The following is a 71,667-nucleotide window of genomic DNA, read 5'->3' on the forward strand; positions in this document are numbered from 1 at the left end:
TTTATAAATAAATTTGACTATTAATTTAATTTGAGACCACGAGTTATATGAGCGATTTTTAAAATATCTGATAAAACTATAATACCAGTTTTTTTAAGTTTTTAATATAAATATAAGTAATATATTTAATATTATTTGATTAATTTATCTAAAATATATTCATAAAATATATTAGTTATCCTATATATTATATGCCTTATTCTAATATTTTAATTTTTGATTATTTATTATCTTTTCAATCGTGAACTAATTATTTATTTAACTCGTAGTCCAGATAATATGAATTCCAGTTAAGCACCAAAATCTGTATGAAATTTATTATGCGCTAAACTAGCTCATGAAAAATCTGAACTTTGTTATGAACTAAACTAAGTTGAATGAAATAACTTCTCTTTTTCTGAAAAAGAAATAGCTTATCCTTATATATCATTTCTACTAATTACATTTGAACGGCCAAATCGGCATTTATGTTGTCGCACCTATATAAGAATTTATATTAAAAGGTTCAGTCTTTACAACCTATCAATATTCTGCTATCTAAAATCTAAATATTAATTCTTAAATCCTGAAAAAGCTCTAGTATATAGCATACCACCAACTCAACCATTATAAACTAGAAAAACAAATTTCATAAGTGAATAATTGTCGATAGTCAACAGTTCGTCGAATTTCATATATTAAGTTTGAAACCGACAAGAACAACACTTCATGAATTAAAAAAAGAAAAGATATGTATGGCGACGACATTCTAAGTTTTTTTTTTTTTTTTTTGCTAAAACGACATTCTAAGTTGGCAATAGAAAACAATTGATGTACTATACATTTACACAATATTAGTTGAAATTCCTCATTTAAAAAGCTAAAGTTACTCAAGTCAGGCTGCTTCAATCGCACAACTAATCATTTTAAAATTCCTTGGTAATATTCACCTCTTGAAATCGGATCAGAATGATGCATGGACGTGTAATATAGCAAAACAAAATCGAATAATGAACATATCTTAGCAAAGTGCGGGTGACATGGCCCCAACCTATTTCCATAACAATTTTATTTTTTTTATAACTCATAACAATTCGGTGAACCAAGACCTAACCGATTAAACTTTGAAGATTGTTTACTACCATTAGACAAATCCAATTATTCATAAAAAAGAAATTAAATATTTATGTCATCTGACTACACAAACTAATATATCTAAAACAATAGATTATGAATGCAGAATGTTTAATAAATTTCCAAACCTACTTTACCACTCAACTATACCTATATGGTTACTTCTAAGGATTTAAATGCTAACATATAAAACAACTACCAAACAATTAGAGTTCGGTCTTATTAATAACAAAAACATATATATATATATATTATATATATATATATATATACATCAGTATTAACTGCAGTGTCATATGTCAAAAAAAATACTATTTTCACGAAACATTTGAAGCCTACCTTTTTTTCTAAAACAAGTATTCTAAACCTTCAATAGATTAGCAAGTGAATGCAACATAGTCTAATGGCCTAATAGTTAAAGTTTAAAAATTTCTACATTCAGATCTGGATTTCGAATCTCAAATTATACAATTTATTGCAGATTATAAGATGCAAAACTTATCGGATGTTCTAGAGTACTGCTGGCAGAGCTGTTCACTGTGGTCTTCTATTATGAAGAGAGTCTATCCATCAAAGATATTGTACATGCAGAATCCTCCGTCGATCCAAGTGTTTTAAGAGAGAACTTCATCGTGGAATTATTATCCCAAGAGTTGTTTATCAATATTGAATATGTTGCAGATTTTTTATTTTTACGACAAAAGACCATTATATTATTCAAACTTGAGATAGTGTTGGTCATTCTATTACTCAAAATTGAGGTGATCCTATTACTCAAACTTTAGGTAGTCTAGATAACGAGACCGAAACAGAGTAACCAACAAAGCAAATGTCCCTAAGAAAGAATATTGTTGTTCTAGCTAAATGATATGCAGATTCATTATATCTCTTAGGGATATAAATGATTTTGAAATCTTGAAATATGCTTTTGGAGTCTTGAATATCCTATGTCGAGAAGCTCGGTCATGACTCCGGGTCCCCTACCATCGCTATTACATCTTTTCAATCAGTACCAAAGTATTGACACGTTGAATGATGCAACATGTTATCCATAGTCCATTGAAGCGCTTCTAACTCCATTTGCAATGGGGATTCCCTTTTTCTTATAATTTTTGTACCCGAGAGTTGTTCTGTCCATCACCTTCAACCCATGTCCATCCACATCCTCTATATAAAGAAGTAGAAGTCCAAGAGCCATCTACCAAGAAAATACACTCCAAGCGTGAGGCTTAAGGCGGCATTACAGGCTCAAGGTGCACATCTGTTGTGGCGGCATTGGTCGTGAACCATGCTTGACATTCTTCTTCAGTATATATTATCAACTCCAAGGAATCTCTGTCGGTTCCTATAGATAGCTTATAATTCCTCGCTTTCCAATATAATAAATTACTAGTGAGTATGGATCTCTGTCCATTTTCAGATCCTCAATATTACATTTTCGCCAATAATAATTCATATTGGTATATATGTTGGAAACGGAGAAGATATCCGGATGCGAAGGAGTTCCTGCTAAGACCTATGCTTGAAGTACCGGTGGGCATTCAAAGATCGCGTGAGTTACAGACTCATTTGGTTCTCCAGATTGCGGATATAACGACATGTCAAATTCTTTATGAGAGCAATGTGATCCGTGATTAATTGCCATATAAGATGACATATTTTTTGGGGAGCATTTACCTTCCAGGCAAAGACCTGCAATTTTGTAATGCTTGGTTCCGAAAAAATAATATCATCTTGCTCCTTAAATATGTGTTTGGCAATCCATTATCCTGACTTAACAATGTACGTACACTATTTTTAGTGTAGATCCAACATAAAGAATCATGTTGTAAAAAACGGCTTATGGCCAGGCTTTAAATCAAGGGAATATCCTCGGGTGCGACAAAGTTCTTAAGCATTGCCACATCTCATTCCTTTGATTCTCCATTTATGAAGTCGCTAACCGTCATTCGAGGATGTGCCACAAGAACGTTTGGTCTAGCCAGCCTTGCAGGTGTAGTCGAAAGCCATAGTTCCTCTCAAGCTTTAACATCATATCCTGAATGGATATTTTGTTTTATGCCCAAAATCAATAAAGGCCTTGCTGCTAATATACTAATCAACATGTAAGATGGAGAATCTACTGCACCATTTCGTAATAGCGAATTTAATCTATAGTATTACCCCGTAAAACTTATGTTACGAGGGAGTTGGAAATTGTACTAATCTCTATAACTGCTTTGTGAACAGTGCGAAGTTAAATTCATGAATCATTCTCAAACCAATTATTTTTTCTTCTTTTGACAAACATAGTTTTTCTCATTTCTGTAATGAATTCTTATTTTAGGAGGATTTAATAGCACTTGTTATATTTTTGCAGATCTCCAAAGGCACTAAACTAGATAAGACATGTCTCGGTAGAGTTAGAAAAACCGATTTGGTCCGCTTATATCCTCGAAAATCACTAAATAGAAATCTATTCCACCTTTATTTTGGATTCCAAAAAGTATTTTTAAATGTTGGTCTTACATTTGCAGATAGTCTTTTAACAAAAAAAATAAGAAAGATTATCATTATATGTAATATAATTAAAAATTATATGATAATGTAATTGGAAATTTACCAAGTGTTAAAAAATAGCAAGTAGTGTAAAACAATTATTCTGTCAACATTCAAAATAAGTAATTAGTCAATTTATATAACTTATAGATGCTGAATAGCTTATCGACATAAACAATTTGGATTTGATTATATTTTATTCGTCTGTTGATGGAATCAAGCTTTTTCCGAGAAGATTGTCTAATCATAGATATAGTGTGTGTGTGTGTAGGATGAGGATTCCACCTTTTAAATATGTAAGATACCAATTTACGTATATCCTAATATCCTTACATCTTGTTTACTGTATGATATGGATGTTTCTTTTTGAAAAAGTATAATATCGATTTTTTTTTAAACTAATATGATATGGATGTTAACGTGTGGTTAACTTTTTTTCTACTGAGCTTTTATCGTGTGGTTATTCTTTTCATTGACTGAGATATTATCGTGTGGTTACTACCATATCCAATTTTCTTTGCTAAAAGTTTATTCCCATTTCGTATTTAATTTTTCAGAAGAATCTGAATATCAATGTTTTGAAATATATATATATATATATTTTATTTTTAATACGCAAATATATTACTTAAGACAAAAATGATGAGGTTAAAATTTTAAAAAATTGTTGGTTCAAAAAACAAATAAAATAATTAAATAGATAGGAAAATGTATAGCTCATTTTTGGAAACTAGAAATAATAATGTACATGTCAAGAAATCTATATTATCATTTTAACGAAAAATTAATTTATCTGTTAATAAAAAAATTCTACTGAAATTTAGAAATTGTTATTGGTTTATGTATTTTGATTGATTTACAAATTCATACAGTATTTATACAATTCCAAGTGAAAGATTTTCAAAATTAACTTATAATTTTAATTACTAATTAGTATTTACAAATTCTGAGGGTTTTTCTCCGATTTGAATCTTAGTATTTTAAGAAAGAAATTCATAGAAATTCATTCAAATTCATTCTAAAATTAAATCTATCATTAAATCTGTATGATAGAATAACACATGATTTGAGTTAAAATATAGAAATTATAAAATCAATAACACATGATTTCAATACAGATTTTAAAATCATAGAGCTAACAACATTAGATTTAGTTTGGATTTTTAAATCCACTAAAATACACTGACCGGTAACTCTCACTTAAAGTAATTTTGAAAGCTATATTAAGAGTAATATAAGCTAATATATATTTTTAGTCAAAAAGAGAAGCTAATATATATTTAATATAAATAAAATAGTGTTATAGACTTAGTTCTATATGACCATTCAAATATAAATTAAAAAAATATATATTATATTAATCATTATATTCTTCTTCTAATTTCTATGTCGTTTAATATTGAGAATTTTATGGAATGACAGAGAAACAAAACATCACATTCTCTAAACAGAAGACTATATATAATCACGTTAATACAGTCTAAGCAAGAAAAGTTTCTTTTTGAATACGAATTCAACCGTTTAGAATATACAAAACTTTAAAAGGATTTTTTTTTTAAATCAGCTTGTTATTGCTTTCCAGTATGTCTATCTATCTAATAAGTTTTTTTAATAAACAAATCGCATTGTTTATTTTGTATACGATAAATGTGTGCTATATAATTTTTCCGATTAAGTGTTGATATTATTTTGTAAATTTCAACCATCTTGATTACCAAAAAAAAAAGAATATGACCATCCTGATTTTAATAATGGTGCCATCTTAAGTCAAAAAAAAAAATATGGTGCCATCTTATAGTAAATGATGTAAATGTCAAAAGCACTTGCGTCATCGGTTCACAATAAACAAAAGAGAGACAAAACCCCATAAACAAGTATATAATGGTGTTTAGTTTTCAGGCATTTCTTCCCATTTCAACCTTTTTTCTCCACCGTTACTTACGATGGGTATGTCAATGTTTAAGTTTTATGTTCAAATTTTTTTTTTCTGTTGAAAAAACTTTTACTTTAGAAATATTTGAGGAAAGTGAAACCAGCGATCCTTCTAAATTCATATTGGTTTGTTTATTTAAAAATGTATTTTCTAGTTAAGTTTATAAATATATAAAATCAAACTAAAATTTAGTTACCCCTATTTTTATTTTCTGTTAAGATTAGAGTGAGTCGGTTTAGTGGCACTATACACTTTACATACAGTAGAATTGTAAATTAATAACATTAACATTATAATATTGTATTTATTTTCATAATTATTAATTTTAAAATAATTTATATTTTAAGATATTTTTTTTCTAAATAAAAATTTCATTCCACTATATTACATGACGAATAAAATTTATATATTAGAACTCATCTATTTTCTAGAATTTTTTAATATATTATCTATTTTGGCTATATATCATAGAAGAAAAATATGTGTATATATAATTTTAAAATAACATTAAAATCTTGAAAATAAAAATAAAACTAAAAATAAAATTTAATATAAAGATAAAAACAAATTATTTTATTTCTGTTTATATAAAATTTATATATAATAAATATTGTTATATAGTCTTATTAGAAATATTTATTTTTAAAAGTATTTTTTTATTATTTTATCAGATATGTCTTATTTTATATTAATTTAATTTGTGATTAAGTTTTTATTAATTTATAGAGCCTAAACTATATTGATATATAAGATTGAACTGAGTCGGTTTAACGGCATAGTACACAATCATATATTTGTGTAATTATATTTAATGAGATTATTATATACTAAAAAATCAAGATTTTGATATACGATGAGGAGCTCTTTAAAAACATGACATAAACCATGGACCACATCGGAGGGCGCAAAATGTCGAGTAATTAGCAGACAGAGTAGTGTTTTCTGGTCAAATTTGTAGAATTCAAACACGGATCATGAAATTGTATGATTCTTATTATATGTTCCTACGGTTAACTGTAACGACTAAAAAACCTACAAATTCCACGACAAATTCCTCAAGAACATCACTGAGACGATCTTGATTTATACCCAATCTCTTTGCAATAATAATTTTAGGTTCATTATCCGTACGTTGGGCCGGTGCAATAGAATAAAATATTTTCATGTCGTTGAGTTTTTATTTATTTTTTGGAGGTAGAAATTTTTCGAGCTAGGTCATAATCATAGTGAACAATTCGAATACGATCCAGCGATTTATATTGAATTATAATTCGAATTTCAAGTTTAACCATGATTTTATAAAGTATAATTTTCTTTAAATTTTTAATCAAATTAAAATATGATCGTTTGACGAAAATAATACACAGCAACGAACACCTGATAATATCTCGACACTGTGACCTTCAAAATTGACTACGAAAAGTAGAACCTATATAATATGATCCCACCATCTTAATTATAGTTTTTATACGAGTATGATACGGTACCAGTGCCGGTCCGGACTAATACGGCGCCTAAAGCGAACTAAAAAAAATACTGCCCTTAACTAGAATTTGTTACTATATAATCATTTTTAAAATTTGAAAACATTCTATACCTTTGATCATAACTCATAAAACATAAAAACACTAACAATCCTACAACAAAAAGAAGAAATATATAAAATATAGAAAAATAAAATACAACATATATGATATAACATATTAATTTTAGTTTTCTGTATTTTTACAGTTTTAATGTATATCACCTTAAGCTAATTTCATATTTTGAGTTTTTTTTTAAATATAGAAAACTTGCAAAAGATATAAAAATAGTTACGAATGAAAAACTAAATTTACATAGAAAATTAGAAGAGAAGAATGACTAATATACAGTTTTGTAATAGAGAATTTAAAGATTAACAAAAATAAATAAAAAAACTGTCAATTGCTAAGATAAAAAAAATAATTAGTTTTGTTTGATCCTCTTGTTTATTTTATATCTGTAATATAACGAAATAAGTTGTTAAAAGTAATCAGTTTTTTTTGGCTATAATCATTATCAAAAACGAAAATTTAGTTATTGTTTACTTTTGTAACTTTATAATTTGCATCATATAATTTAATACATATATAAATGAAACGTACATTTGTTAGAAGGAAACAAAACTAATTAGGCAGGTAGATAAAAGGAAATTAAAGTGGTTAGAAAAGGTATTAAAATCTTTGATTATTAAATATTTTTATTTGTTGCCATTATTAAAAAGAAAAAGAAAATAAAACAGAATAGAGGAGATTCGAACACGTCCCTTGCACATAAAAGAACACTAGACACAAACCACTACACTAAAGAGATATTTTGTAATTTGGCGTCCCTTATAACATAAATAATTTTGGCGCCTAAAGCCCTGGCTTTATGGGCTTTAGCCCAGGGCCGGCCCTGTACGGTACATCTATGTATACGCTATCATATTGTTATATATCCAATCCCAAACTCAGAGACAAACAAATTATATGTGAATGTAATTTTAAGTAAATTCAATGTTGCCTACGAATACGACATAATAATCTTAATGAAATCAACACATTTATTTTTTGTCAAACAGATCACTTATATTTTAAATAATAAAGAGTATCGAGGATCCATTAGCCATGTGATATTATAAATTACTGTCGTATTTAACTACTGTCGTGTTATTCTATTAATAAACTAGCTACAAAACCATAATCTTTCACCTTAATTTATTTAGCACTTCACAACGAGGAGGAAGCCACGACCAGTCAAAGCCACGAGCAAAAGTTTTTATTTACGGACTTGGAGAAAACTAAACTGGAAAATGCCTAAAATGCCTAAAATGCCCTTGATATGTCTCTTAGTTATGAAAATGAGGACCAGCTGTGAATGCTGGAGGGGGACAAAGGGGCGAGGAGGAGAGACAAAATGGTGTTGTTGACATATTGTGTAGAAAAAAGCTAATGAGATCGAAAGAAGAAGAAATGCTTAGGTTATGTGTAATCAAGTTGGTTTAGGTAACCATCGAGTAATTTTGGGATATCGATTCGTTTATGCCCACATGACCAGAACCAATAGAAATTTGACATTCTTTTCAGACCATAATTTAGTTAACAGTTTGCATGCCATGTAGGAAATGATTGGTTAAGTTGTAACCAGTGGTTTTAGCTTTAATTTCTATCTATAACTATTAAAGTTATTAGTCATAATTTAACTAGTTTTTAATGCTAAAATTAATAAAATAAAAAAATGGCTATAGAAACTTTATTTTCTAAAAAGTATATATATTGCTGTAGGAATATATTTCAATTTTTAAATATTGTTGTACGAATATATTTTCTTTTCAAAAAAATTTCATTTAATTTCTATAATTACATTAGATACAGCTACATCAACAAATTCTAAATCAAAATTTTACAGCAAAATTTTTACAACTACAAATCAAACAATCGTCCCTGTAGATTCTCTAATTTGTTCAGAGAAATGTAATGGTTGATTGGTTATGACTATCATACTCTCTTCTTTAAGAGATTTACTAAAAAAGAACTGATTTCCCAATAATTATTGTAACTTAGAACACAACCATACATTATTTAACGTAGTCACTTAAAAAATAAGAGAAGAATGAGTAGTTTGGATGTGAAAAGTTTACAAAGGTGCTTAGGGCTTATAAGAAAAGTTTTTATTTTGTTGATCCGGAATATTCAGCCAACTAAGATCCAACTGATTAATCTTCGGAGACCTGTCCACTGGTGCTAAATAGATTTGAGGGGAGTTTGATATCACTGTTGCCTGACCATATGAGTGAGGTTTCGAACTCTGGTTTTTTAGAAAATTTCCGACCACACTCAGTTTTGCCATCCGACCACACACACTTTCCGAGCTGGCTTGTAGGAAACGTGTAGTATACATGTTTACTATTCGGTAATATTTTTCAACTGCATGCACAATAAATGAAAAACATATACTTTTGTAGAGTTTCATTATCAGTATGCATTTTGTAAGATTTTTTTAACTCTTGCTCAAAAAAAAGATTTTTTAACAATTTACAAATATTTTATTTTATTGGATCATCAAAATTCAAAAAGTAACACGATGTATAGTGTTACTAATTCAGCCTACTACGTTTTAAAAAAAAATAAACAAAAAAAAAATTGGGTTGTTGAGTGTTCGTCTCCGTGAGAGTTATAACTTATAACTAATCGTAATAGTTATGGTGAGTGAAAATTCCAACGTATAGGTCTTAGCTCGTCCGGATCCCCCAAATTATGCACGCTGTCCCTATTGTCCTACGCCTCTGATTGAACTATAAAGAATACTCAACTATAAATCTTGTATGCCTCGTCGTGCCTTTATTTATACAAAATTTATACGTATACATTAGTGTCCTTGTACATCCAATATAATTATACTTTTGTTGGTCATGGAAAGAGCGGCTTGAAGTTACCTCTCCGCAATTCGTCAAAAAAAAAAAAGTTACCTCTCCGCAAAACACACGGTGTTTACTGAATGTCCTTTACTAAACACGGTGACTCGAGTAATACATATGGAAACTGCATTCTGTGGCCACCAAAAATATTATAATTGATTGTATAAAAATTTAACCTAATTTGCCAGCATACATTATATATTTTATGTAATAATACACTTTTGCTCTTCTGCATACCGATAAAACTTACTACCTAAAATAATTAAATAAATAGTAAAACCTACAGGTATCAAACGTTATCATTAGTTCAGCAACTCATGTATTTCCTAATCAAGTCTAATTTCCTTTCCATTTTATATTATAGTTAATAGTACATAATACTATATACTATTTTTATATTTTAATTTAATCTAAAATATTTTACAGTTGGATTTGGATTTATGTATTAGCGTTTAAGATTTAATATTTAAATTCGGAGGTGTGATGGGTTTAGGGTTGGAGGTGAGTTGGAGTTGAAGTTGAGGACACAAATATATTACTTTACAAGAGTAATATCTCCATTCCATTTTATATAGTATAGAATTATAGTTCAAAAATTTTTATTATTATTTTATTTGTTTTTTTAATATTGTAATTTTAAATTATATTAAACATTTGGATTTATTTTAGAGTTTAAATTTAGGTGTAGGAGTTGAATTTATGATTTATAGTTCTGTTTCATATGAATGTTTTCTGTTTATTTTTATCAGATATAGTAATTTTATAAATGGAATAGACACTTACTTAAGAGTAAGTTACGAACAACTCACTTAACTTGTGGATTACAGGGGGTATGTATTTTCTGTCAGCATATATGTGTTTAACTCGCAGAAAATTATGAATATTGGGAAATACTTTTTCCCGAAAAAAAGAAGAAGATAAATTGGGAAATAATTGTTATTCTGTGAGAAATTATCAGTTAACTGAGTTGTGTTGTGTTATTGATCCCACTGAATTCACCAATTTATTTTTAAGAAAAAACAACTGATGCCCAGCTTTTCTTCCCTGCAAATTAATGAGTGGTCTTACGTGAATGTATTTAATTAGCTAAAAGGATTTTATATACCTTTTCGAACAAAAATGATTTATATACTTAAAACTTGTTTTATAATTTCAAATTTCAGGATCAGTGACTCGAACCTAGACAACTAATAATACCATGATACAGAATAGTCATCTTTCTTATGAAGAACTGAATCTTAACCGCAATGGAATCAGCTCTTTCGTTATACTTACAACCTTTGACAAAAAATTACATTCAAAACTAATTTCTATCTTGATTTTAATTTATAATATCATTATAAACTGTTAAAATATCATTCCTCCATATACCAATTGGATCACTGGAATCCTTTCCAAAAGTAACCGATTGAACTACTTTTAGAGCATCTTCAATCTATTGCTATTTTTATCTCTATTATAGTATTTAGAAAGTGAAATTATTTATAATAGGAATTTCTAATTTTTCCTCTACAAAATAGAAATTGTTATTTTAGAAAAATACATTAGAATAAATTTTACTTCTATTATAGAATTCTTCTATTTTAGAGATGAAAATAGCAAAATACATTAGATAAATTCTTAGTTAGAGTTACAAACCTAACCTATTTTGTTTATCCAGACGTGCAATTATAATGTAGTTTGACTAGTTTCATTTCTTTTTGTTCAGGGTTATGTTTGATCAAAAAACAAAATTACTAGACTTGGAAATATATATTATTAAATAGTATTGAACTCTATTTCTTACTAGAATAATTTTTTTTGGACAACCTATTACTAGGATAATAAGTCGACGAAAACCATATATGTACCTATATACACACATATATATATATATATACACGTATATGTGTATATACACACGCGAATAATTAATTTTTATATTGTACTTGAGTATTTGATCTGTGTTGGCCAAGGATAATAAGACGAGAGAAACATGGAAGTGAGACATGGAGCGTTGTCGACTGCTAATGAGAGTTATGTCATCATAGCTTCTGCCATTTCACTCTCATCTTGTCAAATCAGCGCCACTCATCATCATCATCATCATCATCATATCATCAAACATCATCCATGCATGGCAAACATAAATACGCAACTCCTCATTTTGATGATTAATCTAGTTAATTCTTTGTTTTAACATGTCCTAACCATGTGTTATGATGAAAAATATTCCTTATGCAGGTCAACATTGACATTAATTTACGTGTAAAGAAGAAAATAAAACAAAATTTTAGACAACTAATAATGTAGGGTAAGAATGGTAGCACGGTCAATTATATATCACCTACGTATTATGCATGTTTACATACCCCGATCAAGCTCGACAAAAAGCATTCTGATTAAGTTTCTTAATCGACCGACGTCGACAAACAAATATTATGTGTTCGAATGCAATCTTATAACCACACAACTTCATGTGTATACGTACCCCATGTTTACCGGAAAGTTTGTGTTACAAATAAATACAAAACTTGGAAATTTTTAGTAAACATTGGTCTGAACAGTCTCTGAACTGCTAGTGTCTCATCTCAATTTTTTGCTGTTCTATCAGTTAAATGTGTCATTTTATATTATTGGACATATCTAGGTTGGAGTCCGATTTTACCGTAGTAACTAGAAGAGACTGATTACCAGTGTTTTAAATCCCGACCCGGATTCACGGTTGAACCGGTAAATCCGGTGACCCGAGATAAGTCCGGTTTGGATTTTGTGAAAAATCTAAAATTTGAAAACCCCCCAAAACCCACTAAACCCCGAATCCAGTATCGGCTGAACCAATAGATAACTTTTATATATTTTAAAAAGTTTTTAGTTATGTTTTTAGATTCTGTTTTATATTTTAAATTTCCAATTAAAAAGTTATGTTTTTCAGTTTTTTTTTGTTGTCTTCTTCTTTCTCTGCTAATCTTACTGATTTTGTATTTCTTTTTTCTTCTTTTTTTCTTTTTGATTATTTTATATATTATAATTCTGTAGTATAGGTTTTACGTGTTCTAAGTCCTCTGTATACTGTTCTGGTGATAAGTTTTACAATGTAGATCAAACTTTCTGATTTTTAATCATACATAATACCAATCACACTATTTTAGTACAATTATGTTTTATTTTTGGTTTATTTTAGATTTAAAGTTTAATTTTTATTCACATTAGACGTAAATATATATTAAATTTTATTTTTAATCTTTATATGTCACAACTCTTAATTAGTTACAAATTTTTTAAATAGTCTAAATTATTTTTTGAATTATACCAAATGAAAATAAAATATAAAAAGTAAAATTAAAAATTTTCTAAATGTTTTTAAACAGAAAATATATGCATATCAAAACAATTATTTTATGTTTTAAAAACATTTAGAAAATATTAACTTTAGTTTTTATATTTTTATTTTCATAGCAAATATATTCTTATATAATATAATTAATTTATTTATTAACATGTGGTTTATCCGCGGTTCACCCGCGGTCGATCCGATGACCCAGTGATCCGGTAACTCGTTCGGTTCAGTGTCCGGGTCGGTTTTCAGACTTATCAAATTGTAGTTGTTATGGTTTCCAATTAGATGTAGCTAGGGAACTGGGAATCTATTGCTTCTAATTAAACTCCACCCTTTTTAAGAAAATAGATTTATCTTATTCACTTAGCGAGGTGTATTCAACTAAAAGTTATGGGTGTTTTATATTAAAATGACAAATCTATTGTTATTCAAACATGATTTTTTTTTCAAAAAAAACTTATTTAAAGTCTACTGTTATTGAACTTATCATTTCATAAGATACTTTTGAAATCTAATATTATTGAAAATATTTTAAGTTGTAGAATTTTAAAAATTTTAAGCGATTTTAGAGGGTTTGAAAGGAGTTTCTTGATTTAAAGAATACAATTTAAATTTTATGGTTTTAGTTAATATTCTAGAGTGGTTTAACAAAAATCACCTAAAACTCTTAAATTCGTTAGATCATCAAAAACCTTATTAAAAAAACAAATTACCTCGAAATATAGATTGAATACATGCCCCTTAGAGAGAATTAAAAACTAAAAAAATGGCATGCACATTTGTTTCAAATTCTTAAAGTCATTTCTAACCCAACAGCAAAATACTATTTTAGTATGTTTTATACGGAAACCTCTTAAATCTAACTTACAAAATTATACCATTTTAGTGCAAAGCGATAATACCACACTGAATTTTGTGCACCAATTTTTACTATGCTAAAAATATTTTCCTGCTTCTATTAAAATAGTAATAATATATAAAATCATATATCACATATAATGGAAAATTTTATTTTAAATCTATTATTTTACTATTATTAAATGTTAAACAGTTTATACTTTATTTTTAAAAATTAGTGTAATATTTTTATATAATATAATTACATAATAAATTTTATATGTTGTATATATCAAGTAATGAAAGATATAATTTAATAATATAAAAATAAAATTTGTGTGTGACATCTTGTGTTGTAGTTTTGGAAAATGAAAAATTTATAGTGTCAAAATTACAGTAAAATAATGTGGGTTTCTCACCAAAATAGTATTATGTGTTGGAGATAGGGAAAATGGTCATTTAAATCGTCAACTATTTGAAATTAGCAAGTTTAATACCGAAGTATTACTTGCACGAGTTTATTCCTCAACTAATAGTTGACTTGGTAAATTAGTGACTAAAAAGTTATCTGTCAAGGCTTAAACAACTTTCGTCAATTTTATATCAATTATCCTCATCACTAAACATGAAAATTTCGAAATCTTAAAATTCAAACTCGAAGTTTGAGGGAAGACGATTTCTGCCAACGAAAAAGATTTTTGGTAATATTTGTTTCCGTGATTGGACTGGATTTGCTCCCTTATCACTGGGAAATCGCTTTTGTCGTTGCCGAAGATCACCTCACTCAAATTAGGGTTTGAATTTGGAGATTTCATGTTTTTCGGGTTTAATGGTAAAGATAATTGATATAAAACTAACGAGAATCATTTATAACTTAATGATTGATTTTTTAACTAACGAGAATCATTTATAACTTAATGGTTGATTTTTTTAGTCATCAATTAGAAAAAAATCACATCTTGACTTAACATCGTCAATACATAAATATTCCAATGTTTCAATATAATGTTTTCGAGCGTCAGACTAAATGGACCCATAGACACACAAAGGGGCCTACATGAACGTTATAAATGGTATTAGAGTTAGTTAACAGTTTTGGTTCTCACCGAGAGGCAGTTAGAGACCTAATTTTCATTCTGTGAGTTGTATTGATTGTAACTCTATGGCTAAAAGTGCTTGAGATGGAATAGAGGAAGGATAAGTACTTCATCGAAAATTTGCAATTTCATGAGCATGAACTAAAGTACAGAAAAATATGTGTATTGCAAAATCCATAAACAAGTATTTCGATCCTAAAAATAACATTTCCAACCATCGAATAACATGGATTCACAGATCTAGAGAAAACACCTGTATATACACAATAGTATTAAATTCGTTTTTATATTGGACATATACCAAATATCCAGGTTTTTGAAAATATTCATGATCTGTTTTTTTTCATCAAGATAGATAATTTATGATTCAATTTACTCTCGGACCATCCATATATTAGAAATTCGGATATCCGGTAAAATATATACATTAAACCAGATACTTTTATTTATAAAATAAATAAAATCAATATAAAAAGATTTAGTAAAAATAACAAAATATCATTATAAAATAAAAATTAAAAATTGCCATATTTGAAATTATAATTACTAAATAGTAAACCTATTGAATAAAATATTGTAAAATGTATATAAGTAAAAATAATTATATAATATATGTTACCAATAATTGTAAAGAATAATAATACAATATTTTTAACTTTGAGATTAAAAAATCGTAAAACTAATAAATAATAATTATATAATGTAGCATCAACTTGTATATGTAACAAACTATAATTAATATTAGTACCAAGAGCCGACATTAGTTTATTCTAACATATATATATATATATATATATATATATATATTATATAATTAGTTTTACTTATACATATGTGTATATATATATTATCAGATATTCATTTTTTTAATTGTCATTTTTGTGATTTAGTTTGTTTTTTTCCAAAAAATATTGCATATTCTTTATTTGTTTTAATTCATTGAATTATGGATATTTAGTTTTTTTTGGATTTAACTGGAAATGAAACAACGAATTATATTAAATTTTATAGATATTTTGCCAACATCTAACACAAAGGAGAGGACAATAACATCATATATTAATCAAGAAATACTGGGTCGAAAGGTATGTAGTACTTCAAACCGTTTCGAGCATATTTGTTTCGAAAAAAAAAACAAACATATGAACAGGTTGTACAAAAAACAATTTATCTAACACGAAGTTGATTACCTATATAAAGCATTCCAACACAATAAATCATTCGATACTTGTTGATCCGCTTCGATCGAGTATCTCTGAAACCACCTCACGGTCACGGGTATCCCAAATGATTTTTAACTTTGCAAGTATTTTACTTTCTAGTAGATTATTCCCCTCAGCGATTTAAAACTGATAATTGATGGATGCATATAACCAAAAATCCAGCACGAAAAACGTATTTCTACGTACTTATTCAATAAATTGTATGCTTCATTATTCGATTTCATATGTTTCAGATACAACATCACACAGAATGTACATATGTGACCTTTTGTGTGCGTAAGTCATCAATATTTTATTTGAAACTAACTCATCAAAGTTTGAGAGATCATTTACTCCAAGGTATTTTTTTGGAGCATTTTAGACACGGGAGAAGAAAAAGAAACAAACCGCATAGCTATATAATAATGACATGAAATAGTATGATTAGATAATCATTTGGACAAAGAAAACCAGAGAGATTAAACTAAACTAAAAATACAAGACAGGGAGAGATTGTTCCACAGACACAGTACTCAAGATCGGATTATGTGCTTAATGTCCCCTAATCACTATTTAGATTAGGTTAGAGATTCTTTTGCTTTCTTGTACTTGATCCAATTAATTGGTCCCCACTCTATACTCACAGCGCGTGCTTCCACGCTCCACTAGACCTCACCCAAATAAGCCAGCATTTTATCCAAAGGCGATCCTATATATAAAAATATTTAAATTGATTTCTATATTTAAATATCCAAAATTTTAAAATATCTGATCCGAACTTGAACGAATATCTAAACATCTATGTCTACTCAAAAATTTAGGGAACAAATATGACTTTAAGTTTTATAAATAACATTCTGAATTTTGACTTTCACCCTGAATTTTTTTAAGATACTGATGAAGGTAAGTAATTTAAGAGATAGTTATAGAGAATATTATAACAAAATAGTTACTAAACTACAAATATATGATTGTTATAAAAATAGTTGTTGTTAAAACATTAAAGACATTTGTCTCTCACTATATAGCATCAGTATTTCTCTTTTTGTATAGTAGCTTTTGAAAAGATTGGAGTTAGAGAAATGTTTACATATATATCTTTTTAACAAACATTTTTTTCTTTTTTTTGTCAAAGATTACAAACATTTTTTTTCTTATTTAGATTTTTTTTTGTAAGAGATGATCTTCTGTGAGATAAAATACAACTTTTTTTGCTTTATGCCTCTAGAGACGTTTTCGCGATATCTAATTATAAAATTCTACAAATAATAGATAGTGAAAAGTACACGATATATGCAAGTGTTTTGGGGGCGTAGGAGAAGGGGGGGGGTGTTATTATTTTCAAAGCTAATTCAGATGCAGTCGGGTTCTCTTGATCTTATAGATCTAGAGATGGGGGGGGGGAGGGGTGATTATTTTCAAAGCTAATTCAGACGCAGTCGGGTCCTCTTGCGGTCTGGAGGAACAGAACAAAATGAACTACTTAACTAAGCATGAAAGACTAACAATAAATTTGTAGAAAAAGAGTAACAAATAAACCAGATTAAACTAGAGTAAACATTTACAAAAAAAACTAGAGTAAACAAGAAAGCAATAAATACGCAAACAACAAAGCTAGATAATCAATGATGGAAATTAAAGACCACTGACAACTAGGGATGTACAGAGTAACCATAAACTTTAATTTGATTCGTTGTTCATTTAAACTGGAAAATTCAGATATTCGTAATTTTTCTAAGCAAAACAAATAAAATAATTTAATATTTATTATAGTGAATCAAATCACAAATATTAATATTTTTAGAAAGTATATCCGATCCGATATATTATATGCATATATATACATATATTTAATACATTTTATAATTATTATATATTTCTTTAGGTTTTATATTATTTTATCTATAAAACTGATTATTTTGTTACTGGCGCTTTAAAAGTTAAATATATTTAATAAAATATTATTATTTTATATTAGTTTAGGATTTTGTATTATTTTCTATTTTTAAAATTATATTTATTTGAATAAATCTAAACAAAAATAAGGTTAAAAACAACAAATTTTTAGAGATTCTATATGTGCTCTCATCCTACTGGCACTCCGTTAAATTAGTTTATGGTGAAAGGATAAAAAAGTTGTTAAAACTTGACTGATAAACATATAAGGCCATGTTTATTGCGGGGTTCTTAACATAATATAAGAACTGTCTCTTAACTTTTAACTAAGAAAAACTAAGAATCATATTTTAAATATCTTATTTAAAAAATGATTTTTAATTTTTTTAGTTAAAAGTTAAGAAACAATTTTTATATTACACTAAGAACTCCACCTAAGAACTCTACAATAAATATGCTGTTAGGGATGGATCTATGATTTATTTGCCATAAATTTTTCGGTTAATTTAAAATTTTTATTTGATAATTTTGTAAGTACGCGAGCATGATTATTGCAGGAATCTTAGGATGTGATTCTTAGTGTAATATAAGAATCCCACTCTAAAAACCCCGCAATAATCATGGCTTTATGTATAATAATGTTAATAAATGTGGGAGTAAGGCTAGTGTTTCTCTCTCTTGTGCCACAATTAGTGATAACCATTTGTTACAAAAAAGCTCTATGGATTTGATTGGTAAGAGATGTGATTTTATTTTTTTGCTGTAGAAATATAGCTGTGATACTTTTTGCTTTGGCTCTAGATTTTTAATTTTTTAGAAGGTTTTTAAATTTGGGCTGTAGGTATTTGTCTCTACGTAACAATTATAAATACGTAAATTTAAAGAAGAACCGTGGATCTTAAAAAATAGCTATGAACATTAAAAAGACAAATCAAAATTGCTGAGATTAAGGTTGTATGTATAATTGTGATTGTAGAGAGAATCTACAGCATAGTAAATCACACCCTATGCTCCAATTTGTATTTATTTTACCGGATAAAACTATAAATTACCTGTAGATTTTGTAGAAGGCAGTCAATAAAGAAAAACGAAGAGGTGTTTTGTTTCAATCAATAAGCCACCTCATATCAGTTACAAAAAAAAAGATAAGCTATATCACAGCTATTTCAAGAACACCGGTGCTAAGAGTATCTCTAATGTATACAGGGCTATGCCTGATACAAAGCAAATCAAGCATTGGTTTCGGGGCCAATTAATAGATATGTTTTAACATGGTCAATATTAACGTAAAGTGTGTATAGCTCACTTGGTGAGACTGGTGGTTTCTTTTGTGAGGGTGCGGTTTCGAGGTGTCATCGTGGCATTTGCAGTCTTTTCTTTTTAATTTTCTAAAGATGATGGGCCAAAATATTTTTTTTTGCTCTGGGCCAAAATATTTCAAGCCCGGCTCTGAATGTATGCTTTTATATTTTTCTTTAAAATAGAGATTTCTATTATAAATGTTGGTTTACTTTAATGTATGACTTTATAATAAATTTCATCTATTTTCGAGAGAAAATTATAGAAAAATGTTTCTTTTCTCTTTTATAATTAGAGGTGAAAGTAGCATATTTTTATATTTTCTTTTATAAATAAAAGAATTATATTATAGAAATATACATTAATTAAGTCCACTTCTATAATAGAAATTCTCTGTTTTAGATGAAAATATAGAGATGAAATAATAGATAGGTTAGAGATGGTCTAAGTGAGATGAGAGGGACGTTACAATCAGTAAGCATTATTTTGATGAGTATTTCGGGTATTGGGTAATTCGCATAAAGGGCTAAAGGATCTATTTAATATTTGACTTATTTTTGGTTCGAGTACTTTTGGTTACGGTTCGGATACTAAAAACTTGGAAACGGAAAATACCTGGAAAAGAATTGGTTCTCATTTGGTTCCGGTTTCAGTTCAGTTATTTCGGGTATTTAGGGAAATTCGGGTTAAATATCGATTATTTTGGGTAAAATATCAAATAATTAGAATGATTTGGCAAAAAATCATGGCTCTTTTGAATTACTTTGGATATTTCGGATAAAAATATCTGACACTTTTAGATATTTGTGGGTAATTCGGATACTTTGTAATAACTTAATCTTTTCAAATACTTTGGGATACCTTTTACAGATTTTTAATTTGAAAATATATATTTAATTATGTTATATGTATACATAACTAATATTTTTATATATTTGAGTATCCTTTCGGTTCCGGTTCGGTTTGGTTACTTTGGATATAGAAATATAAGAACCATTCAATATTTGAGAGTTTTGATCCGGTTCCACTTTGGGTATTTTGGTTCGGTTCCGGTTCAGTTCTTCGATTTTTCTTTTTTTTTGCGCACAAGCCTAGTGACAACAATGAAATACTGTGGTGGTTTTGTAGGATAATCAGCTTTATTTTCTAATTACAACGGTTTTAAATTAGAAAATATAATTTTAGTGAACATTTTTTGGAATATAACTTTTTGTTTATCAATCTATCTATAATAATAAAGTAAATGAGTGTTTCTAGGTCTGGACATTTTATCTGGCTTGAGGACCCGATCCGAAACCGACCCGAAAAATCTCAGTTCGGGTAGGAACCAAACCGATCATTTTATCCTAATGGGTCTTGTTGTGGAGGATCCGCGGGTCTTGGACCAGATCCGACCAGAACCCTAGACCCGATGGGATACCTGAAATACCCCGAAACTTCTAGTATATAGTAAGTATATATGAGTGTTTTAGTATATTGCTATGGGTATTTTTAAGTTTCGGATTTGCATTTTAAAGTATGTTTTCAAGTTAAGCATAAAATTTTAGATTTTCAAAAATATAATTCGAATAATCGGATAAAAGTTTGGGTATTTTTCATGTCTTCGGATTAGATTTTAGGTAAAATTTTGGATATTTTTTGGATATTTATATATATTTTATGTATTTTGTATGCTTTATGTATTTTTGGGTTAGACCAGACAAGACCCGAACCAAAATTGACCTGAAATCGAACCAAATCCGAACCGAAAATTCTGATTACCCTATTGGGTCTAACTATCTAAAATCTCGAACCAATCCAGATCCGACAAGACCCGAATTGAACCCGAACCGTCAAATTCTAATTATCCTATTGGGTCTTAATAATATATATATCTAAGACTCCAAGGACCCGGATACGACAAGACCTAATCCGAACCCGACCCGAAAATTCGAATGCCCAGACGTAAGAGTATATCCTCATGCTATCATCTCAGTACTCCTATCTCAGTTTTGTGACACATGGCAGACTCTTCTTAATCGTCAATGTTTTTTAATCGAAACGAGTTATGTTCCAGATCTAATAGTAGGACTTTTGTCTTCTTTTTTTCTCCTGGCCCATTACTATTTCACTTCCTCGCAAGTAATTGGGCTTCTGTCATTAGCTTTCTCCAATTCATCTCAACCGATTTTACACAGTCACAGCCGTCACACATAACGTAAATTACATCGACTGTAAATCCGGCTTTGTAACGCTTCAGATAATCAGATCAGCATTCAAACATGGTAATTATGTTTCCATTAACGTGACTTAAACCACTCCTCCCACTACGTTGCTTCAGTTCACCTCCTCCTCTTCCATGATTACTGAGAAATCTACTTCTCTACAAATAAAGTTTTTCTTCTTCTGTGAAACTCATCAGTCTCTCCACCCATTCCTTATTTTTGATATCAAACCCAGACTCCAACAATGGCAAACTCCCACCCTTCTCCTCTCTCACCTGAAATCCAGTCGCTCTGCTCAGACAAGAATTGAGCCATTAATGAGAGAAAAGAATTGAGCTCATGGGAAGTGTATTCTCCTGGATAAACATCCTCAGCCTATGTTTTCCATTTCAGCGAACCTTCAAACCATAAGCCTAATACTCTTTTCAATTTTTCTTTGTGGTTTGAAGATTCTGAGTTTAACAAATGAAAGGGATATGATCAACTCATTCTATTTTCATTCTACTATATCTGGTTGATGGTTCAAGTTTTTATTGGTTCACAAATGGAATATAAGAATATGAATTTGTTTTCAGAGATTAGGAGAACAATTGACAATGACATATCAAGACATGGTTTCTCTACAATCGGGGGCGAGCCAACACTATCTGTAGAAAGAAGGAGTTCAAGTCCTAAGCTGAAGAATCTTTCATTATGTTTCATAATACGCATATATATATATATATATATATTTTTTCTCTTTGATCATATGTCAATCAAGTAAAAAAGAAGGGCTCCCTGATTTCTAGAACCAAATCTTCCAAAATTGATACTAGTCTAAGAATAGTTAACAGCATCCGAGCTTCTTTGACGGAGCTTCCTGAAACGAAGCACATGAGATATGATGTGATAGGTTTAGGCATTCAAGATGTGGTTTTCCTACCAGAAGACACAAGTGTAAGTCATATATGCGAAAACAGTTTTGTAAGACCATCTCCGACGTAGGATTTAAACAAATCCTTAGCATCAATCTTAATATTATTTGATTATAATAACATTATAATTCATGAACCTGCTAAGAAAGAATCCTTGAGTAAGGATTTTAAGGATCAAGTCCTTGAAGAGGGGGCAACATTCCTCTTCCTTGATTCCACTCTCTTGCCTTGTCTTTCTTCTTCTTTCTTCTGATCTCGAACTTTCGGAACGGTGAGCTGAGGATGTACAGATTCAACCCGATCTTATCCGGATCCGACCAGATTCAACCCGACAAGAAATCTCTATCTGTCTCTGTTTCGTTCAACGAAATTGGACCTGGGCTTTTCCTTACTCTGTATCGATTTTCCTTACCGGTAGCGAGTTCGAGGAAGTGTCTGAAGGAAGCGATTTTCCTATCGCCGCATCTCAGGGAGAGCAATGGAGGATCCGATTCTATCTCCATACGATCTATCTCTCGGATTAGCGAGTGGCGACTCCGTGGTTAGCGAGTCCTCATCTTCAGACTTGTTTTCTTAATTTCAACGGATTGCCTCCTGTTTTCACCTACACAAGGTACTTACTGATTCCCATCTTTTTAGCTAATCCTTGAGCGTTTTGGATTGCCTCCTGTTTTCACCTACTCTTTGTGCTCCCTGTATCAGGCAGCTCTTTCGCGCTTCTGATGGTGGAACAATTGCATTGGACTGGCTCACCAACTCTCATGGTACAATTTTTAGAGACTGAAACCGTTAAAATTTTGTTATACCATCTTTGTTTTGATTCATGCAGTTCTTGATGGGGACCTTCACAATCAGAAAGAGATCACAAAACAAGACACAACTCCTATAGCTGTCGTGGTTCCCGGGTTAACTAGTGATTCTTCTTCTGCCGTAAGTCTTTTTTTTTTTCTTTTTACTATTATCTGCTCTAGGACTGTGCTTTATACAAATATCCCATTAAGTTATAATGATTTTTGCATTGATGATTTCTGCACCTTGCCTACAACACTGCAAAATCAGGTTGGAATGTTGTTATTAGCAATCATAGAGGACTCGGTGGTGTTTCTGTTACTGCGAGTTCTCTAGTTTGTGTATTTTTGCTTCAAATGTTCTAGAAAATGTATACATGTTCCTTTTTTTTATGTTGCGAATGCTTGCAGTCAGATCGCTTCTACAATGCTGGATGGACAGATAAACTTTGCTCTGTCCGCATCTGAGCTTGGGAATACTGGGTGAGACTAGGTTCGGCCGTGCACTGCACATGATCAATGCAGAGGCCCTACGGCTAAGACATTTGTGCTTGACACTGATACAAACACCTGGACTGACTTCGTTCCCTTACCAGTTCCTAGGTGATTGCTATTCTCTGTTCATCATCTTCATGTTAGTAGAGACTTATATTGCACTATCATCACTTAATTGCATTGAAAATTAAGATATGCTGGAATGAAGTTTGAATGCAGGGAATTTAGAGAATCAATTCTTGGTGTTATGCAGGCTCGCTACTGACATGTGGATGCACCCGATACTTCCGAGATGAGTTTCAAAGTTCAATTGTTTTCATGTTTAACACAGTTTCATATTATTTTTAACTCAATGCAATTGACAATATTGTTTCACTTCTAAACATATGCATTTCACATTATAATTTTTTTCCTCTAAGGATTCCTAAATGGAGTACACCATTGGACTGACTTTTTGGATTGAAATCCTTAACTCTTCTAAAAAAAAAAAATTATTAAAATAAAGTCTAAGGACTCCAATGGTAGTTTCACCATTGGAGATGCTCTAAGGAAACTACAAGTGAGATAAAAAAAAGTGTTAACTTTTATGTCAGTGTTGAGAAAATATCATTAATTTTGTATCACACCAAGTAGTGGAAATTGTTGTTGGAATCAATGCTTAGGTTGCAGAATATTTTGATGCCCTCATTGGTAAGGGTACTGAAATAAAGTTGGCATCAAATTGACTAATGAGTAATATCACGGCTTACTTGAGAGAAAAAACTCCCTATCAATGATGTTAAACAACTCCTCAGGAATTGGTTGAACTGATAGCTGCGATAAAAGATGGAACAATTAGTGGAAAGATTGGCAAACAAGTAAATTTAACTAAAGTTCAATCTAAAAATATATCATATTTATCCTTTTTTTCATTTTGGAGCTTTTATTCTATTTATGAAGATACTTTTTGGGCTATTGTTCAAAAGTGGAACTGTCCAAGGAGGCAAGGAACGAGAAATGGTTCTTTATCAGTATTTTAAGTTTTCAAAAAAAAATATATCAACAGATTCGCTGAAAAAAACATGATGGAGATATAACAAGCATCATTTCAACAAAATATCACCATTAGCCAAAATAGATAATACATAGAAATGTATTGTTGTAATTTTAAGAATTTTACATACATGTATAATTGTGATCTTTGTATCATAACTGTAAGTGGTATTACCTTTAATAAGACTAACAAATCTTACATATTGAAAACATAGATTACTTTCAATTTAGAGTAAACTAATCATTTTGAAATATTCAATAAAATTGAAAATATATTATGTAATTATTTCAATTACTAATCCACCCGTATGACGGACCAAACCCTAGTATCATAGTATTTTTGACTTTAATTATACAAATTTTAATTCATTGCATCCAAACTATATTCTTTTGGTCATAAGCTCAATTATAATAATTAGTTTAAGATCACCTTGCGTGGAATGAATATCATATATATATATATATATATTATTTATTTACTACCTATTTTACGTTTTTACATATTATAAAATAATAATATAATAAATATATATTGAATAATTGAAAAACCCATAAATTATTACGTATTACATATGATCATGTGCGTTGGCGACAGATTTTGTTTGATGTTATAATTTAATAAAGAACATAAAATATTAAATCATTTATTATAGTTTTATGATTATTTTTTTCTTTATTGTGTAAGATTAATTTTATAATTTTTTTTCACACATAAGTTCAAGTTAATATTTGTATTTTATAATCATGATGCATAGATGAATTGTTATCAAATTTGTAGTTAGAATTAGAGAAATTACTATACTTAAAAGTTTAAACTGAATCCAACCTGAAATAAGAAATTGAATGAATAATAAAAAACATTGAAAGTCAAAATGATAGAATCAATGAAAAAATTATAAACTTTCTTATGAACTAATTTAATATTTTTATTATTTTTAAAATTTTATTTTACGAGAATTTCTTAATAAAAAGAAAACATTATATTTTACAAATCTCCTTTTTATTTACAATAGAAAAATAGAAAATACGATTAAATACTCTTTTACATTTTTGTTTAGGATTTTAGAAAAGAAAAATTACTGTCATATAACATTTTACAATTATTTTTTCTTTAGAATTCTAGAAGAAAATAAACTGTTATTAAATGATTATTTCTTGTTATTAATAAATAATTTTAAAATTACTATTTAAAATTTGTATCAATATTAATTTTACACTTCTTTGTTAATAAAATAAATTTTAGTATTATGTTCATCATCAAATTCTCTCTTAACAATATTATCAAATATTTTTTTACAATTCTCTTTTGGTTAGGACTTTAAAATATGATACAAATCTCTTTTGTGTAAGATTTGTTTGAAAGGAAAACAACTATCGTATATTCTTTTATAGTTTATAGGGTTTTAGAAAAGGTATCTAATATTACATAATATTTTACAATTATATTTTGTCTAAGATTTAATATTTTACAATTATATTTTGTCTAGGACTTATAAACATAAAATTATTATTAAATAATTGTTTCCAGTTAATATTAACTATTTTCAAAAGTTTCCATTTTCAAATTTCACTTTTTTCAATATCACTAATATTTTTACAAATTTCTTGTTAATTAAATAATTTTTAGTATCATCTTTATCATTAAATATTTAAAGTAAAAATTACTATTAAATAAAATTTTACAACTATCTCTGGTCAGGAATTTTTCTAAAAGAAAAAAAATTCTTATTTGGTTAATATTAAAAAGGAAATATATTTTATAAATCGCTTTATTTAAAATTTTAGAGAAAAAGTTATTTTCACATAATGGAAGGTTTCCATTGACATACTCACAGTCTAATTTTTTTTAATTGACACATGTAAGAATATTTAATATCACTAATATCTTTATAATTTTTTTGTTAATTAAATAACTTTTAGTATCATCTTTATAATTAAATATTTAAAGTAAAAATACTATTAAATAAAATTTTACAATTCTTAATGGTCAGGATTTAAAAAAAAAATAAAAAAGTTCTTATTCGGTTAATATCAAAAAAAGAAATATATTTTATAATTCTTTTTTCTTTAGGATTTTAGGGAAAAAGAAGATATTTTCACATAATGGCAGGTATTTGTTGACACATTCACAATCTAAATTTTTTAATTGACAAATGTCATATATCGGGTGTAAAAAATAACAAAGAAAAATTTACTTTCAAATATTTTTTTACAATTATATATATATATATATAGAATATTTTAAAATTGAAAATTACTATCAAATATTTTTTTACAATGTACTAATGTAAAACACTATGTAATGTTAATTTTCCTTTTCTAAAATCCTAAAAATGTCTTTTATTTAGGATTTTAGGGAAAAGGAAGATATTTTCACATAATGACAGGTTTTTATTGATATATTCATAATCTAATATTTTTAATTGACACATGTCACAATGATATCAAGTGTAAAAAATTAATAAAGAAAAAACTACTTTCAAATAGATTCTTACAATTATTTTTGTTTAGAATATTTTAAAATTAAAAGTTGCTCTCAAATATTTTTAACAATATATAGTGTAAAAGACTATGTAATCGTAATTTTGTTTTCTAAATCGTAATTTAAAACAATCACTCTTTTTATTTACAAAATCATTTTATTTAAAATAATTCCAAGCAATCATTTTTATCTGTTTTTTGTGCTATGTAATTAATTTAAATGACATTAGAATATATATATGTATTGCGGATATCTATTAAATTAGATCATTTGTATCTTCTTAAAAAAAATTAAACCATTGGTAACAAAATTTTAAATGTAAGATTTAAATTGTTTTAATAATTTATAATCAATGTAGAAAATTCAATTCAAATTTTTAAATTAAAATATTAAGTTCTCAATAATTGTTCAGAGTAAATTTTGAAATTAAAACAGTCATGTATTTTTATATTATATATAGTGTGTATATATATATATATTTATATTACTCTGAACAATTATTGAGTAAATTTTGATCATATATATATTTAGATGAATTAACTTATTTCTATAGGAATTTTAAGAGGCATTTTAGTGATGACACATTTTCATAGTTAAAATGTTGTAATGTTTCTTAAAAAAAAGGGATATGAAGAGAAAATTATAAATAAGTAATATTACTTACTTTGATGTATTTAATTGAAAGTATATTTTCCTAAAGTGCATAAATAATTTAATACAACTAAAATGATTGAATTGAAGTTTCTTTAGAACAAATATTAGTTATTTTTGTAGGAAGAATTAAGTTGGCTGTCCAAATTATATTGAAATAATAATCTTAAAATGATATTTATTAAGAGAACTAAAAAAAGGTATAACTAAGAAAAAAATATTAAATATGTAAATAAAAAAATACAACGAGTGATATTGTTATTAGTGTTAGTATAAGAATCAAATTGCTCTCCGGAATTACTAAAGAGAAGCAAAATTAAAGTAGAGAAAAGAGTAAGGGATAAAGCAGTGTGAAAACAAGAACTACTATTTTTGAAAAGTTCGATGGTATTATGTGTTTTGGTTTGGCTCCACTTTTCTGTGGCGTTGTACCAATCCCATTGGAAAAGACACGACTAATCGTATAGGTCATGCGGTAATAGTCTCAAGAAAAGAAAGCCAAAATGATCTCTGAGGAAATATGCCAGGATGTAGCGAGAGATAGCAAAGATCCTTCAAAGTTGCATGAGACAGTGAACTTTCCTGCCTTGATGCCATCCATAGGTTTTCTGGCCACGTCTTCGTTTTCATTGAACCAGAGGACGCAGCTATTATGGCAGTGACCTCAGGCCTGCTCTTCTGTTCTGTGAGAGCAAAACAAATAAACTCAAATCATCATCTTTCAACTTCATAATATAAACCAAGGAACTCAGAACATCAGTTTCTAATCCACTCTTAGTAATTGTCTTCTACGAAAATTCAGATAAAAAATACATTCCTTTATTTAGTACTCAGTACTTGTATACAATTATTCAGATCAGATAAAGGCACAGCTTTAGTCTCATATATAACAACTAAAGATCAACAATAGTTTCATTTCTTCATACATCATTCTATCAGTCCTTTCCTAGCCGAAAATCTTGTAATAAAGAAGAAAATGAGATACTACAAGTTTGATAGAGTAGACATTATGCAGTCCAGATAATAATAGAGATTTGATCTCATAATAACAACTAAATATCAACAACACTTTCGTGTTTTCATATCTCCCAACTATAAAGTACAACCTTTATTAGTCTGTCTCCAACTTATTGATGCTTTTAACTCAATAAAGTAAATGCATTAGTTGCATTACCTAATCCTACTTTCATATGCTGTGTTATACTCTATGCATCCAAAATGAATCTAAACAAAGATATACAAAACAGCTTCTGAGTATTGTGTTTACCTTTCTCAAACCAAGTGTATCAGTGTCGGGAGGAAAAACAAGAGTGACATGAATGTCATAAGCAATAAATTTTGTTGGAGTGATTGTGCTAAACCTTGAATCCCAAACTTGCTCCCAGAATAGGCAGCATAGCCATAGACACCCAACTAGAACATAAAAGAACATCCTTTAACAAAGACCCACAAAATTACACTTACACAAAGCTCACACACTGATTCTAAGTTAGTAAAGACCAGTGCCGGTTCTAGGGGATGGCAAACATGGCATATGCCATAGGTCCATCTTAAAAGTAACTAAATTTAACACAAATTGGGTCTATAATTATGTTTGTTTGGGTCTATAATATTATATTTAACTAACTATAATACAGAAAAAGAAATTTGTCCATAGGTCCAATATAGTGTGTGAGACTGGCCTGAGATAAGACGAGGTCCACGACCTTGCCTTGCTTTCATGGCGGGCAAAGAAGCCTCAACCACGTTAAAAGCTCCTTTGATGTAAAGACACCTTGATTCACAATCAACACATCGACAGGATTTGACGGCGTAGAGATGGAGGTGACGGAGATGATTCCTATTTTGTAGCATTTTTTTATTCTCAAATAGAGTTTGGAATAAAAGATGTTCCAATAAGATTCTAGTTTCACTCTATAAAGTAAAAAATGTTTACTTTATAAATAGATTTAAGGGATGGTCTAAGGAGAAGAAGACTGAAAAGAGTTTTTTTTTTTAATTTATAATATTAAACGTACTTATTAGTAAATTTTAATGGTAAATTTGAGATTAATAAGTTAAAGGCTTTTTTTGTATATTTGCTAGTTTTGTGTCTATTTCATCCAGTAATTAAAATGATATGGTAGGTGATTGGTTGGGCTCCTTTATTTATGTTTAAATCAACCAAATCTTACCAATTGTGATTTAACTTTTTTTTTATCAAAACCAATTGTGATTTAACTTTAATTACCCCGGAAGCATACATTAAAACTTTTTTTTAAATTATGATTTAGTTTTATTTATTAAGATACAGCAAAAAAAATATGAAAAAGTAAACATTTTTACGTAAATTAGTCAAAATTCGACTTCTTTATTATTTAGACTGTGCCATTTGTAAAATAAAAAAAATCATGTAAACTATTTAGATATTAACTTTTGATATAAGTTTTAAAATTCATACACTATTTTTATTTACTTTTGAATAATTATATGAAATAAGAATTTTTTAAATACCATAAATTTCATTTATATATTACATTAAGTAATATTAAATTTTATTATTTAAATTTTGGTTATTTTAATTAATAAAATAATTATATTATATATACATCACATATGGTTTATTCTAAAATACCTACAGTAAAAACTTATAGTTAAATTTTTACCACTAAATCACCTACAATATAAATTTATAGTTAAATTTATAGTTACAATCGAACCAATCATCCAATTGATTTTGTCTAGAATTTAGTGAAATCATATAATCTAAGTAATTTATCTTCTATATTAACATAAAATAAATTTATATCAAGATTTTAAAAATCATTATTGTTAGAGTAATCTAACTAAATATCAATTAAATCAAACTGAAAATTTCTAATAGAGTAAGCGGAAATTAATATAAGCAGTAAAAATTTGTTTTAATGATTTCAAAAAATTTGTAACAAATAAATCCAAAGACAAACAATATCGTTTGTTTGTATGGTGATAACTGATAACAATTAACAAAAGTGACACTGGCCAATTGGTTTGGCACAATGTCTTTGACTTTTCTAACACAGTAAATTTTTCCTTTGGTGTGTTTGTGTACACGATCGCTGGTGTACTGGGAACACTGACCCATGCTTCATTACCAAACGAGCCACTTGCAACAAACACGACCGTGAAAGGTTTGTTTCTCATTTATTAAGAGTCACACGTCATAAATTGTGAATACTTAAATGTTAGAGAAACATATTTAGATTCATAAACTCGTGGAAACATATTTAGATTCATAAACTCGTTTAAAGCGACAGTTATTCAGCCAGTGACATTGGCCGCTCCACAATATTATTTCAACTGTTTTCCAAATACAAATTCATGTGTGTTTTTCTTCTGACAATCATTCGCACTCTTTCTTTGACTTTTCTAACACAGTAGATATTGATTACTATGAAAGGTGTTCATCATTGGTCGTAAATTTTTACCAATGATAAACACATTTCATAGTAAAAATTTGCCAATGAATAAACACCATTCACAGTCTTTTTTTATAATTAATTAAATGATCTTAAAACTATATCTTTGAAAATATTTTTAAAAGAATGTAAATTTTTAATCTTTATGCACTTAGCCCAAACATCATACATTAAAAACAGAGGAAGTATTAAAATAAAATCATTCTAAAAATCTACTTAAACAAAATTATTGAATGTTTTCATTATTCAGTCCAACCTATTATATAAATCAAATATTGTAACTAACCCCTACTGTAGCAACTAAAATATATTAATTTAATTAATATATTAACACAATAACTATATATTTATTTAGTAATTGTATATATCATTTAAGAATTAAACGTGGTCGAGATTTTTCTTGCACACTCTTACGTATTGTAAACAATTAATATTATTGATGATATAGTTTAAACGAGACATTATAAATTATAAATGTAGCATCTAATTTTCAAGTGATTATATAATATAATATAACATCATTTTCATTTTGGATGTATAAAACCAAGACATTTTTGTATCACTAATTAATACTTTTCTAAAATCTAATTTTTAGGGTCTAAATGGTGACATATGTAACTAAAATGAATGATCTATTCCTACTCATTCCTTAAAAATTACACCATTTGTGTGGAAATTTTTCTGCGTTTGATTCCTTCTCATTCCTTAAATTTTAAAAAACCATAGAATAAAAATATTTCTTATCAAAATTGATATGGAACAAAAATAATAAATATTCCTTTTCGTTTCTATAATTTTATTCCAGTTCATTCATTTCTTAGTCATTCATATTCATATTTTAATGGTCACCGGTTATAGCCTAAATAATATATTATCCCACCAATATTCACAAACATCAAACTTCATGAAATATTTATGTTTAGGATCGACCAACAAAACAGTATTTCTTGAAATGTTATAGCTATTGAAGCAAGCTTTACCTTTAATTAATCAATAAAATTCAAACTCACACCTTTATCAGACAGTTTTGAATTTTTCTATACAACCATGTCTGATACCAATTCTAAACAATAAAATCAACAAGCTAAGTATTTTTAAATATTGATAAAAAGGTAGTAACTGTTTCGTAAAATATTACAGTAAACTTTTGCCATCTAAATATTCACAGTACATATTATCATACCATATGATTAAATATGTTATTGGTGTGCAATTGATATCATATGTTAAGGTTTACGAATTAATTGTTTTTTTTTTACAGTTTACTTTTCTAAGATTTTTTTGGACAAATTTCACTTTAACAATATAGATTATTCAACCAGTATAGTTTAATTGTACGATTTGATATATATTATCCAGGCTCAAATTTTAAATTATCTAATTCCACAGCTAATTTTCTAAGTTATTCTAAAAATATTTATTTTACATATATAAACATCAATCAATACTATTAAATCTTTTTACTTTAAAAATATAAATAATCAGAACAAATTAGGAAATCTACCAAATTTTTCGGCAATAAATACAATGAAGAAGATAAATACGTTGTGAGACCTAGTTATGTAATTGTACACCAAATTAATTATGAATAGTTGCAAGGTTTAAAGTATGATATAAATATCTGAAAAGGAAAACTCATTTTCATTTTAAAATTGATAATTCATATTATTGATATATTTTAATAATAAAAGTACTTAAAATTTAGCTATGTGTGTTTACTCTTTAAAATATAACTAGATTTTGACCCGTCCGACTGGGCGAGTCTTTGTTTTTATGATCTATATAAAATTTCAAAACTTTAAATTAATTAAACGAAATGGTATTGCTTTAGTTCACTGTTTAAACTTTGTATTTCGTCACTGTATAGTGTAATCACGGACTTCCTTGAAATCTTGGGAGCAAACAAGATTTTATTAAAATTTTAACAAATTTACAGCTCCTTAAAAAGTAAGAATTCTATTTATGTATATTCATTTGTTTATAAAAAGAATACACAAAGCCAAGTGTATCAATTCGATATGGTTAGAACCACTCATATGTACAATATATTTTGTAACTGGATGTGTAAGATCTGTTTAATAGTTATATCATGCGATTATTTTAGACAAAAGAGGTAATTTTGTAATTGGATGTGTAAGATCTGTTAAATAGTTAAGATCTGAATATGAAAGGTGAAGGGAATGGTGATTTACATTTATAAGGTAATGTGTAACACTAGGGGATATTATTATTTTTTATTTAATATTTAGATTTTGTGGAGTCAATATTGGCATATAAGTAAATTAGTTATGATCGATGAGAATATCTATACTATTAAAGTAGAATACCTTATAGGATTTTGCCCTTTGTTTTTAAAGAAAATTACAAAGTCTTGCCATTGCTATATTTAAGGTTAACAACATTAATGATTTTTAATATAATTACTATATATTCCTATTTCTACTCTCAGAAATCGCTATTTTCCGAATTAGCTAAAATATTCCATTATTTTCCTATATATCACATTCTTCTTGCTATATTTACATAATCCATGTGATTTTAAAAAGATTATATTGTAGTTCACATTCTACAATTTTTGTCATACTTATTATTATAAACAATATATTTTTCATATAGTATACATAATGCCTTAGATGTATATGTACATTCTGTCAACATGTGAGGAGACAAATTTTCTTTTAAATGATCCTTATCCATTTAATTACATTTATTTTAATAATTAGTAATTAGAAAAAGTTTAGCCAAGCATAAATTAAATAAAAACTCACGTAAACATTTTATTATGTTTGAACTTTGGAAAAACATTAAAATGAGATTTTGATCTCTTTGAGGTTTTCTATATTTTTAATTCATAAAAATATAAATTATGAAATTCAGTTATATATTTATAAAAACCTATAAACCTATTTAGTTATTTGATCACATATAGGAATTTATTATACTCTAAAATGTCCAATAAACTAATGACATAGATGATTTAAGTAGAATATTCCTTGATATTATTTTTAAAAATATATTATTCCATATATATATATATATATGAGAATATATAGATCAAAATTTGATAGTTTGTTACTGAAAATATATGAATCAATTAAATTTAACAAAATTCTGAATCTATACCATTAAAAATATAAATACTGCTCTCAAAATAAGATTTATAAAATTTGATAGATTAATATAAATTTAGAGCATATTTTAATAATAGATTTGAAATTATCTAAATATTATAATTTACATATCTATTTTTTAGAAAGCGTTATGATATATAAAACAATGAACATAATTAAATTATTATATCAATTAATAAATCTAGGTAAATAACTTAATATAAAAATTACTTTATAGATATAAATTGATATCACTAATTATTCTTTTTTGTCTACTGACAATAATTTTACATAAAATAACAAAATAACACATATTCACTGATTCACATATCTAGATCGAAAAATCGTATTAGATCTTATAACTAAGTTGGTGTAACATGTTCAATTTTTAAATTAAGTGGATTCTAAAATGGATGTGTTTAATAGAGTAAATTACTTATTTTTAACATATATAAGAATGTATTTGATATGTTTTTCATTAGATTCTTACAAAGTAGAAAATCTCGCGTTTTAAAAGCGCGGATCAAAATCTAGTTCCCTTTTTAAACTTCATAACTTTTTGAAAATTTGTTAGACTTGATTGGATAAGGAAGGTGGCAATACTAGTGAATCATGCAGTTAGTCTATTTGGAGGTCATGTGAGTTAATATGATGCCGACATAATTGGGAGTAAATGTAGTAATTTTCGATTTTGTGGAGTCAATCACGTCTAAGATCAAGAAAATATTGGTATATAGGTAAAATAGTTATGATAGATGAGAATATTCCCTTTTAAAACCTGATGATTTTTTGAAAAATTGTTCGACTTGTTGGGATAAGGAAGTTGCTAATACAATTGAATCACATAGTTAGGATATTTGGAAGCTATGTGAGATATTAGGATGCCGATATAATTGGGGATTAAATGTGTGTAAATTTCAGGTTTTATTAGTTTAGATTTTGTGAAGTAATATATATTGATTTCCTAAACTATATTCCAATATTATATTTTGATTTTGAGCAGATGATTTTGGTTTAGTTGAGTTTAGTTATCGAAAAAAAAGAAATTTAGAAGGGGGCAAACCAAACCATCGTCTTCTTCATCAATACATATTTTTACAGAAAGTAAGAAATTTTAGGCGTCCTCTGAGTATTATGAAACTTTGTATAATCAATATGTATTTGCTGCAGTTTGAGGATTCGTATTATAAAAACGACCGAGATCTGTATTTTGTTGTTACATTACCTGATGAAGTGATTCTCTTTGTTAAAAATAGTCATGTTAATCAATTAGAGGGATATTGATCAAAAGTTTGTTGCTAAGATGATATCTGTATTAAAACAATCTATAAATTACAATTGATGATGAAACTATAATGCTTTAACATAATAATCGAGTTCTCTTCAATATTTTTTAGGATGGGTTGGTATGAATATCTCCTTTTAGTCGGATGAGGAAGATGAGATGAGTAAAAAAACGTTGGATATTTGAAATTTAAATACATGCTGATATTTTTTTTAAATGAAATATTAACTCTCTATATGTATTTTTAACAATTTTTATTTATCTTGCTATCCATGTATCCAAACAACTCTAAATTGTAATTCAGCTTTAATAAGATATATAAGATAGATAGATAATTGAGTTCTCTTTAATATTTTTAGGATGGTTTGGTATGAAGATCTGATTTAGTCGGATGAGGAAGATGAGAGGAGTAAAAAAACGTTGGATATTTGAAATTTAAATACATGCTGATTTTTAATAAAAATATCAAATATTAATTATATCTATGTTTCCAAACAATTTTTATCTATCTTGTTATCCATGTATCCAAACAACTCTAAAATATACAGAATTGCTGCCGACATTGTTGATCTATCTTCTCATTTTGATGCTGTTTCTTTCCAATGTATATCTAAAGATAAAAACACTGCAGCTGATTTATTAACAAAACATAGTATTGTTTTAGGTGAAGCCTTGATGGCTGGCACCTAACTGCCTTTATGAATTTAATATAGTTTTTGTTCAAAAAAAAAGATTACTCATATAATTACAATAAAACAATGTACTACAACAATGTTATTACAGCCCAATAAGATCATATTAAATTAACTACGTGATATATCATTCTAATAAATCAAATTCATTTATTTGAGACCACATGTTTGTTTTATTAAATAAATTTAAGATTCAAATCAAATTTTTATAAAGACTACCTCCAATTCCAACTAGTTAATACAGGATTTCCAGGTTCTATCTGATTTTAAATTAACGGTTTATCATTAAATCCAAATTGAATTATATATATAGTGTTAAGTTTATCACAGATATGTGTCAGATATGAAAACAGTGTCCGAAACTCAAAAAAAATTAGTATAACAATTTTAAATTGTTTATTTTTTAATAAAGTATTATAAGTTCATGCAAATTTTATAAGAACGGTCAAAAAGATATCTACGATTTGTAAGAACGGTTCAAAAAATAGTAGTATGTTTTAAATTTAACATGGAGAAAATAGCAAAGATTGGTGGTTAGAGCTATAACATAAATATACGACAAAAGAAACTTATTTTCAATTTAAAATCGACAATCATATCGTTATAACATTTCAAAAATGAAAAAATTATTTTCAATATATAATATCTATACTATTAAATCACACATATCATCTTTAAATCTATTTCGAGCAACCACAATTTTAAAAATGATAAAAATATAATAACTCAATTGTTAACATTCAAAACAAAACATAATGATAGGTTTTAAATCAATTTTGGATCACTAAGTGAAAAATAAATCACGCTTTCTAAGCGCATATCAAAATCTAGTTTAACTCTTAAAAGGTTTTCAAACAGAAAAATATATTTTTTAAAAAAATTGATTAAACATTATAGGCTATATTTTTATCAAATACATAAAAGATTGAAATTTCCATTGATATACATGTGTTTCAAAATTTCTAAGAGCATCCCTAATGAATAATAATTTTAAATGAATATCTCAAATGCAAGATATTATTATTTTAATAAATTTGTAATAGTACATAACTAGCTTTTACTCTCTCTTTTCTTTAAGATGAAACTAATTACATGTCTAATTGCTCAAAAGTCTTCTGGAAAGTGTCTCCAGAGACTCTTCAGAAGAAAAAAACTAAGTTTTCACACTTTAAAAAAAAATTGTTGAAATATCCTTCTCAAAACATTAGCATCTCTAAACCTTCAATGGATCTCTAAAAATGATGAGTTTGATTTTTGCTCTAATTGTTCTCTTTTTCTAAAAATAGAATATGTTAAGTATATTTTATTAATACTTACTATTAAATTATATTAGTATTTTTTTAACTTACAAATTATACTTGACAATAATTTTATTTAAACTAAATCTTTATTATATACATACATTTAGTTTTAATATAATATACAATGATTTACATGAATTATAATTATATCAATTAAAATATTAATACTTTCCGTAATGTATACACATATATCTAATATTTTTTTATATAAAAATATATAAAAGTTTAAGGATCAATTTGAAAATAAAAGGAAATTTAACATCAAAACGAGATTATAAATATTATTTCTTCAAGTTTGATATGAAAATAGTCTCGCTTTTTCATCAAAATGGATGCCGTTGGAAAGAGATTTCCTTTATTTTATTATGTTTTCTTTAATAATGATGTATCATTAGAGATAGTCTTATCTTAAAGAGCTGGCATTTAAAGAAGTAGTTGGCATTTAAAAACTCTTTTTACTCTTTCCCTTCCATTTTAATTACTACACTTACCTACAATTTCCACTATACATGTACAAACAATAAAAGCAGAAACTCCTGTTTATTAAATTGGTCAAAAAAAAAAAAACTTCTGTTTATTAAATCAAAGTGAAAGTCAAGCATTGAGACTTGAGAGGCAGCGCATAATCATGAGTTTCATGTGGAACGTTGAGATATTAATCATAGCTTTAGTGGTTGTGAGGATTAGCCAGTGGTTGTACCGATGGTCGAACCCAAACGTTAAGTTCAATGGCAAGTTACCTCCGGGTTCAATGGGGTTTCCGCTCTTTGGAGAGACATTTGATTTCTTTAAGCCTTGTGGATTTCTCGAGATCCCACCTTTTTTTCAGAATAGGATAAAAAGGTCAGATTCAAGTCCCTCTTTAAATATATATATATATATATATATATATGTATGATTCTTTTTTTTTAGCTGAGAGGAAATGTTGTTTATATGATTATATCTACATTTGTTGTGTTTGTATGAATGTTTCTAGGTACGGGTCGTTGTTTCGGACCAATATTATGGGTTCCAAAACTGTGGTTTCTACGGACTCAGATGTTATCTTCGAGATTTTTCGACAAGAGAACCAGTCTTTCGAACTTAGCTATCCTGATGTTTTTGTCAAGGTTCTTGGAAAAGATAATTTGTTTTTCAAGACAGGGGACATCCACAAGCATATAAAGAAAAACACTATGCATCTTATTGGCTCCGAAGGCTTAAAGATAAGTATGATAAGAAGCATGAATCAGGCAACCCGCGAGCATCTTAACTGGAAGGCTAGCGAAGGCACATTCGACCTTAAGGATGCAGTTTCAAGTGTAAGTTCTTACACATCTTACATTCTTTCTTTTAACCAATATAAAGTTTTCAACCAAAGTTTTAGCAAAAAAAAAAAAGTTTTCAGAAGGTTCTCTTCAAATTTTGTAGTTGATAGCATCGTACATGACACCGAAGCTGATAAGTAACCTCAAACCAGAGACTCAAGCAAAACTTATAGATCATTTCAAGGCCTTCAACTTAGATTGGATCCGGTCCCCCTTTGCTCCCTCCACCTGGAAGATTATTTACAATGTCCTTAAGGTGACACCATTTCTCTAAATTTTCTATGTTAGTAAGTAGTAAGTAAATTTCCCTACGTTTAAGTAAATATTTCTGCACTTATTCTCTATATAAAATTTCATAATATTCTACATACTACTTAACTTGCTGCATAAAATCGTGATGCCTTAAGTGACCGATTCTTCTGTCTTTGCTCCGGACCGGGCCTGCATCAACTTACCGTTCAATTGTTTTTTTTATTCTAGGCAAGCAAAGGAGCAATGCATGTGATAAAGGAAGCTCTCAAGAAGAGGAAAGAGTCAAGAGAACAACATGGAGACTTCCTACACACGTTACTAGAGGAGATGGAGAAAGAAGGCAGCATTTATGACGAAGCGTCTGTTATAAACCTTCTCTTAACTATTGGAGTCATCTCTAAAGATACTACATCCGTCGCTACTGCCTTGATGGTGAACTTGCTATCCAAAAACCCAAAAGTGCTTGCAGAGCTGAAGGTAATATTTGTTCATTTGAGAAGATAATGTCATGGGTGAATGTTTGTGGTTGCTAGGATGGTTTTTGGTTTTATACATTGTTGTGAGCTTTTTGCTTTTTGGATTAATTTTGGGTAATTTTTAACAATATTGGTTAGAAAATGGGTTTATTACAAAAATATAAGTTTTATTTACTTCTTAAATCTCTAATAACTAAAATAATATATTTAACAAATAAAAATATAACAAAACTTACATAAATATATTAATTATATATAATTATTTAAATATATGTACGTATATACATATAACCAATAGGATAGGATAATCGTTCATAAAATTATTAGTAGTTGTGATTTGACTCAATTTTATGGATATTTCATATTATCATTTGTTTTGCTTCGTAAATTTACGGATAACCAGATTTTTCGATTTCGATAAAAATTTGTGCATCTTTTGTCCGCCGGATCTAATAGGTGTTCTTTCATAATTTTGGTTTAGTTTATTTTCACAATTTAAAAATTTTGATTATTAATTAAGGTAAACTAAATAATTAATATTATCTATGAATACTATTAATGAGATATTCACCAATGGATGTGCTCCCTCTTCGTTAAACTTCACTTCTCGGGATACATACCCCCATCTATAAACAATATTAAAATATAGTTTATCTATTTTCTTAAGTAAACCCAAATACTAATTTAAAAACTAAAATTATATTCAAGGTGTAACACTGCTTCAATTAATACGCTCAATCTATATAATTTGTCAGAGAGAGCATGCGGCGATCTTACAAAAGAGAGAAGATAAAGAAGCTGGAGTTAGCTGGGAAGAATACAAATACAACATGATTTTCACCAACATGGTAAACATTCCACGGCTACCCTGAAAAACTGGGATATACACGCATGATGTCTCATAATCTATATAGGTAATGTAATGTTTGTGTAGGTGATCAATGAGTCGCTTCGACTGTCAAACTTGGGTTCCATGTTATTTAGAAAGGCCCTGATAGATGTTGAAATCAAAGGTGAGTAAATCGTACTCATTAACTATAACAACATATAAATTATCTGATCTCCAATATTGTTGATTAGAAGTTACATGGAGAAAAAATTCTTGCCAACAGGATATACAATTCCAGCGGGTTGGATCGTGGCCGTTGCACCATCTGTGGTTCACTATAATTCTGAAATCTATGAGAATCCGTTGGAGTTCAATCCCTGGAGATGGGAGGTTATTTATATATTTATAGTAACATTTTCAATATACACCATTTTACAAAGAAGAATCATATAGTAGGGCTTTGTCGTGGCAGGGGAAAGATTTGAGGTCAGTGACTAAAACTTTGATGGTGTTTGGAGGTGGAACCAGACAGTGTGTAGGAGCAGATTTTGCAAGGCTTCAAATGACAGTCTTCCTTCACCAGCTTGTCACCAATTATGATTTCTCCTTGGTCCAAGAATGTGAGATGACTAGGACACCTTTTCCTTGCATCACCAAGAACCTGCTTATAAACATCTCCCCAAAGTCTCCCAAGTGAACCTTTCGGTCCCAAGTCTTACTAATTAGATCACTAGTTCTAAATAATTGAGCATTTCATCCATAAAGACTAGTTTCTGCAATCTTAAGAATCTTTGAGAAATTCTGTTTAATATAACTATATAATTTATATCATTTATAATTTTAAGATACCATATTTTGTGGGAATTGTTGCTTTAAATTGTACCAAAAAACTTCCAAAATAAATAATCCATATTTTTTAGAAAAATAACAATGAAAATGCCTTGGGGACTAGAGAGCACTTGCTCATGTTTGCATGGTGAAAGACACTCGAACAGTACATGTTCAATTATTTGGGAAATTTGCCTCGTTAGCCAAAAAATTAAATCCTAATTAAGATTCTAGTTTAAAAAACCGGAAACTTATGCAAGACTCTTATGCATCAAAAGAATAATGTTGGGGGGTTTTTAATCATGCAAGATTCAAAGAAAACACTGAGAAAGGTCAAAACAGCAACACGCACAATTAAGAAAAAGAAACATGGCAAACCGACTTTTAAAACAAATAGAATTCCGTGAGGAAATAAAAATGAAAAAAAAAAAAACAAAACTGAACAAGCAAATGTTACAGGATCATTGGCCACGCGGGGTGGTGCGACTGCTTTCTGCATTTCTAATCGGGTTGAAATACGGATGTGCCTGCAAGAAAATCCACATATTCTCAACTCCATCAAAATACTCCAACGAAACTCGTTAAATATAAATACTAAAACGTGAAAAAACTGTTTATTACCATTGCTTCTTTAGCAGTTGGTCTTTCTTGGTGATCATATTTCAGTAACTTGTCCACAAAATCAACAGCCTTTTCAACGAAAAATAAACCAAAGCAACTGAGTCATGTTCATCCTTTTACAGCAAAGGCTTCTTAAATAGATAGATAAAAGCAAAAGTATGTATATACCTCAGGAACTGCCAAGTGCTGGTTTTCGGAATTGATGAACTTTGACCATGGCTTGCGGCTATGTCTACATAGAATCAACAAGGCAATAATTCAAAACTCTGAAATGGGAAGACAAAACAAAAATAAAAAGTTTATAAATCGAAGGATACCTCCCAACGAGGGATGCAAGATTAGGGTCCAACTCAATGCGATATCTGTTTAGGTAGGTGTTGAGTTCGTCTGTACCGAGTACCTTTCATAGTTACATAACACATGTTATTGTACTATTACATGATTTACATGTACTTGTTAACTATAACTTACAGGAACATGATGATTCAAAGATCTTACCTTAGCGATTTTGACCAATTGATCATAGTTGTCATGACCATAAAAGAAAGGTTCCTTGCGGAATATCTGCAGGAAATATTCAACACGGTGTATAAATTGCTGCTGTAAAGTAGTGCAAAGATTCTGAAAGCATGGTGAAATAAAAAAAAAAGCGCACCAAATTTCACTAAATAGCTTAAAACGCTTACCATTCCAGCAAACATACAGCCAAGACTCCACAGGTCTAATGAATAGTCATAATCCATTAAATCCACCAGCAGCTCTGGACCTTTAAAGTATCTGCTCATCATATGAAATATTAAAGGATATGCTTCATGTGTAAGAATAAGTATCCTCTTCTAAAACCCCTAGAGCTGAGTAAATACAATATTAAAAGTGTGTACACTTCTCATGCAGAATCTCCATATACAAAGAGACCCATTGTTTAATAGTTAAGATAACGAGAATCTTGCAGAGGACAGAGAGACTAATAAATAACAAAAGGGGATACCTTGAAGCAACACGAACATTGTATTCTTTCCCAGGATGGTAGAACTCTGCCAAACCCCAGTCGATTAAGCGTAGCTTACGTTGCTCGTGATCAATCATAACATTATGCGGTTTCACATCTCTGTGCATGATTCCACGCGAATGGCAGAAATCCAACGCCTGCATACACGTTATCAAAAGAAGAGGGAAAACAAACAATTAGAATTTTAGAGAAATCAAATAAAAAGCTTTTTCTTTACTGAAGAGTAGTAAATAACGTCGGACCACTATACATCTAGCTGTACATCAAGTGCAGTCTATCATATACAAAGAAATCACGGTCTAAGTAAGTAAAGATGAAGACGTATTGCAAGTACACACAGTTTCACAAATAAGCATGGATGCACATCTGTTTGAATATTTTCTATACAAAGAACTGAGTTCTAAACACCAACACCTAGACTAAGCGGGCACAACATAATATTGAGGGAAAAGACAATAAACAATAATAAAACATGGAAGCTTATGTACAACGCATTCCTGAAAAACATAAAACCACCGCAAAAACATAATACATAGAACACTAGTCGTCATACCACAAGCAAGAGAGAGATTTTTCTCATGTTTGAGATAGCAAGCAAAATAGACATGAAATGTCTCTAGCAAAAGCAGTGATATGGATAAAAGTTACATGGAAGCTAAGAGAGATCGGAATCAGATATATTTCAAGAAACTTGACAACTTTACCTTCAGAAGCTCAAAGATATAGTATCTAACATCATAGTCAGAGAGAGTCGGATAGAGGACTTTAAAATCCTTATTGTTGACATGCTCGAATATCAAGCTGGGCGTCTTGGACTGCTGATCTCTAACAATGTCGAGCAACTTGACAATATTCGGCCCGCCGCAGAGGTTCTGCAGAATCTTAATCTCTCTCTTAATCTGCATATGCAAGAAATCACGTTAGAGAAAGATGAGCTCAAGAATTGACTTGGATTCTTCTAACAAACCTTCTTCTTCTTGACAGGCTTCAAGATCTTGATAACGCATTTCTCGTCATCAGTGGCGTGGATGCCTTCAAAGACCTCACTGTATTTTCCCCTTCCCACCTTCCTAACCACCTCGTAATCATCCTGTGCACTGCATCATCCATCATCAACGAAGCTTATTCAAACATCGATACCACGAACCCTAAATCTACGTTCAATCTTGATTCAGCCGTAAACCTACCTCAATCTAAGCTAAAAATAAATAAATTAAATCCATATTTCAACTTGATTCTAGCCAAAATCAAATCTCATATCAATGATGAAGGATCTAGAAAACGATGTAATTAGGTTAATACCCCCATTGAACAGCGAGGGACTCGTAGTCCCAATAATCCTTGGGTTTAATGACGTTGACATCGGCGTAAACCCTAGCCTTAGACGGCGCACCGGCACGCCGGATTGATTTACCGATCTTCTGCGCCAGCGTTTCCGATTTATTCGCGCGGGGTTGTTGTTGTTGTTGTTGTTGCTGGCGGTGGAGAGAGGCGCTGGATGCGAATCGACGGAGAGAGGAGAGGAGGTTCGAGGAGGAGGAGGGAGAGATGGAGAGGAAGGAGAAGCGGAGGTCGTTGGCGGCGGCGGAAGCGTTGTTGCGAAGAGAGGAGATTGTGAATCCGATAGGCCTAAAGGCCATTTAACATTTTAATTTAATTAAAAATTCTATAGGAGATGAAAGACGAGGGTAACGACTTTGCATCTCTCTCTCTCTCTCTCTCTTTTTGGTTTTTTTTTGTTTGTTGGGCTTTTGTTTGTTTTATGAGAATGAGAGTAATGTTTCTTCTATCAGATCTACCGACGTTAAATTAATATTGTCTCTGCTCTCTTTTTTCAAATATTGTCTCTGCTCTTTGTCAGATTTTCGAAAATTACCGTTAAAATTGTTTACAATTATTAAAGCATTCAAGAAATAAAATAGTTTTGATTTTGCACAGAAAAAAAGTTACCTTTAGTATCTTTTCAGAAGTGCTTCGGATTCAGTTCATTTTGATTCAGTTCATTTTGATTCAGTCTTATAATTTATCTCAATATCAATTTTAAAACATACAGTATATGTTTTGGTTTGTTTAGGGAAATTAACACAAATGAGTGTTACATAGTCAAGGATACTAGTCTGGGTTCCATGGAAACGGATACGTGAAAACAAAACATTTTGAAACCTGAAAACATGATTTTAAAAAGTTTTACGAATGGAAACGTTTTCGAATGAGTACAATTGTTTTCTTCTGTTTGGTATAACTAAGAATATAAATTAAATAAGTAATAGTTGAACATCGAAATTATATTAAAATTTTAAAATAGCAGATATCCAATCTATTACTATAAAACACAGTTGTATCTCTCCTTGTGACACGTCAGATTCCAGGTCATAAACTCATTGATCTTGGGGTTGACACGTTGAAACTCAACGTTTCATTTATTCAAGATTAATATTCGTTTGGGCTTTTGATTTCACAGGGGTTTTTAATGAAGCTTTGTAAAGCCCATCTGAAAAAAAAAAGAGAAAAATCATCTTGAAACATTTTGTTTTCTACTTCAAGGGTTGAACCCTTAGTTTTCTCCGCCGTCGTGATGTAGTCTCCAACTCTAGGTTTCTATTCGTCTTCTTCCTCCCCTGAATTTTACCAGTTTCACATTCTTCTTAAAGTCCTCCTTGATTCCATCATTCACAATCTACATTTATTGTATGCTTCGCTCTTGCAAAGCGGTGGAAACCTCAGTATATAAAGGTTAGCATCCCTATTCTCGAAATTATCCTACGAATCTATTCAAACAGATAAATCCATTTAGTTTCTGGAAAATGGCTATCTCTCAAGTTTTTCTTACTGACTTGAAGTCTGGAAGATGTTCTTCCACGATTGAGATGAGGTTGCTTCGTTTCTGGAGGGCGGCGAGCTTAAGGGCGTCTACATACTCCACCTCGGCGTTAAGGTAATCCCGGCGAAAGAAAAAATCAGTCTCTTTCCTTTTCAATGATATATTTGAGCTTTACAATTTACAATACCAAACATTTGACAATTACAAGCTCTTTGATTTGATTTCTGGGTTATATTTTTAGTTCTGTTTACGTCTTTTTTTTTTGTTTTAGTCGAAGAAAAAATTCGATTATGTTCATCACACTCTAGAGTCTGAACCTTGGCACTTGATTCTTCTTATGGCTTGCTTTTCCATCCGTTGAAATATCTCGCTTTAACAAGCAATATGATTTAGCAATCATTTTTTTACAGATTCCAATCAATTGTATGGTGCATCATGAGGATCTGATAAGTTTAAACATTCTATGTCAATCAAATCAGCCAGAGAATTGTAAGTTTTCTGATATCCGTCGCTCTAGATACTGTTTTATTTGATAGATCTAACATCAACCAGAGTTTGGAAAACAACTTTAATGATATGAAAATGTTTAAAAGAAGCTCTCTGATCTCCATAATACTAAGAGCTCTGTCTAATATATGTTACGCTGAGTCTTTGATTTGTATTTTGGTTCTTATTGGCCCAGGTTCTTCTTCGACTCGAACTGAAGTAATGCAGGTTGCTCTTGGTCGTTCTGCTTCTGATTGCAACATGTCGTGTCATCTTTGAAGTCTCCAAGTTTGTGTAAGATGCTTCTTAAAGTTGTATTATATGACTTTGTCTAGACTGTTGTCTGATGTGTTTTTACATATGTTTTGGAATGTTATTCAGCTGTGTCATGGTGGAGCTTGACTTCTTATTACGGATATGCCAAACGGAAAGGTGAAAAAGTATCATCTCTCTCCTGAAACTCCATTGGCTTACACAGTGAAAGACTTACACTGTATATATATCTCTCTTGGCTTTCCCGTTCCTTTTTTAACTGTTTCAAAATTATTCTTTGGCTATCATTGCAGCTTATTTAAAGCTTATGGCTTTTTTTTTTGATCAACTAGCTTATGGCTTATTTAAAGCTTATGCAGGATTAGAATTTTCAAGGACCGGAAGCACTGCAGTAAAAACGGTTTTTGATTAGAACTATTGCCAGCTTGATAAATAACCAAGCTTGATTGTATTGTATGTGTATCTTATCGAATTTTGTTTAACAGAAATCTTTATTGTACGTCTTTTTGTATGTTTTTGTACATTGAAATCAATGACAGGGTTATTAAAAAAAAAGAATTGGTTAATAAATAATGTTGAGATATAATTAATGTGGAGGAGGGAATTAATGTTGTGGGCTCTAGCTACAAGCCTACAACGAACCAAACAAATATGGGTAAAACGTTTCTTAAAATTGCAAGCGGGTCACTCCCAAATTGATATCGAAAATGAAGTTAATCAAGGAGAAAGAAAGGCCTGGGCGAGTACATGGCGAGACCGTAATTAGTGTGAGCTTGACATATTGATAAAAGCACACAAAATGAACTGAGAAAAAACCTTGCGTTTAGTTGATTAGCAAAATATGTAGAAGGGTAGGTGATGTCATACTATAAGAAGCTGATTGTGGGGGCTCAGTTGGTTTGTAGGCTATGCTCCACCTCTCGAGTTCAATTAAAGAAGATGAGAAGAAGAGAGGTTGTAGGTGATTAATGTATTAAGTATAAAATTTAAATACATGTGTAACATCTATACTTAACAATAATTTTATTTGATAGTTTACTAATGAAGCTATGTAACATTTTTCAGCTTCAAACAAATTATGGTAGAGTAGATGATCAATATTATAGTCTCTAAGACACATGCATTGTATAAAAAGTTTTCTTTTTTTAATTGATACTTTTCCACGATTTTAAACACACCACACACTGATCCTCGACTACAACTTAAGAATTACAAGGTCAAGCTTCTCAATTATTCCCTACTATTTTACACACAACAGACGATGTGTTCACAATTCATAAAAAAAAAGAAATACGACACTAGGTGATCATACGTAACTCATACAGACTGCATGCACCTCTCCTCACCCCTCAAAAAAAAATAGTAAAACTATTTGTAGCTCGAATGTTGTATTTGCGTTCATTATTTTTGTTCCATCCTATTTTTTTTAACTGAATTCCATCCAAATTTATCGTTAAGACCTACGATATAAAACATGACCCGAATGTCTATTTGAATTGTGTTACTTGAAATGTGAGTATATTTTATTTTGTTGGAAATCACGAATTCGTGTATGATAGTATTCGGGATATAAATCTTTAGAACGACAGCCGACTAAATTATATACACTAATTATAGATTTTTTGTATGTTTATTTCTTGAATTCATTAGTTTTTATGAAAAAAATATATTTTCTCTAAAACAAATAATGATTCAAGTCTAACAAATCATAGATTGGGTTCTATGCATTAGATTTAATAGACAAAAATCTAATGCACTTAGGCCTAAGCACCTCTTCCATTTCTTTCTGCTTCAAATAACAACTAAGAATGCTTTCATGACATTTTTAGTTGTATAATTGGAATTTGGTGAAGACAGTAATCATTTAACATATCACATTCACAATCAACTGAACCTAAAATAAAATTTACACACAATTATTTTTCATAAAACCCGATACATCAAATCCCGCGCGTAGCGCGGACTTGCCCTAGTCTATATATGTAAAGATGTTAATTCTCTCGTAAGTACGTCATATCAGCAAATAAGTCAGAAATCGAGTTATCTGAATAAGGCACGTCTTCCAAGCGAGCAATAATTTTATAATATATTTATTTGTAAATATTTCTATATATGCATGAATGAGTACAGAAAAATCATCTAGTTAATTCATATATCATCATTATTTGTTAATTTTTTATATAAATATTTGTTTTTGTAAAAATTACGAAAATATATTAATAACTCATATATTAACTACTAAATTGTATATATATAAGGAAAGAGGTAATAAAGGAGAAGTGGGGTCAGCTGACCCCACTGTTTTTTAAATATATTTGTTATTTAAAAAGAAATTATTGATCCTAATAAAATATAAAATTTGACCCCACAAAAAATATAATTCCTCTAAAATTGTTACAAAACATTAAAAATCAAAGTTATAATTTATAGTTTTTAATGTCTTATAAATTGTGTTTTTGAGAAAAAAATAACCCCATTATAAAAAAATTATGACTCTGCCATATATATATATTATAATTTTATAAATATATAATTTTTACAAAAATTAATTGTAAGTGTTCATCAACAAATACTAAACTAAATCAACTTAATCAAATATTATTTTATAGTTAACTGATTAAAAATTTATTGTTCATCATGTTAATTAAAATAATTTTCTTTAACATATTTCTAAAACAAACAAAATTCAAAATTTATATTTTTTATTTACTTATTTATTTAAAACTAGACAATAAAATATATATTTTAAATAAATAATCATAAAATAAAATAAACTGTAATAATGTAAAAGTTTTTTTTGACAAAAAATGCTAAACTAAGTAAATGGACCTTCTAGTTCAGCTAACCAAACCGAATGTAAAGAATTGACATAAAGCATAGTTGATAAGAATTCCTTGTACCGCGTGTAAAATTGTGTCCTATAATTTTTTGCGCTCTAAGAATATATATGATCTTAAAAGTAGAGAAGAAAATCTTATTTCGTACAAATTCCTACGTAGCAAAAACTAGACATTCTTTCAGGGACGACGTCACCTTTACCAATTGAAAACATTTCGTCACAAAAACTACATCAAAAATTTGTAAGATCTTCATACATTACATCGTCCAAATTAACGCTTCACATTACATAAAAGATAGATTTCTTCGGAGATTCATCGTCCACATCATCACGTCATCTGAACCAAACATTAGATAATACCATCTTTGACCAGTGAAAACATCTTGTTCCCTCTAAACACCATCGACATAACAGATCAATTAAAATTGTTTTATAAAATTTAATATTAAATTTATTAAAATTTGAATAAAATCAAATTGAAATAGTTAACTAAATAAAACAAATTGAAACTATAAAAATACATTTTGATTTTTTTTTAAACTGTTGAAGTTAAAATTTTAAAATAATAGTATCCAAATATAAATTAAGATTTTCTTTTAAAATAAAAAATATTATATTTAAACACTACATCGTTTTCAACAGTGTAGATCAGTGAATGGATCTCCAACTGCCAAGCAAACCACAATCAACGGTTAACGTACAAGTCTCGCCATCGATTCAATAAAACGAAGATTCAGTATAATTTCGGTTGACCTTGATTTAGGGGTAAACGAAAATTCAACAAAGAATAGTGTTGTGTGGTTCACTCGACTTAACTTAACTAATTGCATCAATCATTTTGAGATAATCCTTTGAAATAGATTATTAACATTAGTGGTTTGACCGTTAAGTGCACATAGAGTTGCAAAAAAACTACATTGAGGTATTTTTTGCAGAAAATTCTTTTAAAAACTATGATTGATATACAGAACCTTGTTATCAAATACTCCATCCGTTTTAAAAAACTACATATTCTAGAAAAAAATTGTTTCAAAAAGATATATTTTTATATTTCCAATACAATTTTTGTCAATTAATAATGAAAACTTGTGAAGTTCAAAAACATTAATTTTATTTTTAAGTTTTATTGCTTTAAAAATATAAAATTACAAAAAAGTTTGCATTTATTACTAAGTTTTAATACTCCCTCCGTTTTATTTTACTTGTCGTTCTAGACTTTGGCACACAGATTAATAAAACATTTAATTTTATATATTTACTAGATAAAAATATCATTACCAGTACATCTAACCAGATTTCAACCAATAGAAAAATAGATTAGAATAAAAAATCAATAAATTTTGCATTGAAATCATAAAACGACACTTATTTTGAAACAAAAATTTTGCTCCAAAACGACATCTAATTAGAAACGAAGGGAGTATGTTTTATTAAAAAATGTGAAAATACTAAAACATGTATTATTTTGAAACGGAGTGAATATTAAAGAGACATGAACCATTTGATTCATTTAATATACGAAATCAAGTCACATTATTTTTAACATCCATAACAAATATACAAATATACAAAAATAGGTCTTTTCTTTGGACCATTTGCATAGAATACATTTCTTATTTGAGATTAGTTTGAACATTCCATATATTTGGAGCACACCAAGTTAATTTTTTTAAATAGGACGGTGTGTTAGAATAATCTACAAGATATATATATATATATATATATATATATATATATATTTATTACCAATGCATTGTAAACTCTAAATGATAGTATTCAAGAATTAATTAATTATATAATCTCTATAATATTATTTGAGAAGTCAGTTTCCTACGTGTCGCGTTCACGTTAAATACTACAGTGGTTGATTACGATGATACCCTTAATGAATCAAATATATCTAATTATCATTATTAAACATTTATTTTATTTTATTTTTTCTTTTCTATTTAGGTTTCCTTTTTCTTTTTTCTTCAAATAACCTATATATAAAGAACATTTATAAATTTAAAAATGAAAATATCTTTTTAAATAAAGAAATTTCACAAAATAATCTTGATTTTAAAGTAAAAAAATAATCTTTCCTTTTTAAAAATAATCTTAACAATATAATATATATTTTAAAAAAGTATTAAGCATTGAAATCATTTATGTATCACGCACACATAACCTGAAGGCCGATGGACTAGCACGAGGAGCTAGGAACCAAGCGTCTTTTGTTGTGCACATGGATGAAGAGCAACCAACATGGTTTGCAGAGTCTATTTGAGTCTGTAATAGTCGATGACAAAAAAAGTATTAAGCATTTTATTTAAATCAATATATTTCTCATATTATTACAAAATAATTTAAATAGCATAAACTAGGATATCTTTAATGAATAAAATTTAATTTAATTTTTTTATGTTCCCTTTTATATATTTCAAATAACATGTATGATAAAGAAAATATTTATAAAATTAAACTGAAAATACTTTTCATATATAATTTGATTTCATAAAAAGGAAATTTTAGAAAAATAATCTCGATATTAAAATAAAGAATTAATATTCCTTTTTAGAATGTATCGATTATATTTTTATGTAATTTTGTACCTATCATCACTTTATTTTTATAATTTTATTTGTGATAATTAACATATTCTAAATTACCAAGTACTATAAAATTAACATAGTCATGGGTTATTTACAAATAGCCAATCCATAAATATATATACACATCTAAGATGAAAACCAAATTAGTGCAATGAATACAATAAATATGATTTGGTTGAATTAGATTAGAAATAGTTATACTTAAATTTAACGGAAATATGTAACACAATATACCCACAAATGAGTAATTAGACCAATCCAAATTATTTTATACAAAGTCAAACATTAAATAAAAATAATATATTCTCATTTATTCTCAATATTTTACTAAATAAATATGAAATTCTCAAATAATACTACAAATATATTAACCAACTATTATAATTAAGATGTAACTTTGAACCGATCAACACTTTAGTTTACTTTTACTATTTGATTTTCAAAACAACATATATTAAATTATACATAATCTTACTAAAATATATATACAAATTTAAGGTAAGAATCAAACTATATGAAAATAACAAAATTAATCAATATTTTAATTGGTATGACAAAAATATCTTAGTTGAATCGTAAAAAGTAAATGTCATCTACTATATCCAAATAATAACCAAACAGTCGAGATATTATATATCCGAAATTATATAACTAATTAAAATAACACAATGTTATTTAAAATAAACCATGCATATTGATTACAATATAAATAAGAGAATGATTTAAAAAAATTAAAAATATTAATAAACTATCAAAATGTAAATAAAATATTATAATGTATTTACTTTATAAATATTTATATTCGTGCATGAGCACAGGAAAATCACCTAGTAAATTGATATTTTAGTCTTAACTTGAATTTATCAATAATAAATTGTGAAATATATGATTTAATTTTTATTATCAGTTATTATATCCATAAACATAAAAATATCAATCATTTAAAGTTCAATATATTGATAAAGTTAAAAGATATAAAGATAAATTCATAAATTCAGTAAAATTAAATTTATAAGAACTAATTAATATAACCATAAGATTAACATTGTTTTAAATAAAATATTATTTTTTATAAAGGCAGTTAAAAGTTAATTTAAATACTAATAACTTTACAATTCATAAAAGATTTTAGTCCAAAAAATAAAATTGCATGATTTAATTTTCTCTTTGTCGTCCTTACATCCTTGAAAATGTAAATTTAAGATAACACCTCAAAATTATTATTTTGGTTGTCCAAAGAAGTGCATGGGCCAAATAGAATATTATACGGGGCAATCTAATGACTTTTTTTCGTTTGCGTCTTAATGTAGTCAGACGGATGTGCGTCATCAAATCTTATAAGAAAAAAAAATTCGGATGTTAACTTTTAGTCTTTTACTATGATAACGTAAACGATGTTCAGATTTTCTAATTTTCACTTCAGCTTCGGCCAAAGTTTGAGGGGCTACTTCCAGTCAAGATGGTGAGGCTCAGGCCTTTCTGTACGCACTACAGAACATCAGGACTAAAGGATGGAGGTATGTTTGCATCAGAGGGGATAATCTTGAACTCACCAATATTTCAAATACTCGTGGACAAGATGTGGAGCTGGGAAATGTATTAATTGACATTAGATATTGGATGGGAACATTGCCAGACTGTTCTCCTGAACAGGTGAATAAAGAAAGAAATCAAGCGGCTGACGTAAGTTCTAAGGAGGCTCTTGTTGGCCTAAGCCTGTACTCTGAGTTTCATAATGTTCCACCATTTATTAATTGATTATTTCTATTACCCTTTTACAATATAATTTAATAAAGTTACCGTTGTTAAAAAACGAGAGTAAACAATGGATTGATTTCAGTAAGCCGTCATAACGAAAATCATGCCAAGTTTTACGTTGAACAGTCTGCGATTATTTTCAAACCTTTCGCCTGACGTTGGGTTGGATAATCCTTTCTATGAAATTAACACACTATATCGTTTTCAACCGTGAGATTGAGATTCCAACGGTGTAGATCAGTGGATGGATCTCCAACGGCCAAGCAAACCACCATTAACGTGAAAGTTTCGCCATCCATACGATAAAACGAAGATCCAATATAATTCCAATTCACCTTGTTTTAGGGGAAAATAAGAAACAATTACATAATACGACAACGAAAATTTCGACCTCATGTAAGTGTGGGCCTAACTGTTAAACCGTCACGTAGGGCATTGTTCGTAGGAAAACAAAAAACAGAAGACTTCACGTGTCCTATAAGTTGGGCTACTAGGTATGACACGTGGCTTAACTCCTTCAGGGGTTTCGATCAACATGATAAGTCTATAAGTAACACTAAGTCATAACTCAATAGTTACTTATTACTACAATGGCAATTCTTGTCTTAGAACAATGTTACAATATCTTGAACTTGCTCTTTGTTCTAACTTTTGTTCTATTGAACTCTGCTCATTGCTTTAACCCAAAAAGTCTCAATGTTTCGGCAGTAGCGGAGGATTCCGATTGGTCTCTGGCCGGAGCTACGTTCTATGGCCTCCCCACAGGCTACGGAACCGACGGTATATATATATATATATATAATGTTACTATAATCTAATGTACATTATATCTCTACATAAAGTTATTTTGCTTTGTATATAAATCTAACTAGAATATAAAATAATGAAGATGGAGCGTGTGGATATAAAAATGCTGTGGCACAAGCTCCATTTTCGTCCATGGTATCAGCCGGAGGTCCGTCGTTGTATAAGTCGGGGAGAGGATGTGGTGCATGTTATCAGGTTCTGCATGATCAAACTATTACAATTAAGCAGAAGCGTTTAATACACTTAAAATATTATATCAAATTTTAAACGTTACAAATTATACGTTTGTTAATATAATGTACAGATAAAATGCACTTCGAACCAGGCGTGTTCGACCAATCCGGTTACGGTAGTGATTACAGACGAATGTCAAGGATGCGTCAGAGAGTCGTTCCATTTCGATTTGAGCGGTACAGCGTTTGGTGCGATGGCCGTTCCCGGGCAAGATAGTCAGCTTCGAGATGCCGGAGTTTTGCAGATTCTTTTTAGAAGGTATATATGTCACATTAGAAAAATAACTACACCAATATATATATGGTTATATGCTAAAGTTTGGTTTATTGATTTTGCTCTAATTACTCTACTTTCATTTATGTTTGTAGAGTTGAGTGCAACTATAATGGCGAAACGGTGGTGTTTCAAGTGGACAATGGTTCAAATGCCTACTACTTCGCGGCTTTGGTGAAGTATGTAAACGGCGACGGGGAAATAGGCTTAGTTGAACTCAAACAAGCGTTAGGTTCTGATACATGGCTTCCGATGAGCCACTCATGGGGTGCGGTTTGGAAGCTTGCAGTGACGTCACCTCTGCGAGCTCCACTGTCTCTCCGGTTGACTTATCTAGACTCCGGCGAGACCGTTGTGGCTTCTGATGTTATACCGGCCGGTTGGCAGCCTGGTGCAAAGTACAAATCGAACGTAAACTTTCAAGTATAGCTAGATTAAGTTTAGCTTGCTCACGAGTCACGAGTCGAGTATAATATCTAGTAGAAGTTATCTTCCTTACATGTTTGCTAATTAACCTTAAGTAAGCATGTAGCTATGTTGGTTTTTAAATAATTAATGTGTACGCCCCCTAGGGCGAAATAAAAAAATTGTGTTCAATTTCATATGGTGAATTGGTATAACGATAATCAGTCACTTGTATGATAACATAAAATGTAATGTTTGCTTTAAAACCCTCTATCTTGTTTGTTTTCGTAGAGAATATTTGTCATTTTCTAATGTTCTATATTGGTCACGTTTTATATGGAACAATAGTATACCCTAGGATGGACGTTTTTGTTATCAATCAAATTACCACATAAATTAATGTCATCTAAATAAATAAATAATAAATATTAAATTAAAAAGTCAAAATAATTAAAAAATAATGTCAATTTTATTGGTGATGACTCTACAAGGTAATTCCAAAACTCTAAATCATAAATCCTAAAACTAAATTTAAATTCAAACCCTAAATTCAAACTTGAAACATTAAATCTTAAACCTAATTGTTTAAGTGCATTATAGGAGTATATGTGTCATAGGTGAGAAACTTAGGTCAATTCATCATCTAGTAAATTATAATACTTTTTAACATTATAAAGTGCAATTTCCCTTGAAAGTAATTGTTTTTTTTTTCAGTTCTTATCAAGGTTTTTTTTTCTTTGGACCTTTTAGGTCTTCAAATTATTATTTTAATAGTAATTGTGAGTTCAAATTTTTTCATGCATACAATAAGCTAGTCTTACAACATCCTCAATCTATTTCATATCTATCTTATTAAAACAGAAACATTCTGTTGGACCTAACATTTATTTTGTAAATTTTTAAATTAAATACACATTTATACTTTATAGTTAAACATACATTAAATCACTAATGTTCTTTTCTTTATACTACTATCCATGTTTCCAAACAATATACTTATTTCTTTATACTACTATCAGCGTTTCCAAACAATATACTTATTTCTTTATACTACTATCAATGTTTCCAAACAATATATTTTTTATACTACTATCAATGTTTCCAAATAATACAATAATTAATCTTAACTGTTTAATATCTATCATTTTCTCTTTAAAATTTTATAGAAACGTCATAATTTCATAAATTGCAAAATAGTGAACTTTAAAATTTCGATAAAATTTTCGATTATAAGATTACAAATTATGAAACTATTACAATTTAAATCCAATTAGATTACATATCGGTCATCCATTAGTTCAATCGGTTAGTCTCGGGTTTTAGTGATTTTTTAATATGAATATTTTAAAAACATAAATTGAATTGTCAGATCTCCGGATTAACCGGTATAATCACAATCGGGTTGAATTTAAAAATACTGATTTAAATGCAAAAATATATTAAATACACACTCTTTAAAAATTACCAAAATATTTGTTAAATTATTAGTGAAATTTTTCATGTTAAAATATCCCGCGCTTCAAAAGCGCGGGTCAAAATCTAGTATTCAGTTATAACAAGTAGTCACAACATCCGCTGTAGCACTCTGGCTAAGTCTTCTCAAAGCCGGGCAGAGGAAAATTATTTTTGTACTATTCTTTTTACTAACGTTTAGGCACGAGCCTTAGGATCTTCGGGTCGGATTTTTTTGAATCCAGATCTTTTAGGTTCTAAACATTTAGATCCAATAGGTACTTATAAATTTTTGGGTTCGTGTCGGTTTTTTTCGGGTGCAGATTGATTCGGATTTATAATTAAAATACATATAAAATATCCGTAATTTTCAGATCCGTATCAGGTCCGAATTGGATTTGGGTATTTATGATCTAAAAAGAAATGAAATACCCAAATTCCATCAAATTTAGTCAAAATTTCTCATATATATCTAAAATTTTATGAAATAATTTAAAATAAATTATTAATAATTAAAATAAAACATTTTTAACTCTAGATTTTACATTTTAAAACTTTATATTACTTAAAAATGTTACAAAATTAATAACAAAGATTTTTAATAAAAAGATATTTTAACTAAATAATAAAATAAAGAATATAAAATAGAACACAAAAATATAGTTTTGGATATACATGTTTTTAAGTCGGGTATGAATTGGTTTTTATCGGATTCAGTTCTTTTTGGGTCTAGATCTATTTGGGTCGATTCTTTTTGGTTCCGGTTTTTTCAGATAGAAATTTTTTGGATCCAATAGATACTTGTAAATTTTTGATTTGGTTTCGGGTCGGATATTTTCGGATCGGTTCCGGTTCGGATTTTCGGATCCAGGTTAAAATACCCATACCTACTAACTATCCCAGTTTCAAAAAAACAAAAAAAAACAAAAAAAAACTATCCCAGTTTCTTTCTTTTCAATTAATTATATTTATTAAAATTTTCAAAATTAAGTATCATTAAATTTACAGAGAATTTAGGATTTAAGTAAAAGACAGTACTTGATAGCTTTAGTTCATTGGACATACAACTAAGTTATGGATGCAATTCCAAATCCTTTTTTCATCGCATTACCTAAGAGCAAAAATTCAACCAACTCTGAAAAGAAGTTTTTACAAGTAAGATATATTTACCTTTTATTCTTCTTAAGAGAACAATTCGTTTATATAAAGTCAATTATATCATTCTATCACCAGATCCGCTGTAGCACACTGGCTAAGTCTTCTCAATTGAGGTGAATATTCCCGGTTCGAAGCTCGGCAGCGGAAAATTATTTTTGTTTTTGTTTTAAGTTTAAACTAGATTCTAACCCGCCCGACTGGGCGGGTGTTATTTTTTTCAACAATATACCATTTATAATTTCTTCTGTTTTGGATATGTCGTAAAACTATTTTGTACATGTTTCTATATGTTAGAGTGTGTTCATTTTGTATCCTTGTTTGATATATAATAGATAGCGACATCCTTTTTTAAACGGATCATCTATTCTATTAAATTTATTAATACAATTTATTAACTTGTATGATTATCTAAATGACCACAATAAAAATATATCTAAAATACAAATTTATATTAATTTTTGGATTTTCATTTTAATCACATTATATTGGGTTATCTTATTGACATTCTTTTATAAATGTTATTTTAACGATTTTTTTTTACAAAACATAGAAATATAGAAAACATTATTAATGAAATTACCACTAATGGAGAATTATATATATGTATATAGCATAATATAGTATATCTTATAAGAAAGATATAAAAATTTGTTAACAATTGGCCCATTTAAAGGAGAAACAAAATTAAAATTTTAATACTTTTAATTAATTGTTAGGGAAAGAATAATAAATTACAATAACAATTATTGTTATGATATTATTATGCAAATAGATAAATATCAGTTGTGATTTCTAGGAAATGGTCAAATGTGACTTTTAAATGGTAGATAAAATATGTATTTCTTTTTTAATAGAAAAAACTAACACGTCGCTAAATAAGGCAGAAGCTTTGTTTCTTTGTTTTCTGCTCTGTTCGTATCTTATTCTAAGATCATCTTCTATGGACTTTTCAGCCTTTCAAAGTTACAGTTTCACAATCGATTGTGATTGCATTTTTTACAAAACTATCAGCACTATCTTCAAATGATTGGTCTCTTATCCATTTTGTAGTAACCAACTTCTCACCCTTTATAACAGGACAGCTTCCATGGAGAGATTTCTACAACAACAACACCATCAAAACCCAAAAACGGTAAAAACACACGTAATCAGCTTTGTTATAATAGTCCGTCAATGGTTACATATTCTCTCACTCGGTTCACATTTACAACAACTACAACTGTTTCCTTTAAAGTTTAAAGACTTTATTAAAAACGAAGATCAAAGAATGCAGCAGAGAGTCAACAAAAATCTTGGCCTATGGAATTATTTGCAGATGAAACCTCTTCTGTACAAAAATCACTACTCATCATCATCATCAGCCTCGCCCAGCATTTCCATGCCTTTGGTTCCTGAAGTAACTAAGCAATGCCTGTGCCTGAAAACAAGTTACAACATCCTCCAAAAACGTTAAAACAAACAAAACCAAACTCCCAAGAGATGAAATATTTACAAATTTTTTGTACCTTTTCTCTGGCTCTGGGAGTACCAGACTGCGAGAGAGCGACGAGAGGAGGAACAGCTCCTTCTTGAAGCACCATATTACAGAACCTCCCACTGTTGGTCGAAAGCTGAAGCAGAGCAGCCGCAGCGTTCTCTTTCCCTCTAGCTGAACCCAACTCAACCACCTCAACAAGAAGACCAATCCCACCTTCTTGGCCAATAGCGTTTCTCCCTTCCGGGATCGTAGCTAGATTAGCCAACACAGCCACCGCTTTGTCCACCATCCCAGCCGCAGGATCCATAAGATCTATCAGATACCTCACAGCCCCAGACTGCACAATCGTCCCCTTGTTCTCTTGATGTATCGACAGATTAAACAACGCAGTAGCAGCGTCTTTCTTCCCACGTTGAGTACCGTTCCCAAGAAGATCCACAAGCGGCCCTATGGCACCCGACTGACCGATCTTGATCTTGTTCTCTTCTATCACAGAGAGGCTGAAGAGCGTAGCAGCCGAGTTCTCCTTAGCTTCGGAGCTACCGTTCTCAAGAACGTGGATGAGCGGCTCTATTGCACCAGCCTCAGCGATTAAACTCTTGTTGTTGTCGTTGATGGACAAGTTGAGAAGAGCTGTGACTGCGTTCTCCTGCGTAGCTGAGTCTGTTGAGCGAAGCAGCTCCACTAGTAAGACGATTGCTCCGGAGTTCCCTATTACTATCCTGTTGTCCATGTTGTGCTTAGCTAGCAACCTTATCTCACCTGTCGCTTGTCTCTGAACATCTAAAGAACTGCTCTTCAGCTCCTCCAGGAGCTTCTTGACTTGGTTTTCCACCTCTGCGAGCTCACGCCGAGCCTCGTTGGAAGGCGCTGAGACAATCCTTGAACCTAGTCTGTCTGAAGGACGGCGCCAGAACTGTCCACCACGGTTGTTACGTCTATCCATAAACCTTGGAGAGGATAAACCAGACCGAGGAGCTGCTGCTGCTGCTGATGAAGTGGTTGCACTTGCAGCAGCGAGAGGCCCTGATCTAATCTCTCCTGAACCATCACTGCTGTAAGGTGTACCATGAGCTGATTCTTCTGAATTCTCATTCCCATCTGTTCTTGGAAACTCCTCGTTAGAAACTGAGCTAGTAGCAGAAGGGGACCTAAGATGGTGGTGATGATTCTCAGATGTTTGCCCATTTTCCACTGAAGATACAGATGACCTATTCAGTTCTCTAGAATGGTTAGATCTATCCTCAAAATCATTTACTGAAGAAGTGTTCTCCAAGGCAGAAGCAGAAACACCAGCAATGGAGTCTGTACAAGACAAGAGAGGAGAGAGCTCGTTTAAACTTGTCGACTTATTAGGATCAGGGAGCTTCACATCATTAGTATCACACCAGTTAGAGATCAAAGCCTTCACAGTGTAATTAGGTATCAGAGTGGTGTGAGTCAGAGTCTGCCTAGTCTTGGGACAAACTTTCAAACCCAAATCAATCCATCTCTTGATGAAGGCCTTCTCATACGTTTGTCCTGACGACACAATCACTGGATCGGTCATGACTTCGAGGGAAAGAGGGCAGAAGAAGTCGGCGAGAATGGAGACGCTAGATGTCTGAGTCTGTTTGATGAGAAGGAGACGCTCGTGCATGCGGTTAACGATAACAATCAGCTGGTCAAGGAACTCGACTTCTGCGTTGTTCTCAGACTGCTCAGCGATCTCTTTTTGTCTCTCCAGAGCAACTGCTTCGATAAGAATCTCTTGGTTTGATCTCAGACCAGTGTTCTCTCCAATTTTTACTAACATCTCTGGGGTGGGTCCAACGTTATCTCTTTGATCCCTTAGAGCACCATCAATGACAGAAGATATTTCTTCATAACCAAGGTGATTAATCTTCTCTAGACATTTCTGCAGACACAAACAATATATTGAGCAGCCTATTGCTCTGAAGAGAGCACAAATATGTAAACAAGATTAGCACAAAGGACAATGATGCAATATTCCTGTTTTAGTGTAAAGAGAAAGTACCTCCAAGGAAGCTGGACTGAGCTCATCAGGTAGGTCGTTCTTCAAAGATTTGAGGAACTGGAATGTATCCACAATTGTGTCTCGCATCTTGGGTATCAAAGATTCAATTTGGAGGACCTAGATGTGAATATTAAGAGAAGTTAAATATCAGCAAAACCAAAAGGCTCAAGCAGGCGTGCAGAATAAGGAGTAACTGTATCCTAAAAATATAAGCTAAAAGCATAAGACAAACTTAGCTACAGTGTATGGAAAGAGGATGATAGAGATGCCTTGTACATAGCAGACTGCTTAATCTATGCATATTCAAAAACTCTATAAAGCTTCAAAAAGGACTTAAGGAGTTATGGGAACTTACGAAATAGACTTTACTGGAGAAAGCGTGCCAGCTTGTGAAAAGATCTCTGGAGTGATCAACATCATGACTCAATTCTTGAAACGATTTACAAAGTTTCTCCTCTTCTAAAACAAGATCGGAGCTGAGAACAGAAGCATCGGCTATTGGCTTCAAGACTAGCAACAAGGCTTGGACTCTCTTGTAGTATTTATCAAACGGGTCTAAATCGATATGTCTGGAAGACGACAGGTTCAGAAACGACGAGATACTGTCGACAAGAGCTGAGATTTCCATTTCCCCACCCTGAAAACCAAATGGCGTCTCCACAAGTTCAGTTTTTTTAAACGAAATCGAGAATTGAGGAATGGGTCTTATCGAAAGGTAAGAGCTTTGACGGAGAGAGAACGAGGAGAAGCCCTAAGAAGATAGATCGAAACGGAGAGATTAGACAAGGAACGTTAGATGAATAGTCTGGTGGGAGAAGAAGAAGAAATCAATCTTCTCTCTTTCTCTCCATTTTCCTTCTTGATGATGATTGATGATGAGCACGTATCTGTCTCTCCCTTCGAGAAATCATCTGTAACGCCCATGATTCAACTTTTTAAAACCACAATGTCCTCGTTATAACCTTATTTCATTAAACATCTATTCTATTAAAACAGAAGTACACAATTAGATTAACCCTTAATGTTTCACTATATTTACATTGTCATGCCATTGAGGTATTAAATGAAGTTATATTTAAGTATGATTGTCTTTTCCTAATTTAAATAACAGATTTAAGCATTTAATGTTTTTTCTTAATTTAAATAATAGATTTCCTTAATAAAATCTTAACCAAAATATATTTCCTAATATATTTTGTATTAACATATTAAATATTTTTAATATTTATTAGTAATAAATAATAAAATAAAAAATCACACATCATAATCAATTTATATAACATATAAATAAAATATTTTTTCATATATTATTAGCATAATGCTTCCTATATAAGTCCAATTAGTTACAAATATAATATTTGTTAATATAATACACTGTTATATAATAGACGACTAAATCAGAAAATATAATTATTTTAAAGTAATAAATAAAACCGTTATGTTTTAAAATGTTATGTTAATAATTATGTAATACATTTTAATTTAAAAATATATATAGTATACCATTAGTGTAGAGAAAAAATTTAAAGTGAAAGAAAATATTTATACGGTTACGGGTCAAACTCTAGAAATAAACAAAAACAGCGCAACATTATTTTTCTGTAACAAATTTATTTTAATAGAAATTATAGTTCCAAATATGCTTATATATTTTATGTATTTATAATTTTATTTTCTCTGTATTTGAGGGATGATAAGATTTTTGAATTGGAAAAAATTATGACCCACCTCTATATTATTTTAATTAGTAAATTAAAAATTTATATCAGAATATTTTATTAAAATTTAAATTTTAATTTTTATTATAATTGTAAAGATTAATATTACGAATACATCATTTAATATTAAAAGAAAAATTATAAAATAAATATCTATCCGCCCGGTCGGGCGGGTCATGATCTAGTTTATTTTAAAATCGAAAATTGATTGATTTACGAAGAAACCGAGCAATGTCTCGGTATTTACATATAATACCTAGGTGAAACCCACCCATTCAATAACCCATCCGATTAAATGGATAAACCGAGATGAACCAGAGAAACCAACTAAAACCTAAAATCTCAAAATCAAACGCGATTGAAACTTCCAATTCTCTTCCAACTTCTTTTCTCTCTCTTTTCTTCTCTTCCTCTTCTTCCTTATCTCTCTCGCGAAATTATGATAAGAGGCTAAGACGATTCTTCCTCCTTCGCCTCTCCCCCAGCTCAGCTCGACCTTCATTCTTCTCTCCCGCCGCTTTTCTATTGCCGCCGGTTGTCTGCTTAGACCAATCACCTGACGTATCCGTAAGTTGTAGTCTCCGCTTTGAGCTTTCTTTTGGAAGTAGGTTCTAATGGATTTGCAATTGAAATGCATTGGTATATGCATTTCAATGGTTGGATTTGTATAGGCAGTAGAATTGGAGAATGTATAGGCAGATTAACATTTGACTTATATCGACCTTGTTCATATAATTGTAGTATAACTGTATAACTCAGGACAACTAATAAAACTGTAGATAACTTGGGATAATTGTTGTCAGTTTCTTTTGTTTGTTCTTGTTTGGGCAGGATACAATGAGCAATCACGTAAGTGGTATACCTGGTAGTCCGGAAGAGAGCTACAAGATGATGTATAGCTATTTGTACATGTTAAAGCAAGTGAATCCAGGAACAAAAACTTGTGTGAAATTGGATGATGCAAGTAAATTCAAGTACCTCTTCATAGCTTTGGGAGCTTGCATTGAAGGGTTTGCATTTATGAGAAAAGTGATAGCTGTGGATGCGACATCGCTGAAGAACAGATATGGTGGTGTTCTAGTTTTCGCGGAAGCTCAAGATCCTAATGGTCAAAGTTATCCACTTGCGTTTGCAGTACTAGATAGTGAGAATCTTACTAGTTGGACTTGGTTTTTCGAGATGCTTAAAAGTGTTATACCAGACTCTTCTGAACTGGTTTTCATGAGTGAAAGAAATCAGAGCCTGATCTTCGCTATAGGAAGCGTGTTTCCAGAGGCTCACCATGGGCATTGTTTATGGCATTTGAAGGAAAAGGTGAAATGGCATGCTGGTAACGTCAACAAGGTTATAGTCGGGCATAGATTTATGGAGTTGGGCAGATATTACACGGTGGATGACTTCAACTCTGCTTACGACTCATTTGAAAAAAGATATCCTGCTGTGTACAAGTATGTGCAGGAACATACTGAAAAGGACAAATGGGCAAGGGTTTTTTTCCACGTGACAGGTACAACTTCGATACAATCAACAGTGTGGAATCAATGAAGAGCGTGTTTAAAGAGGCAACGACGTGGGCCTTAATACCAATGCTGGATTGTATCTTCAGGAAATTCTCTGATTGGTTCACTCAACGGAAGGAAGCTGTTTCTAGATCAATCGATACAAGCCTGGTGCCTCTGGTTGAGAACTACTTGCACGGTCTATGGGCTGTTGCACAAAAGCTATCTGTACGGGAGCTTAATAGTTATGAGCTTAAGTACGAGATCACTGACACTGCTGGAAAGATGTTTTGGGTGAGCTTGGTTGAAAAATCTTGTACTTGCAAGGTGTGGGATTATGAAAAGTTTCCTTGCCTGCACGGACTAGCAGCTTACATCTATTTCACTACGAATGTTGATGGCAACGGCCTTAATATCCATGAGATGTGCTCAAAATACTACTGGACGGAATTGTGGGCTTTGGCGTATGACAGGACACTTTGTGTTGTGCCCGACATGTCTTCTTGGAATGTACCGGATCAGATCAAGGAGGTGAAGATCATACCTCCGGATCGCATCAGGGGGAAGGGAAGGAAAAGAGTTGGATGAATTTGAAGTGATGAATTTGGATTAATGCGTTTAGCTACTTTATTGTGTTGTATGCTTCGGAAAACTTTATTGTGTTGTACTTTAAGTTTAAGTGTTTTGTTCGAGAACTATGTATGATATGAAACATACATTGGTATTACTACGGAAAACTTTGGTATTACTACGGAAAATTTTGGTATTACTACGGAAAACTTTGGTATTACTTATTACTACGGAAAACTTTGGTATTACTACGGAAAACTTTGGTATTACTACAGTAAACCAGTAATCTTAACACAACATCACGTTAATTAGGAGATAGTCTTTAACACAACATCACATTAATTAGGAGATAGTCTTTAACACAACATCACACAATTCCACAAATCCAAACATAAGGCTTATTGCAGAAACAAAAGACACAAATCCAAACAACATAAGGCTTCTCATTTACGGGTAAGAAGGTCCTTAAGCTGAGCAATTTCTTCAGCCATTTTGTGCATCTCTTCAGCCATTTTGTCCACATCCTGCCTTAAGGAGCGAACCTCTTCTTCAACTACGAGAACCCATGGTTGACGGAAGTGAAACCCATCATTCTGCAAGTTTCACATGGTTGCACTCAGTTTGACATTTTGCATAAGTTAAAGAAGTAGAGAAAATGTAAATTACCTTGTACTCATTGCAAGTGAAGTACCTTCGGCCTGGTAGAAAATCCTTATCTGTTGGATTAGTAGAAACCTCGTCGACGATTCGTCCCCCACATGGGCACGAAATTGGAATCCCGTGTTCAGCATCGCAAATAAACTGAAGCATGTCAAAATGTTTCTTCATCTTCTTCATCTCCTTCCTTTCCTGATTCTCAACCCATGGATCCATTTACGAAAGGTGATAGGAGGAGATCTCGTGATAGGAGAAGGAAGGAATCGAGGAAAAGAGGAGAGAGAGGAGAGAGGAGGGAGAGAGAAGAGAGGAGAGAGAGAAGTGGGAATCTATTTCCCCTCGAAAATCCCGCCTTGACTCATAAAAGTCCGCCAAAATTTCGATTTTTTTTCAAAATCCCGCCTAATATATACAAGTAGTTCTCCTCAAGATAGTAGTTGTACAAAATTACCAAATATTTGTACTTTCAGTGATTTTCAATAATTTTAGTATTACATGTAATTGTAAGGCACTTTTTTAGTTGTACAATAAAATATAAGATTCAAAAAGATGAATATTGGTGTTTTACGTAATAAAAGTGTGAAAACATATTTTATAATGGAATCTAATATTGAGTGATCACATATTTCACAAAATGACTATGAAAGTGTATGTAGTGTGATGGGTTGTTTTTTTTATTGCAGAGTATAATATATTTTTTATTTTTTTCCTGTTGAATATAACATTTTTCGACTACTAAAAATAATATTTCCTATTCTGATTTCCAATTTCAAAAATTTTGATTTCGAAATTCGATTAGAGAAAGTCATACTAGTAATACAAAAACAGAAAACAGTTATCCATAGTAGTATTTGTACTTATTTTTTTTTCTTTTTATTTGTTTGATTTTAGAAACCAAATCGAACCCAAGTAAATATGGATTTAGTATTTGTATTTATTTTTATGTATTTATTTTTTATTCTAGAAACTAGTATTTTAATTTTTTTAGAAACTAGTATTTGTATTTATTTTATGTATTTTTTTTATTCTAGAAACTAGTATTTATATGGTACTAAATGACAAATAAAGCAAAGGAGTTCAAATAAAACAAAGTAAAATTTTTCAATGTATCTATTTTAAGTCTTTTGATCAAAAAAAATTATATGGTATTAAAGGACAAATAAAGCAAAGCCAAATAAAACAAAGTAATTTTTTTCAATAAAACAGGAGGTTCCATCTTCAATCGCCACAATCCTCTACTCATGTTGTTTATCAACTTGATTGTGGCCACCAAATCGAGTTATGGTTTTATCTCCGATTTCATCATCATTTGAATGGCACACCTCATAGTTCATACCTACAGAATTTCGTTTTCCCGCTTTTGAACTTCGTTTTGAACTTGATTTGCCCGCTCTTGATAGTTGCTCTGAGAGTTCTAACCTTTTGATGACCTCCACCAACAAAATGCACCTACGGTTGTTTTTATCAAGGGACAAAAGATAACCACAAAGATCCTCCTCATCACAAATGACGAATTTCTCGTCACTCCCAACCAGCAGTGGAATGTAACTCAATCTCAACTTCACATTACATTCATCAAACCCCACCTTTTTGCATATGCGTTCTTCTACCATTGAAAGATCTATCTCCTCCGCAGCATGCTTCAACACTAAACAATACATGCGACCTTCGCATCTGAAGTGTATGATGACGTTGTGGTTCATTGTAGCCTGCCAATACCACCCATTATACATTCGAAGTTATACCTGTTTTACTAGTTCTACAATAATCATCGGTAATACTAGTTTTTCTAGTTCTATTTTCGTACACGTTTTGATTTGAGGCTGAATCTACATTCAGCGCACTAGAATCGAACAATACAACCATTCTCCTACTCAATTCAACTAATAATGGATTCGGATACCAGGATGCAACATCTAAATCCATTCCAATCTGGTTTCTAAGTTCATTCAAGAGAGGAGCTTTGGAACCCTAAAACCGAGAGCCTCTAAAACCTACCTCTTTGACCTCCTATGGTGGATGGAGGATACAATTGACCCTTAAACAGCGCCGGAAGACGACGGAGGACCGAATCGGAGTGAGGCCGGAGTTCGCCGGAGTAGTAATCAATCGAGATCGGATTCCCTTTTCCAAAACACAATCTCCTCAAACGCAATCGATGTCGACCGTACGGTCAGTATAGACATCTCGGTTTGTTTTTTTTTAATAATTTTCATTAATTTTGTTTTGTTTATTTTTTTTTACTCTGAGACTAATTTCGTAATTGTATGTAGTTTAATGAATATGAAGGATATGAAGATTAGTAAGGGATATAAGTGATTTTAATTTTCCTTCCAAGGACCATGGAGATGATGTCTCCTCTCCCTTCTTCTCTGTGTATTTTTTGTGTTTTTCTTTTTTTTTTTAATTTTCCGACAAAACAGAGGAACTGTAAAAGGAAAGATAGATTATCTACCTGATATATATTTGATCAGTAAAAATGCAACATTTACTAATCCTACATTTCGTCATTTTTAAAAGCATTCAATTTATATAAATACTAGTATTGATCCCATACTTCGCATGGAAATTATTTTTTGGGTTACAAATAAAACCAAATTTATGTTTTATATAACTAAAAGTGTCATGTATATATATTTCAAGAACAAAGTCTTCAACAAAATCGTTGACGAATTTGATTGTCTCGTTGATGCAATAGAGTGGGAAAATAATGTCTTTATCATTGCATGTGTATTGTTATAACATAAACAAAAAATTTGTATTGCAAGACTGCAGTAACATTAAGCAAAAAAAAAAACACTGCAATAATAAAAAAATATAGTTTTTGTCTAAATGGTAAGATAACAAAAATATAGTTGTCATATACTCCCTCTGTTTTTTAAAGATGTATGTTTTAGAGTTTTCACACATATTAAGAAAACACATTAATCATGCATTGTTTTTAGAAATTATCAAATTTCAATGTATTTTAACCAATAGTCTTTCAATAAATTCAATTAGTTTTATTGAAAATTGCAATTTTTATATAGAAAACATAAAAAATACATCTTTTTGAAACAAATATTTTTTCCAGAATATGCATCTTTTAAAAACAGAGGGAGTAATATATACCTCTGTTAATTTTGTTTTAGAATTGATTTAACCTTCCCATGTCAGCGGTTTTTCCATCTCCAAGACTTCATATTCCTCTCTCCCCTATGACCATGCATAAACCAATAGGAAAACAATTTAACAATCTGATCCTTTCGTTGTGAATTAATAAAAACGCATCTACCTTTTTCGATTACAACGTTTGCATGTTTCGTATGTTTTCTATCTTCCTCTTCTTTCTCTCTTTTTTTTTTTTTTTTTTTCTTTCTTTCTCTCTTTTTCGTCATATAGTCTCTTTATCTGGTTGAACTTCCAGCAGTTCATATCCACCACGTCCATTTTTTTTGAGAAAACTTCCTCGCTATGTAGTGCTCCGTTGAAGCAAAAAAATATGTACAAAGAAGGGAGCTAGTGTCACTGGAAAATATGGGTTGTTAAGATCCAGTTACATAATGTTAAAAAGAAGAAGATCCAATTAAATAGAAATCGAACCCTGCATTGGCTCGGGACATTTGATATGTACGGCCCCAACTATCAATTAGGGGTTTCAGATGAAAGAAGGATCAAATGAGTTTGATATTCTCTGTTTCAAATCAGTTGGGAATTTCTCTATTGTCTGTTTAACGAATATGAGAGGTTATAGAGTATGAAAAAAGGATCGTGGGCAAAGAAAAGAATCATGGGTTGTCCTAAATAAAACTGTTATACGGTTCCTGTTTTTTAACTCTGTTTCACTATTTTGTTTAAATGATTTTTTCTCATAATTTTATTAATTTTTATTAATTTTTGTCCACATGTCAGTTTTTCATTTACCAAACGACTTGCATTTTAGTATATAGGAGATATCACTATGTTTCATTTTTCAATTATTGTATTGGTTCCCTATACGACCAATCCATTTATTCAACATACTTTGACCAAAATTTCATTCGATTTCCATTCCCGAATAATCCTCAATGTGAGAATTCATTTGAAAATAGACTTAAAATGGGATAAACAAACTCTTTTTTTCGTCATTGAAAAAAGAAAATTGTATCACAAGTCAAAAGACTTTGCAGCAACACAATGGGAAAACAAAAGGAAGGATGATGTAGAGGATCCATCAAAGCACTGCTGGCATCAATCTCAGAAAATTCAAAAACCAAAAAAAAAAAAAATCCTCAAACTTATAGCATAGTCTCTACAGCCCAAGATAACACCAAAAGCTCTGATTGAACTTTCAATGTGATCGCACTAAAGGATCTTCTACTATGGAGAATGACTGATCGAGTGGGGTCTCGTCAATCCAAGCCGCACCAGCCATTCCAGACAGAACTCGCCACAAAAAAATGACGGAGTTTCATAGAGGTTTTAGTCTTCCATAGCAAAACCTCTTGTCGAATAAGGTAAGTTTAGATTTTCGAATTGACATGATTCTTACCCGGTCCATACTATTTTTATCGCCGTGTTCTGTTCCAGGTTATCGGGTTTGGTCCATTTGGTTAGGCCGAGAACAAATCAGATTAAACAAATTCGAAAAAAGCAACGGTATCATACCAAACAAAACACTAGACAAATAGAAGTATTTAAAATATCTCAGAATTATTGACTGGCCAGAGAGGCAAAGATCAGAGAGTGATGTTAAACGGGACAAAAGACGACGACTTGATTAGTCACAAAGCTATTTGTGGAAAGATGGCTATTCAACACAAAGCCTTTCACTCTCTTCCTTTAACGTGAATAACACGTCTCGTACAAAGACTAATGGTGAGTACTAGTAACAAATCATCTCTTCTTGAATTATTTTTCTTTGTCGTCTGTAACTCTCTCAGTCCCTTGTGACTTGTATTCTTTTGTATTCCATGTTCTCATCTGATTCAGACTGGTTATCATTTACCGTGTTTGGCACTTAATTTTCGAAATTTCCTATAATCGAGAAAAATGTGTGGAAAAATAATTATTCAACACGTACGAAGCCTTCTCAGTCTCTTCCTCTGATGTGAATAGTATTTGGTGAAAAGTCTAGATGGTGATTCAAGCTGGGTGGATTTGGATCACTGTCTCTGTGTTTATATAAGGGAATGAGCATGCAACCATGTTGTCATCACAATTTCTTCTTTTTCTGCACTTCTTTTTCATTATTGATATTCAAGAAGAAGGAAAGTTTCTAGAAAATGAATACCATTCATACTA

The 71,667-nt window shown here is 30.1% G+C and overlaps 8 protein-coding genes and 2 long non-coding RNA genes across 13 annotated transcripts in view; 7 read left to right on the forward strand and 3 right to left on the reverse strand.

Annotated features, from left to right (window-relative positions):
- The first annotated feature begins 11,979 nt into the window (after positions 1-11,979).
- On the forward strand, positions 11,980-12,238 carry LOC108850780 (uncharacterized). The gene is made up of 2 exons (XM_018624258.1): positions 11,980-12,118; positions 12,228-12,238. Exons 1-2 carry the CDS (start codon positions 11,980-11,982, stop codon positions 12,236-12,238), a joined length of 150 nt encoding a protein of 49 aa, XP_018479760.1.
- Positions 12,239-21,985: 9,747 nt separating this feature from the next.
- LOC108851816 (uncharacterized) lies at positions 21,986-24,473 on the forward strand. Its single transcript, XR_001949396.2, has 5 exons — positions 21,986-23,385; positions 23,475-23,536; positions 23,602-23,702; positions 23,972-24,163; positions 24,264-24,473. It is a non-coding gene; the product is annotated as an uncharacterized LOC108851816 (long non-coding RNA).
- A 3,972-nt stretch (positions 24,474-28,445) lies between these two features.
- On the reverse strand, positions 28,446-30,103 carry LOC108852992 (3-dehydrosphinganine reductase TSC10A-like). Its single transcript, XM_057007473.1, has 3 exons — positions 29,903-30,103; positions 29,488-29,633; positions 28,446-28,903 (listed from the first exon to the last, which is right to left on the reverse strand). The coding sequence occupies exons 1-3, from the start codon at positions 30,072-30,074 to the stop codon at positions 28,871-28,873; spliced, it is 351 nt and encodes a 116-aa protein (XP_056863453.1). The 5' UTR covers positions 30,075-30,103; the 3' UTR covers positions 28,446-28,870.
- An 8,464-nt stretch (positions 30,104-38,567) lies between these two features.
- LOC108855648 (cytochrome P450 708A2) lies at positions 38,568-41,773 on the forward strand. Its single transcript, XM_018629515.2, has 8 exons — positions 38,568-38,888; positions 39,022-39,346; positions 39,456-39,608; positions 39,833-40,081; positions 40,836-40,928; positions 41,015-41,093; positions 41,193-41,299; positions 41,382-41,773. Exons 1-8 carry the CDS (start codon positions 38,674-38,676, stop codon positions 41,604-41,606), a joined length of 1,446 nt encoding a protein of 481 aa, XP_018485017.2. The 5' UTR covers positions 38,568-38,673; the 3' UTR covers positions 41,607-41,773.
- Positions 41,774-41,971: 198 nt separating this feature from the next.
- LOC108855657 (casein kinase II subunit alpha-4, chloroplastic) lies at positions 41,972-45,058 on the reverse strand. The gene is made up of 10 exons (XM_018629526.2): positions 44,670-45,058; positions 44,335-44,464; positions 44,072-44,266; positions 43,347-43,504; positions 43,045-43,135; positions 42,857-42,922; positions 42,676-42,758; positions 42,527-42,590; positions 42,359-42,427; positions 41,972-42,264 (listed from the first exon to the last, which is right to left on the reverse strand). The coding sequence occupies exons 1-10, from the start codon at positions 45,005-45,007 to the stop codon at positions 42,199-42,201; spliced, it is 1,260 nt and encodes a 419-aa protein (XP_018485028.2). The 5' UTR covers positions 45,008-45,058; the 3' UTR covers positions 41,972-42,198.
- An 841-nt stretch (positions 45,059-45,899) lies between these two features.
- LOC108833432 (uncharacterized) lies at positions 45,900-47,502 on the forward strand. 2 transcript variants are annotated; one of them, XR_001946694.2, is made up of 6 exons: positions 45,900-46,100; positions 46,208-46,302; positions 46,599-46,677; positions 46,871-46,968; positions 47,056-47,167; positions 47,307-47,502. It is a non-coding gene; the product is annotated as an uncharacterized LOC108833432 (long non-coding RNA). The 2 variants fall into 2 exon arrangements; XR_008944529.1 differs by having other exon boundaries at positions 47,056-47,502.
- Positions 47,503-54,728: 7,226 nt separating this feature from the next.
- On the forward strand, positions 54,729-56,110 carry LOC108834057 (putative expansin-B2). The gene is made up of 4 exons (XM_018607423.2): positions 54,729-54,918; positions 55,028-55,140; positions 55,250-55,437; positions 55,548-56,110. Exons 1-4 carry the CDS (start codon positions 54,729-54,731, stop codon positions 55,879-55,881), a joined length of 825 nt encoding a protein of 274 aa, XP_018462925.1. The 3' UTR covers positions 55,882-56,110.
- A 3,496-nt stretch (positions 56,111-59,606) lies between these two features.
- Positions 59,607-62,896, reverse strand: LOC108834058 (U-box domain-containing protein 4-like). Its single transcript, XM_018607424.2, has 4 exons — positions 62,317-62,896; positions 61,962-62,078; positions 59,973-61,841; positions 59,607-59,884 (listed from the first exon to the last, which is right to left on the reverse strand). The coding sequence occupies exons 1-4, from the start codon at positions 62,587-62,589 to the stop codon at positions 59,825-59,827; spliced, it is 2,319 nt and encodes a 772-aa protein (XP_018462926.1). The 5' UTR covers positions 62,590-62,896; the 3' UTR covers positions 59,607-59,824.
- A 1,092-nt stretch (positions 62,897-63,988) lies between these two features.
- LOC130511313 (protein FAR-RED ELONGATED HYPOCOTYL 3-like) lies at positions 63,989-65,906 on the forward strand. The gene is made up of 2 exons (XM_057008237.1): positions 63,989-64,246; positions 64,511-65,906. Exons 1-2 carry the CDS (start codon positions 63,989-63,991, stop codon positions 65,222-65,224), a joined length of 972 nt encoding a protein of 323 aa, XP_056864217.1. The 3' UTR covers positions 65,225-65,906.
- Positions 65,907-71,129: 5,223 nt separating this feature from the next.
- LOC108833713 (receptor-like protein 35) overlaps positions 71,130-71,667 on the forward strand; it is a 3,477-nt gene continuing 2,939 nt past the window's right edge. Inside the window, exons 1-2 of one of the 3 annotated variants that reach the window (XM_018607120.2) lie at positions 71,162-71,241; positions 71,501-71,667. The exon at positions 71,501-71,667 is cut by the window's right edge and continues 2,592 nt beyond it. In XM_018607120.2, coding sequence (XP_018462622.1) covers positions 71,649-71,667 — 19 coding nt within the window. In that variant the 5' untranslated portion in view covers positions 71,162-71,241; positions 71,501-71,648. The other 2 variants (XM_018607119.2, XM_018607118.2) reach the window with 2 other exon arrangements.

This window comes from Raphanus sativus, chromosome 4, assembly GCF_000801105.2.
Source record: "Raphanus sativus cultivar WK10039 chromosome 4, ASM80110v3, whole genome shotgun sequence".
In the NCBI taxonomy this organism is placed as follows: domain Eukaryota; kingdom Viridiplantae; phylum Streptophyta; class Magnoliopsida; order Brassicales; family Brassicaceae; genus Raphanus; species Raphanus sativus.

What these genes read in the sequence shown, in the direction of transcription:
- LOC108850780 (XM_018624258.1), top strand. Translation starts at nt 11,980, where the DNA reads ATGGAAGTGAGACATGGAGCGTTGTCGACTGCTAATGAGAGTTATGTC.
- LOC108852992 (XM_057007473.1), bottom strand. Translation starts at nt 30,074, where the DNA reads ATGCTACAAAATAGGAATCATCTCCGTCACCTCCATCTCTACGCCGTC. An exon ending in TGGACCTCGTCTTATCTCAG is followed by an intron (nt 29,634 to 29,902) that starts GCCAGTCTCACA and finishes TTTATGTTCTAG; the next exon opens with TTGGGTGTCTATGGCTATGC. An exon ending in ATACACTTGGTTTGAGAAAG is followed by an intron (nt 28,904 to 29,487) that starts GTAAACACAATA and finishes TTGCTCTCACAG; the next exon opens with AACAGAAGAGCAGGCCTGAG.
- LOC108855648 (XM_018629515.2), top strand. Translation starts at nt 38,674, where the DNA reads ATGAGTTTCATGTGGAACGTTGAGATATTAATCATAGCTTTAGTGGTT. An exon ending in TTATTTACAATGTCCTTAAG is followed by an intron (nt 39,609 to 39,832) that starts GTGACACCATTT and finishes TTTTTATTCTAG; the next exon opens with GCAAGCAAAGGAGCAATGCA. An exon ending in ACATGATTTTCACCAACATG is followed by an intron (nt 40,929 to 41,014) that starts GTAAACATTCCA and finishes ATGTTTGTGTAG; the next exon opens with GTGATCAATGAGTCGCTTCG.
- LOC108855657 (XM_018629526.2), bottom strand. Translation starts at nt 45,007, where the DNA reads ATGGCCTTTAGGCCTATCGGATTCACAATCTCCTCTCTTCGCAACAAC. An exon ending in GCTGTATGTTTGCTGGAATG is followed by an intron (nt 42,923 to 43,044) that starts GTAAGCGTTTTA and finishes TATTTCCTGCAG; the next exon opens with ATATTCCGCAAGGAACCTTT. An exon ending in AGCACTTGGCAGTTCCTGAG is followed by an intron (nt 42,428 to 42,526) that starts GTATATACATAC and finishes TTCGTTGAAAAG; the next exon opens with GCTGTTGATTTTGTGGACAA.
- LOC108834057 (XM_018607423.2), top strand. Translation starts at nt 54,729, where the DNA reads ATGGCAATTCTTGTCTTAGAACAATGTTACAATATCTTGAACTTGCTC. An exon ending in CACAGGCTACGGAACCGACG is followed by an intron (nt 54,919 to 55,027) that starts GTATATATATAT and finishes AAAATAATGAAG; the next exon opens with ATGGAGCGTGTGGATATAAA. An exon ending in TTGCAGATTCTTTTTAGAAG is followed by an intron (nt 55,438 to 55,547) that starts GTATATATGTCA and finishes TTATGTTTGTAG; the next exon opens with AGTTGAGTGCAACTATAATG.
- LOC108834058 (XM_018607424.2), bottom strand. Translation starts at nt 62,589, where the DNA reads ATGGAAATCTCAGCTCTTGTCGACAGTATCTCGTCGTTTCTGAACCTG. An exon ending in TCAGTCCAGCTTCCTTGGAG is followed by an intron (nt 61,842 to 61,961) that starts GTACTTTCTCTT and finishes TTGTGTCTGCAG; the next exon opens with AAATGTCTAGAGAAGATTAA. An exon ending in CTCCCAGAGCCAGAGAAAAG is followed by an intron (nt 59,885 to 59,972) that starts GTACAAAAAATT and finishes ACTTGTTTTCAG; the next exon opens with GCACAGGCATTGCTTAGTTA.
- LOC130511313 (XM_057008237.1), top strand. Translation starts at nt 63,989, where the DNA reads ATGAACCAGAGAAACCAACTAAAACCTAAAATCTCAAAATCAAACGCG. An exon ending in ACCAATCACCTGACGTATCC is followed by an intron (nt 64,247 to 64,510) that starts GTAAGTTGTAGT and finishes TTGTTTGGGCAG; the next exon opens with GATACAATGAGCAATCACGT.